At 39.5% G+C, this 69,748-nt stretch overlaps 6 protein-coding genes and 1 long non-coding RNA gene across 8 annotated transcripts in view; 5 read left to right on the top strand and 2 right to left on the bottom strand.

Annotated features, from left to right (window-relative positions):
* LOC309717670 (diacylglycerol O-acyltransferase 1-like) overlaps window positions 1-6,217 on the top strand; it is a 17,834-nt gene extending 11,617 nt beyond the window's left edge. The window contains exons 7-17 of the mRNA XM_082552389.1: window positions 669-797; window positions 1,052-1,120; window positions 1,254-1,357; window positions 1,683-1,721; window positions 1,818-1,859; window positions 2,360-2,404; window positions 2,750-2,862; window positions 3,254-3,319; window positions 3,718-3,805; window positions 4,617-4,679; window positions 5,146-6,217. Of these exons, the coding sequence (XP_082408515.1) occupies window positions 669-797; window positions 1,052-1,120; window positions 1,254-1,357; window positions 1,683-1,721; window positions 1,818-1,859; window positions 2,360-2,404; window positions 2,750-2,862; window positions 3,254-3,319; window positions 3,718-3,805; window positions 4,617-4,679; window positions 5,146-5,295 (908 nt within the window). The 3' untranslated portion in view covers window positions 5,296-6,217. The remainder of the gene's footprint in view (window positions 1-668; window positions 798-1,051; window positions 1,121-1,253; window positions 1,358-1,682; window positions 1,722-1,817; window positions 1,860-2,359; window positions 2,405-2,749; window positions 2,863-3,253; window positions 3,320-3,717; window positions 3,806-4,616; window positions 4,680-5,145) is intronic.
* Window positions 6,218-12,125: 5,908 nt separating this feature from the next.
* LOC309717825 (G-protein coupled receptor 20-like) lies at window positions 12,126-19,388 on the top strand. 2 transcript variants are annotated; one of them, XM_082552688.1, is made up of 8 exons: window positions 12,126-12,221; window positions 12,318-12,544; window positions 15,609-15,886; window positions 15,999-16,265; window positions 16,355-16,599; window positions 17,154-17,238; window positions 18,594-18,719; window positions 18,886-19,388. In XM_082552688.1, the coding sequence occupies exons 3-8, from the start codon at window positions 15,689-15,691 to the stop codon at window positions 19,069-19,071; spliced, it is 1,107 nt and encodes a 368-aa protein (XP_082408814.1). In that variant the 5' UTR covers window positions 12,126-12,221; window positions 12,318-12,544; window positions 15,609-15,688; the 3' UTR covers window positions 19,072-19,388. The 2 variants fall into 2 exon arrangements, with proteins under 2 accessions (XP_082408814.1, XP_082408815.1); XM_082552689.1 differs by lacking the exons at window positions 12,126-12,221; window positions 12,318-12,544 and having other exon boundaries at window positions 15,582-15,886.
* Window positions 19,389-19,618: 230 nt separating this feature from the next.
* Window positions 19,619-21,269, bottom strand: LOC309717354. The gene is made up of 3 exons (XR_014279667.1): window positions 20,997-21,269; window positions 20,338-20,469; window positions 19,619-19,827 (listed from the first exon to the last, which is right to left on the bottom strand). It is a non-coding gene; the product is annotated as an uncharacterized lncRNA (long non-coding RNA).
* A 234-nt stretch (window positions 21,270-21,503) lies between these two features.
* LOC309717749 (solute carrier family 45 member 4-like) lies at window positions 21,504-35,169 on the top strand. Its single transcript, XM_082552553.1, has 13 exons — window positions 21,504-22,245; window positions 24,307-24,613; window positions 29,214-29,402; window positions 29,501-29,680; window positions 30,054-30,718; window positions 30,837-30,950; window positions 31,044-31,292; window positions 31,393-31,512; window positions 31,728-31,827; window positions 31,906-31,986; window positions 32,079-32,209; window positions 32,571-32,639; window positions 32,775-35,169. Exons 2-13 carry the CDS (start codon window positions 24,358-24,360, stop codon window positions 33,084-33,086), a joined length of 2,466 nt encoding a protein of 821 aa, XP_082408679.1. The 5' UTR covers window positions 21,504-22,245; window positions 24,307-24,357; the 3' UTR covers window positions 33,087-35,169.
* Window positions 35,170-37,748: 2,579 nt separating this feature from the next.
* Window positions 37,749-55,145, top strand: LOC309717298 (DENN domain-containing protein 3-like). The gene is made up of 28 exons (XM_082551744.1): window positions 37,749-37,879; window positions 40,301-40,470; window positions 40,672-40,861; window positions 41,039-41,131; window positions 42,470-42,585; window positions 42,735-42,859; window positions 43,045-43,156; window positions 43,289-43,408; window positions 43,515-43,613; window positions 44,110-44,229; window positions 44,382-44,497; window positions 45,717-45,872; window positions 45,969-46,065; window positions 46,187-46,290; window positions 46,610-46,797; window positions 46,930-47,089; window positions 47,273-47,468; window positions 47,555-47,723; window positions 48,696-48,982; window positions 49,071-49,241; window positions 49,861-49,990; window positions 50,141-50,248; window positions 50,555-50,694; window positions 51,594-51,754; window positions 51,895-52,031; window positions 53,006-53,124; window positions 53,493-53,630; window positions 53,823-55,145. The coding sequence occupies exons 2-28, from the start codon at window positions 40,387-40,389 to the stop codon at window positions 54,030-54,032; spliced, it is 3,846 nt and encodes a 1,281-aa protein (XP_082407870.1). The 5' UTR covers window positions 37,749-37,879; window positions 40,301-40,386; the 3' UTR covers window positions 54,033-55,145.
* On the bottom strand, window positions 55,144-65,265 carry LOC309717300 (potassium-transporting ATPase alpha chain 1). The gene is made up of 25 exons (XM_082551746.1): window positions 65,195-65,265; window positions 63,755-63,906; window positions 63,207-63,311; window positions 62,919-62,978; window positions 62,619-62,822; window positions 62,313-62,426; window positions 62,038-62,172; window positions 61,609-61,726; window positions 61,180-61,448; window positions 60,910-60,988; window positions 60,328-60,447; window positions 60,129-60,238; window positions 59,742-59,876; window positions 59,429-59,621; window positions 59,054-59,229; window positions 58,812-58,948; window positions 58,503-58,653; window positions 58,064-58,232; window positions 57,701-57,855; window positions 57,344-57,467; window positions 56,964-57,109; window positions 56,712-56,845; window positions 56,192-56,293; window positions 55,868-55,959; window positions 55,144-55,777 (listed from the first exon to the last, which is right to left on the bottom strand). Exons 2-25 carry the CDS (start codon window positions 63,758-63,760, stop codon window positions 55,749-55,751), a joined length of 3,063 nt encoding a protein of 1,020 aa, XP_082407872.1. The 5' UTR covers window positions 63,761-63,906; window positions 65,195-65,265; the 3' UTR covers window positions 55,144-55,748.
* A 1,789-nt stretch (window positions 65,266-67,054) lies between these two features.
* The window catches only part of tbrg4 (transforming growth factor beta regulator 4), a 6,354-nt gene continuing 3,660 nt past the window's right edge, over window positions 67,055-69,748 (top strand). Inside the window, exons 1-5 of the mRNA XM_082551108.1 lie at window positions 67,055-67,165; window positions 67,632-68,141; window positions 68,256-68,576; window positions 69,248-69,422; window positions 69,584-69,741. Coding sequence (XP_082407234.1) covers window positions 67,719-68,141; window positions 68,256-68,576; window positions 69,248-69,422; window positions 69,584-69,741 — 1,077 coding nt within the window. The 5' untranslated portion in view covers window positions 67,055-67,165; window positions 67,632-67,718. The remainder of the gene's footprint in view (window positions 67,166-67,631; window positions 68,142-68,255; window positions 68,577-69,247; window positions 69,423-69,583; window positions 69,742-69,748) is intronic.

The following is a 69,748-nucleotide window of genomic DNA, read 5'->3' as shown; positions in this document are numbered from 1 at the left end:
ACCCTGCTGGCACAACAGGCAGTTTTTGTTTGTGCGTTTCTGAGTGTTTGTGCACATATACGTGTGCGTGTTTGTTCTCTGTCCGGCTTGATCCCTTTCTATCAAGCATATGGTGACTATTGATAAAGCCCTGGTAGGCAAGCTGGTGTAAGCGTGCGCTTGCAATTTACTAAATATGTTTATTGATCTCCTTTCAAATCAGCTTTTCCTCATTGGCCAATTAGCACAAACTTTGGCACGGGTTTCTGAGTGCACATTCTCTCAAAAAAACAACAACAACATGGTGACTATGTAATAATGTCCTTGGCATAGTTAGACTGCTTTTATACTTTGTGTTGAGATGATTTATTCAGCTGTTTGTTCCAGATCAAATGACAGCCTCTCATTGTCTGTCTCCTTTCCTTTTTCACTCTCCTACCTCTCTGCTCTGTTTTCCATCCTGTCCCTGGCTCTGCTTCTAACGTACATCCCATAATTTTTTTTTCCTGTTCTTTTAGTTTTTATGTCCTCATCCATTCTTCTTCGCTAATTTTTCCTTACTGTTAGCATCCCCTCATATCTTCCTCCTCATCTTCTTCTTAGATCACATATGAGCTAATTACATGTTTCTGCATTAGTTTATCCACAGTACTAATCCTTACCTCTTTTTCTCCCTCTCCCCATGACAGTTGGTGGTTTATTCGTACTTGGTACTTACACCATTATCTTACTTAAACTGTACTCCTATAAGGATGTCAACTTGTGGTGCAGAGAGCTGAGCACTATGAAGGCAAAGAAACTGTCCAGGTCACTGTCTTGTAAGTCACACATACGCATGCTTATTTAGATTTATATTTTACACTCACTGACATCATAAGAAAGTAAGCAATATACATTATCATTTTGTTTTTATACTCGAAATGGCTTTTAATGTGATTTAGTTTCTACCCAGAAAGAGGTTTCAGTATATCGCTCGTGCTGTTATGATGACATCTACTGGCAGATAGTTGACATCACAGCTTTCTGATGAAACTTACATGAATGGTGTAAATTTTATTTATGTCTGGTACAGGCCCGTCAGAACAGCGTTTCTATGAAGGTGAACGCAAAGTGTGCTATCCTGGCAACCTCACCCTCCGAGGTACTCAGAGCTTTTATTATCATTACTGTTTGCTGGGATGTGAGTTGATCGTGTTTCTGTGATGCACCACTGTTTCTGTTTTACTGTGTCACATGTTCTGGTTAACACACTGACTTTCTCTCCACCTCTGTAGACATGTACTACTTCATCTTTGCGCCAACTCTGTGCTATGAGCTCAACTTCCCCCGCTCTCCAAACATTCGCATGAGCTTCCTGCTAAGGAGACTCTTTGAGATGGTGAGGAAATATCTCATGTCAGCATCACCCATTAAACACCTTTAGTGTAGCTGTGTGTTCAAAGTAAGCACAGACACACACTCAGACGATTAGAAGTATCACCTAAAAGTGCTTAAGTGCTAGATCACAGTATAAAGGTGGCATATTTCTGCAGAAATATTGGGTTATGGATACGATGCAGTGTATGTACAAGTTTGATCAACAACACAGGGCACAATCCCAACATGTCACACAAACAGGTGCATCCTTTAAGAGTGAAACTGAAAAAAGGCCATTTATATCACTGAAATAATGTCACTCTATCAATTTGTGCCTTTCTCCTCAGCTTTTTTTCACCCAGCTGTTAGTTGGACTCACTCAGCAGGTACAGTCGGATAAACCTAAACATCACCGTTTAAAATGTGTACATTGCAGCTCATGTCTTAAAGTAGCTTGAGTATTTTTTTTCTCTTTCTGTCAGTGGATGATTCCCATCATTCAGAGCTCAATGAAACCACTAGAGGTAAGTCAGGCAAAATGAGACAGACGCTACAAGGGTGAAGTGGTTTTAAACCAGATGTGTAAAATCTGTTCAAGTATTTTGTGCCTTAAAAATAAATTCTGTAACGTTCACACCAGCTGCATAATTTTGCAAATTTTCAACCTTATTTGCAACCAAGCTCAATTTTCCGCTCAGATCTGACCAATCAGACCACAGCATTTGGCAACAAGTGCGCTCTAGGCTCAAAGCTCCCACAAGTGTTGAATTTACAAAAACATGTAAATAGTAAACTATAATATATTATTATTTTTACCTCAGACAACGTTCCAGATCAGTCGGCTCAGTGGAGGAAATCCTCCTTGCTGCTGCATTCTCGTGATAATTGCATGAAATTGAAGTTATGCAACAAGTTCGGATTTAAAAATGCATGAATTTCTTCTCACTTTTTAGGAATGTGCTTGGTGTGTAACGACCTTTACTGTGTGTTTGTCAATTCACGCCTCGTGTTTTCTCTCCTGTAGGACATGGATCTGTCCAGGATGACTGAGAGACTCCTGCGACTGGCTGTGCGTAAACACTATAACATTAAGCACCGTGACATCAAAACAGAGCTCCAGTTTTGATAAAAATGTGAAGCAAGAGATCAGAACTGTTAATTTCCAGTTCTTGTACTTGTCAGTGTTTTGGACTTGCAGTATAAAGCTACAGTTTATTTATGACCAGAGATCATGCTACAACTGTAGTGCAACTTCTCAGTCATCATTAAAGCAAATACATGCATGTAGTGTGCGCGCATATGCCAATTTATATTTAAGCTGTAAACAGTTACTGCGTATACTGAGCATGCAGCAGCATGTTGGGTGAGGGTCATGTGTTGTTCTTGTTCACGAGACTTGAACTTGTCTTTCCAGGTTCCTAATCACTTGCTTTGGCTGATGTTTTTCTATTGGTTCTTCCACTCATCTTTGAACTTCACAGCTGAGCTGCTGCGCTTTGGTGACAGACAGTTTTACAAAGACTGGTGGTAAGTTTTTGTCTGTGTTGTTTGTGATTTTTATGAGGTGTGGTGGACTGTGCTCAAACACTTTTTCAGAGTAGCTCCATGCGCTAATAACTGCATGTGTGCATAAGAGAGCGGATTTATGTGCATTCTCATGAATGTATTTGGTTTATATCAATGCCATTTGTATAATCAAAGCAGTAAACTTATGAATCAGTTTGTGTATTTCTAATATTTGTAAATAGGTGTCAGTCAGTGGACTGTGGAATAATTGCTTTTATTTCCTCCTTTCTCATGAAAACAGATTTCCTTATGTCTATCAATATTAATCAAGCTGCTTTAAATTCATTATTTAGAGGCTGTAATCCAGCACACTGTTTGATGGCTTTTTATTATTATTTTATTTTTTTTATAGGAATTCGGAGTCGGTGACATATTTCTGGCAGAACTGGAACATCCCAGTGCACAAGTGGTGTCTACGGTAAAGTGAATTATTCACACAGTTGGACATTAGAAGGGAGGAATTAAATTATAGGACTCGGCACAGGAGACGGCGGTGAATTTGATGCAGCGGGATGCGCTTAACAAGGCACACTGATGTATTTAGGAAGTGGATTCATCTGGCTATAATTGAATAAGCAGCGGTGGTAAATACAGCAACAGGAGCAAATACATTTCTATTAAACAAGATGAAGTGAACGCGGTGCTTTCTAAAGTGTATTTTCTCTTAGAGAGACAGAATTACAGCAGGTCTACTGTAGTACACACGGTAAACAAATTCTAGTTTACTGAAAAAATATAATTTGTTCTCAGAATAATCTCTCTGATTTGAATGTAGGTATTCACACATTTTTATATCTGTTCTTCTGTGTCTTGCAGCCACTTTTACAAGCCGCTTCTGAGGAGAGGATTCAGCAAAATGTTCAGCCAATCAGCTGTCTTCTTCTTGTCAGCCTTTTTCCATGAGGTAAGAATAGAGACCAGAACTGCTTTTTCTGCTGAGCTTTCACTGTCATTCAAAAAGGGAAAAAAGTAGCAACCAGGTGCTGCTAATCAAATGCACTGATTGGTTAACTAGTAAAGAAGTGTTAGCACCTCTATGAGAGCAGAAATTTTTCCTCTTCGCTCATCCGGAGCATTTACTGATGTTCAGGACATTACAGAAGTTTTGTGGTTCAGACCACAAAACTTTTGGAACAATGTTGTTTAGACAGATGAGACCAAAGTGACCAGAACAAGAACACAGCATATCAGCACAAACTCTTCATACTAAATATAAAGCACAGTGGTGGAGGGGTGATGATTTGGGCTTGTTTTGCAGCCACAGGACATGAGCGCTTGCATTCAGTGACCTGACCGTGACCAGTGTCTGGGTCATGCAACAGGACAATGGTCCCAAGCACAGCAGCAAATCTACAACAGAATGGCTGAAAAAGAAATGAATGAAGGTGTCAAAGTCCAGACCTCAATGAACTGAAACAATGTTGTAAATAAGTGTGGCTCAAAATGCCTCCATGACTGATAAAGTCATACAGAAATTATCTGCTTCAAGTTATGAATCATTGGGTGTGTTTTGTTTTTCACAGGATTGCATACAGTGCTGTGAAAAACATTCTTTCTTACATGGCCGCACGTTGACCTGGAAAAAATACAATGTACACAGTGTTGTACCTCTTTATCAGTGTGGTGCAAGTTGTCAAGCATATTTCTAGAAATTATAGCTGAATATTGATGATTCTGATCTGATTTCTTTCCCTGTGTGTTTCCCTATCTGCCAGTACTTAGTGAGTGTTCCCCTCAGGATGTTCAGGTTATGGGCTTTTATGGGCATGATGGCACAGGTAAGACGATAAATATACAGCTACAGTTGACACAAACTGCCGTGTACTGAAATTTTTAATGTAACATGGGTGCGAATTCCTGCTCAGTGTTTAAAAATGCTAAAAGAAAAACAAAGCTATATGGAGACCAGATGTCATCATTGTATATAACTAAGTCATACAGAGGGTCAAAATACAGACGTTTTTATGATATTTCTTTGAACTGTTGATGGACATCTTGCGGTGTTGTCAGTGTTTGACCCCGAAATAATTAACTTAATAAATAGCCTTATTAATGTAGCGGGGGATGTTTGATGTACCAATGATAATCGGCTATCATGGGCTGTCTCTCTGGGTTTAATATTTACAAACAAAAAGAAATAAGAAGTTAAATAAATTAAAGTTAGGTTAATTAGGGCTGTCATTAGTGATATGTCATGATTACTCCTTGTGGGCTTTTTTTAATGATGTTTTATTCGCTCACCAGCTTCCATTAGCCTGGTTCGTTGGCTGTTTCCTGCGTGGTAACTACGGCAACGCTGCAGTTTGGATTTCCATCATTATCGGTCAGCCGTTTGCTGTCCTCATGTACGTCCACGACTACTATGTCATTCACTACAGACAGGAGGGAGACTAATACACATGTATATTCACACAACTTGCAACACATCTTTCTTACTCAAGTGTAAATACCACTAAACTAAAGCACTGGTAACACATATTGTCCGCTACTCCTACATGTCAGGATGAGCGGGTCACATCGACTGTGTTGTGGTTGTAGTGTGTTTACATTAGACACACTGACTTTTGTGTCTTCCTGCTGGAAAAGCTGAGAATACAGTGGGGGGAAAAGCAGAAATAGTTAAATGTCCATCTTGAAACACTACTGTAACATAAGGAGAAAGGTGATGTAGCATACAGCATCATACTCAGGGGATTTTTTTATTTCAGTGCCTTGTAAAAACCTGATGGTTAGTTTGGGGATTCATGTTTATGGTGAGTTTGTCGTTATTGGTACTGTGAGAACAGCAGACACAGGGTCTTCTTTACTCTATTTCCATAAAGGGTTTACTTATCTTTAGCATGTGAATCACAGTGGAGACACTGTGCTTGAACACTATGAAATGCTAATATGACACCATGATTCAAAGGGTTGTTGTTGGTTAGGAAAGAGATCTATGATCCAATCATTTTTCACTTTGTGACCGAAGGGGCCTTAAACTGTTTGGTTTTACTGTGAGGGGAGGATCATAAGAAGAATGTATACTTCTAGGATTTTATTAATGTAACTTTCTCTTTCAAATTGTGGTTATTGGTTATAAAGTCTGTGTGTGTATGTTTGGGGTGTTTTTTAACTGAGAAGCTGCCATGTATCAATTGCGGCACCACTTTTTTTTGTACTGACTTTTTTAAAATTTTGTATGACAACAAAAACGACTAATGTGGTAAAAACAATTACAGAATGTGCTGTATTAAACACCAGACTAGTGCCAAGTAACATCTAATGATAATTCAAACTACATTTTGTGTCTGAAAATAAAGTTTTAATTTAAGTCTTATGAAGTGTGTGTTATTTAGATTTTTTTCCCATTTTGGCATGAACATGGTCTTTCTCATTTTAGTTTAAAAGTAAAAAAAAAAGATTAAAAGTAAATAGACAATATTTGGTATTGAAAGTGAAATATACAGAAAACAAGAAGACAAGTGCAGCGTTCTCATAGCCTTCATGTATTTTCTTTCCTCCGTGCAGCCATATGTAAATATATTGCTAGAAAGGGAAGTTGAGATTTTAACTTTGTAAAAAATTTCTTTTGCACATCCTGTTTACACTCGAAAAGCCTTGATAGCATTGGTTTGGACTCCTTTTTGCACTCAGAGCTGCTTTCATTCTTTGTGGCAAATACTCAACAAGGTGCTCAGAGATTTTTGACACAGATTTGTCAGCTGCACATCAATGATGTGAATCTCCTGTTCCTCCACAATCCAGAGGTGCTCTGTTGCTAACTGGAGGCCAAATGAGTGAACTGATTGTAATTTTTAAAAAACAGTCTGAGGTGACAGGAGCTTTGTGTCAAGGGTGCTTTACCTGCTAAAAGCAGCCTTCGGTATCTGTGTGCACTGTTCTCATAATTTGGTTGTATAGTCAACAATGCTTAGGTAGGCTGTGGTATTTAAATGGTGCTTGCCTTGTACTAAGGCGTCCAAAGTGTGCAGAGAAAATTTATCCCATGTCATTACACCACCAGCAGCCTGAACCTTTAATACAAAATATGAGGGATCCATGCTTTCATATTGTTAAAGCCCAAATTCTGACTGTCATCCACATGGAAATCGGAAATCCAGACTTGAATTACAGCCTCAGTTTCCTATTTTTAGGTGACTGGAGTGATACCTAGTGTGATCTGCTGCTGCTGTAGCCCATCTGCTTTCAGTTTTGTTAAGGTTGTTTTAACTATGTCAAGCCTAAATGTGCTGCTGTGTGTTGACTCATACATACTTGCATTCATCTTCAGTTGAATGGTTGTATGTAACAAAGTGAGTGTATATTTTAGAGGCCCAACTCAAAGTAGATCATTTAAGATCAATTATAACTTTCACTCAGCTTCTCGCTGTTAAACTTTCCACAATGGTGGAAATTTTTGCAAATATCTGAACTTGAAGCAGCTTTTGGAAGACGATGTTTCAGAGCTGTACTAATTTACTGTGGAACTGTATTGCCTTATCTCCTTAGATTTCTGTAGACTAGGCAGATATTTAAGTCTATGAGAAAAGACAATCTCCGAGTTGGTGACTAATTTCTCTTTCACCTGTTAGTGTATAATTTGAAGGTTTGTAATAATTAGATTAGGAGACAGTAATTTAACATTTACCAAATTAGAAGGCATACAGTGGGGCAAAAAAGTATTCAGTCAGCCACCGATTGTGCAAGTTCCCCCACCTAAAATGATGACAGAGGTCAGTAATTTGCACCAGAGGTACACTTCAACTGTGAGAGACAGAATGTGAAAAAAAAAATCCATGAATCCACATGGTAGGATTTGTAAAGAATTTATTCGTAAATCAGGGTGGAAAATAAGTATTTGGTCAATAACAAAAATACAACTCAATACTTTGTAACATAACCTTTGTTGGCAATAACAGAGGTCAAACGTTTACTATAGGTCTTTACCAGGTTTGCACACACAGTAGCTGGTATTTTGGCCCACTCCTCCATGCAGATCTTCTCGAGAGCAGTGATGCTTTGGGGCTGTCGCCGAGCAACACGGACTTTCAACTCCCGCCACAGATTTTCTATGGGGTTGAGGTCTGGAGACTGGCTAGGCCACTCCAGGACTTTCAAATGCTTCTTACGGAGACACTCCTTTGTTGCCCGGGCGGTGTGTTTTGGATCATTGTCATGTTGGAAGACCCAGCCTCGTTTCATCTTCAAAGTTCTCACTGATGGAAGGAGGTTTTGGCTCAAAATCTCACGATACATGGCCCCATTCATTCTGTCCTTAACACGGATCAGTCGTCCTGTCCCCTTGGCAGAAAAACAGCCCCATAGCATGATGTTTCCACCCCCATGCTTCACAGTAGGTATGGTGTTCTTGGGATGCAACTCAGTATTCTTCTTCCTCCAAACACGACGAGTTGAGTTTATACCAAAAAGTTCTACTTTGGTTTCATCTGACCACATGACATTCTCCCAATCCTCTGCTGTATCATCCATGTGCTCTCTGGCAAACTTCAGACGGGCCTGGACATGCACTGGCTTCAGCAGCGGAACACGTCTGGCACTGCGGGATTTGATTCCCTGCCGTTGTAGTGTGTTACTGATGGTGACCTTTGTTACTTTGGTCCCAGCTCTCTGCAGGTCATTCACCAGGTCCCCCCGTGTGGTTCTGGGATCTTTGCTCACCGTTCTCATGATCATTTTGACCCCACGGGATGAAATCTTGCGTGGAGCCCCAGATCGAGGGAGATTATCAGTGGTCTTGTATGTCTTCCATTTTCTGATGATTGCTCCCACAGTTGATTTTTTCACACCAAGCTGCTTGCCTATTGTAGATTCACTCTTCCCAGTCTGGTGCAGGTCTACAATACTTTTCCTGGTGTCCTTCGAAAGCTCTTTGGTCTTGGCCATGGCGGAGTTTGGAGTCTGACTGTTTGAGGCTGTGGACAGGTGTCTTTTATACAGATGATGAGTTCAAACAGGTGCCATTCATACAGGTAACGAGTGGGGGACAGAAAAGCTTCTTACAAAAGACGTTACAGGTCTGTGAGAGCCAGAGATTTTCCTTGTTTGAGGTGACCAAATACTTATTTTCCACCCTAATTTACGAATAAATTCTTTACAAATCCTACCATGTGAATTCATGGATTTTTTTTTCACATTCTGTCTCTCACAGTTGAAGTGTACCTCTGGTGCAAATTACTGACCTCTGTCATCATTTTAGGTGGGGGAACTTGCACAATCGGTGGCTCACTAAATACTTTTTTGCCCCACTGTATCTAATGGCTCACATGGCTCACGAGTTGGGAGTTCGTCTTGTAATCGGAAGGTTGCCGGTTCGAGCCCCGGCTTGGACAGTCTTGGTCATTGTGTCCTTGGGTAAGACACTTCACCCGTTGCCTACTGGTGGTGGTCAGAGGGCCCGGTGGCGCCAGTGTCCAGCAGCCTCGCCTCGCCCAGGCTGTGGCTACAATGTAGCTTGCCATCACCAGTGTGTGAATGGCTTTTGGGGTCCTTAGGGACTAGGGACTATACAAATACAGGCCATTTCCCATAATTGCCACTGTATAAGATCACACTGCTGATAAAAGTTACTCTATTAAAGGATTACTTTTTTCTCAAACTACCACCCTACCGAGACTTCACCATTCAGAGAATCATACCTCAAAGAACATTGAGGAAAAAGACAACTACTGCAGTTTCCTTCCAGCTTTCTCCTAAGCACTCCTTTCACCCCTTAACAGTGTTCGATGTACAGCAGTGCATAGTCATTTTACACCTGTATGTACCGCCAGTGGCTCCTGTCATTAAATTCAAGACCCTGTTGTCTGAGGCTCTGAAGTAATCAAATATTAATACCTCCAGGCAGTGGTATAAATCTGTAATCAAGATGATGATGATGATGTCTGTGACACTCACCACTTAGCTCTTCTTTCAGCTCCTTTATCAAGATTAGAACGATCGTGTGATGCATTCAGAAAAGCAAATTTACTTCCATCCTTGGATGATGGGTTAATGCTTCACTTCACCTGCATCCCAAATTACAGTGAGAGTCATATACATCATGTATTTTCCAAAATAACCTCAAATCTTACTCTCCTATTTCTTTTACCAGTTTATTTTTAATGGTTACTATTTAATGTGTGTTTGGATGATAGCAAGGTAAAAGCAGAAACTGCAAAGATATAATAATACATCCAGACACAGTCATTAATACTCATACACTTCAATCTTTAGTCACAGACATTTACCAAACCAGGGTTTAAGGACTGATAGTCATGATGATCAGGCTCACTGCCTACCTGGCTAAATATTCAGTGTAAGACAGTGAGAGTTTATTTTAGTTTTTTATTTTATCCAAGGGCACAAAACCAGATCACATTCTCACTTTCTCTCCATGTGCTAGTAGATTAGTCATCCATAGGTGTGAGGACAGGGCTGTGAACCTGCATTTTGTCAGGTTGACAGAGAGTTAAACATGAAGTCTGGGACAAATCATAAAGTTTCTCAAGTGTGACATTTGGTTAAACAATCATCACGGGTGATTAGACTGTAGATAAGACAGGGGACTTTGGATATGTGAGGCAATCCCTTCAAAACAAAAATAAACAGGTATAATTTTTTCTTTAAGGACTTGGTAGGAAATTGTACAAGGCTAGTTTGGTTCCTGTCTTTAAGGATATTATTGTTTCTGTAGAGACTCCACAAGTAAGTTCACGTTTTCCTCTTGTGCTTGTTGTCATGAGGGATACATGTAGTTGTTTACAGAATAATTTAAAAAATCTCCTCATTCCCGTTAAACAAGGAAGGCAGGAGACTTTACTTTTTTGCTGCAGATGGCTGCACCAATGTAAGAAATGCAAAAAATGTCAACATCTGTTACGAATCATCGGTGTTCAGAATGATATAAACCACACCTTCCAGATCCTCTTACCCACAGATTGATGCACCATCTCTATAACAGCCTTCATTCACAAAGACATTATATACTGTAACGGTCTGTCTTCTGTTTACCCACATGTGCAGACATATATATTTACTCCATGTTTTTCTCTGAGTATTTCTCTAAAATGTTCCCGTGCCCTTGCTCCATGCACTTCTTTCCATTCTGTTCTTACCCTGCTCGTTCTAACAGGTTGATCCATGGCGCTTCTCTTGGCATCCGTTATTCCGGATCTTTTCTAGCTAGCCTGACAAGTTATGAGTGATGATGATTCTCCTGCCAGGAAACCAGGAGACCTAAACCTGTCCCATTCTGCAAGACTGATGGATGCTTGAACCAGGACTAGTTATCAAGAGACAGCCCGAGTTTTACATTTGAATGTGATTTTTAGTCAGACCAGTGTATTTACTTCCTGTATTTAGGTTATGGATAAAAAATACAAGATATGCTAAATGCTGCACATTACAGGAGACATGATGACAATAATTAAGCATCCATCAATTTGAGTACATTACATTACATGAGTTTTTCAAAGTTTGTAATGTAATTGTTGCTTGTAAATACATTTAAAGCAATCTAATCGTGTCTTTATACATTTATCAACACATTTAAGAAATGTCTACAAAATACAGTAGATGTGTCTAACACACACATGTGCGTGTGCATATCCACACAAATTTTCACACATTTTTAAAAAATCCAGTGAAGAAAAACAGCAAACAATATTTAGCCTCTAATTTTCCTTCATACAAGTTCACCAATATTTTTTTATTTCGATTGTAGTAAAGTGCAGATGAGCCAAATTTATATGTACCTTACACTATGTCTCTTTGCATGCCCTTAGTTCATTTTTCTGAAACATCTGCCTTTCCTGATTGGCCACTCAGCTCAAACAAAGGGTTTGAACAGCAGATGTATGTAACTCTTGTGCTTGAGAGGACTATGTTAAAGATACTCCTTCTGTTTGACATCATGGAGAGCCAAGTCTGAAGCCTGAGCTTTTGGTTCACAGGAATTACTTCAAACACTGACTAAGCTTTTGAAACTTTGGCCATGTTTGATATAAGAATCCATCACTGCGCACTCTGTTTATATGAAAGAAAGTCACAAAATCAGAAAGAAAAACCCCTAGAAAATGCACAACATTTGTTACAGAATATGTTTTATGTGTGCATGCTTGTGCTTTACACTGGTGTGTGTGTGCATAGTGTATATGGGCACATGCATGTTCCCGGGAATGTAAACACATTTTAAGACTTCCTGTCCGGGGATGAAACTGAAGAGAGCTTTAGAGAGTGAGGGAGGAAGGTATTAAGCCCGAGCCGCTGAATGAAGAGAGAGACTAAAAATGATGGAAAAAGAAGGAGAAATAGGAAAAGAGAAAAATAAGAACACACTGACACAGGTGAGATTTACAAACACAGATGGAGAGGCCAATAGACAGGAGGGTGTTTGAAAAATTTGGAGATATTCAGAATGGGCAAGTACATCTCGTTCACAGATTTACGCACAAAACAGAAATGGAATTCTACCTGATGATGAACTGCTTAACGCAGAAAGACGACTTCCAGAAACGGGGATGAAGATACAAAGTTGCAAAGGTCACTGAAAGCTGAAGTATCCTTGGACAACGATGAAGGAATTTTGGATTAGGATTTAAAGACACCCCAGTTTCATCATAGTTGACTTCAGAGTTACTCATTTGACTGATCTCCTTTTTCTCAGCAGGTATGTCATATAAAATTTCTATTTTATTAAAAAATTGAAAACTTAATGAAGTGTTTCACCAAGTTAGATTTTTGTGAACTGTTTCTTAATCAGGGTGTGCTGAAACACCAACGGCAAGCTTTTAGTCCAATCGCGAGTACATATGTCTCTAAAATCAGAGTTGTCTTGAAGGGTTTAAGTAAAACTAGGAAAAAACATAATATATCACTGTCACACTCCATAATTTTGCCTTATTTGTTTTCTTGAATGCTGTCTTTTAGATGATCAGTAGCACACACACACACAAACACACACACATAAAGCCAGACTCCCACGCTGCTAGGATTTATTTGCACAGTGTTATTTTGGATCTTCCTCTGAGCCCTCTCTTTTCCTCCCAGTATCATTTTACAGTTATTGCATCATGACTGTCTTTGATTTCGGAAGAAGAGGAGCAACAATAAAATGGAAACAGCGATGCATTAGATTACATCTGGGTTGCCAAATGTTGCGGTATTACAGTACAGTTACACTAGGCAGTATTTACAGTTTATAGCAGATAGAGAGTGCGAGCCCTACTGTAAATTTTATTTTAAATTAATAGCATTTTAATTTTCCTATCATAAATCTTTACTTGATGGCCCATGATGGCAATAGAAGAACAAACATGAGCTCGTCGTGCTGTTAGGGTTGCCTAAGGATTCCAATCATGTTATAGCTGTATCACATGTATTAACTCTTACATGCTTTATTTGACATTTGACATCAGTAAAAATATCCTAAATGTCATTCGTTTAGCCTGAAAAGTGATGACTTGAGAGGGTCAGTCAATTTATACGATTGCAGGTGCTACTAGATTTTGTACATTGAGGCTGTTTCAGGTTAATTTTGAGCCGCGTCTGTTGAGATGCATTCTAGATCCACTCGTGTGAGTCAAATCACAGAAAATTGTGGATTTAGGGAATCTTGAAACTATGTGTGTATTTTCTATGGGATAGTGGTGACAGAGTTCGAGGGTGACCTTGACACTGTGTTCCCACCACAGCTGCCCAGGTTCCCACAGAGGTAGGCACTTGCTGGTCTGGAAATAGTAAAAACAAACAAACATAGAAGTGATCATTGTATGATGCACATAAAGAACAGAGGTCAGATGGTGCCTTGATACAGACACAAGATGTGCAAGAGCGAGAAGCAACAATGTAACTAAATAATCTAAAAATGAAGACAGTAGAATCCCTGTATTCTGAACTTCTGAGATTAAATTAGGTGACAGCTAAATTAGATTAAAATAGAACTCAGAAGAGGAATAGGGAGTGGGTAGATCAGTGCTAGGTGATATCTTATTGCTGTTTTGGATACACAGACTAGTTTGCAGTTATACAATAAGCAGTAGACATGATGTTTAATGGTTATAATGTATAATAAATCCCAACAGTTCCAGCGTGATCTCGCCATTTTTACTTTCAATAAAATATATTTAAACAATTATAGCTGCAATGTTTTTATTATTTAGATTAAACAGGGCATGATGTTGTGTGATAGTAGAGGTTTTTTTTACAAAACCCAAAAATATACACTTTCTCATGCTCTGTGAAATATTATTTAATTTAATATTGTCTCATAGGCTATTTATAAAGTTTAAAGCATTTCATTTGGATCCTGTGAAGACACGGTTTATGAACAGTGTGTAAGGGCAAACTAAATGCAACTGGCTGTAGTTACGGGTGTCACAGGAAAATGTCTGACTACATTTCTAAGAGTGAAATCTAAGTGGAAAAACTTTAACAAACTGAAAAGAAAAATTCTCAAAGAATGTTTGGGAACAGTTTTTAAGTAACTCTTAAATGCACAAGTTATTAGAAATAAAGAAGAAATGACAACAGGCCTAACTTTTTTGCCATTCTGCTGAAACTTACACATAGTTCATGGGTTGCTTAGGATGAATAACATTCATATTTGTGCATATATCATAAAAGAGAGAGAAAGAAGCAAGTGCCTAAATAAAAACTTTCCTCAGAGTGCTCCACTATAACGCTTGTAAGCACTGTTAATAATGATGAACTAGGTCAAATAAGCTGACTAATATCAGAGGGTGTCACTGTGAAAACACTCATTTATTTCCTTCAGTGCTCTTAATGTTGTGTGGCTAGACTGCTCCGGTTCATGTAGATGAATCACATTATTCATGCCTCACCCTCAGTTGAGCATGTTATTCCCATTAGCATGAATAGACTACATTTTTCATCAGCCGGATGATTATTTTGCTAAGAGATTTGTTGTAAGCAAGGAGCACAAAACACAAACTCCGGGCATCACATACACTGGGCTTCTTAAACCTTCCCAGTGTGGCACTCACAGGAGCAATTAAACTGCATTTGTCATGGAAGACAAAGGATGCAGGAGTGAAATCCAGCTCATTTATGCGAAACATCACGCGACTTTGGCCTTTTTTAGTGCTTTAAATGCCAGTAGATTCTCCATGAGATTGATTCTGTAACCTAAGCTTTTGTGAGCTATTTAAATGGAAAAGAAAACAAATGATCTATCTCTTTTTTATTATGATTAAATGAAAAGGTCCCTGGATGTCCAGAGTAATGACATGTTGTTTCTGTACTTTGTGAGAGGGTTATATCTTGGCCAATAAGAGCAAAAGTATTTATTTTTTATTTGTAATAATAGCTGGAATGAGAATTAATCCTAGCCCCTCAGGGAGTATTGCTGTAGTGATAAATAAATATAGTTACATTATAAATATATGGGTTCAACAAGCCAGATATTGGTTTAAAATAGCCATGCCAGTGTATCTGTGACAACAGCAACAGCCAGTATGAGGTCAGAGACAGAGAGAGTGAGCATCAGAGAAAAGGAGGACAGTGTGTGTCCCTATGTTTCTCTGTAGATGCTGAAGTCAAACATAGAAAAGAGGAAGTAACATAGTACAGCAAGGCAGGCCTTTAGAGATGATGTAACTGTAAAACTGCAGGTTTCTGTTTAAACATGAAAACTAATGCAACTAATGCGTGGATCTGTCAGTAAATGTGGTGTATATATCTCTCTATAAAACTTGTATTATTCTCTCTGACAGTTTCCACTTTATCATCCGTGTCATCCTCACAATCCTCATCAGCATCATTAAGGCGGCTTATCACCTCATCGCACATCATCATGATGATGAACATTAATGGTACAGAGTCCTGGCTTTTCATCAACACTTCCTTTAATACACCTCAAATATCGGGTCCAGCAAACACAAGTGGTATGGAAAGATATCTTCAAAGACTGGCACATTTAGATGAGGGGCTCTACAATGACTTCTATGGCCTTTGGATTGCACTGGTGGTCATAAACTCCCTTATTTTCCTGGTAAGGTGTTTTGACGAAGGCTTTTTAATGTTGCACATAATTTCTATGTTGAAATTTAGTACCTCTTACTAATTTTCCTCGCATCTATCTTTTAACTCTTTTGGTTTTTCAGGTGGGCATGGTGCTCAACATAGTTGCACTTTATGTTTTCTGTTTCCGCACCAAGCAAAAGACCACCTCAGTCATCTACACCATCAACCTGGCCGTGAGTGACCTCTTGGTGAATCTCTCTCTACCGACTCGCATCCTGCTCTACTACAGTGGAGGAGCTTGTATCACCTGCTCATATCTGCACATCTTCAGCTACTTTGTCAACATGTACTGCAGTATCCTGTTTCTAACCTGCATATGCGTCGACCGGTACCTTGCCATTGTGCAGGTGAGTGTCGTCTGTAGCTTGGTTACACAGTCGTGCTTTTGAAAATGCTAGACACTTACAAGGCTGCACATTCTGCTCTGTCTTTGTAGGCTGAAGCCTCTCGTCGCTGGAGGAACTCCAGTGTGGCCAAATGTGTTTGCATTTCTGTATGGCTGTTTGCCATTGTGGTTACCTACTCCTTTCTTTCCACCGCTTTTCAGCACACAGGCTGCTGTCTCTCAAAGCTCCTCTTTCTCACCATCACTGAGTTCTTTCTACCACTTGTCATCATTGTGGTCTTCACTTTGCGCATTATGTGGGCCTTAACAGACCGTCGTCTGATGCAACAGAGCAGGTAGGTAGAACTAATATTACACTGACAGATGGCGGGAAAGAAAACTAAAGTTGTTTTTCTTGTATTGAAGAAAATAAAGTGCATCCACAAAATATTCAGAGGAAATCACACACTGGCTCTGAATACTTATATACATGTTATGTTTTTGTTTTTTGTTTTAAATTTGCAAGAATTTCAAGCAAACCTTTTTCACATTGTCATTATGGGGCATTGTGTGCAGAATCTCGAGTGAAATGTAAATAAATCGATTTTGGAATAAGGTTGTAACATGACAAAATGTGGAACAAGTGAAGCGTTCTGAATACTTTTAGGATGCACTGCATTAACTGTTTACATGGATTCTCTCCAGTTATTCCAGCTTCACCGTACAGTCCTAAGATGTGCAGGGGGTTTGTTAAATGTTGATTCTGAACTGAAATTGGGTTTGAATGTGAGCCTCTTTGTTCCATGTGTGTATGTGAGCCGTCTGTCTGTCTTTGACTCACTGACACATAGGATAGTTTATATCCCATAAAAATATGCAGATAATGGTATCTTTAACTTTATTTTCTCAGGGATAGGAGAAGGAAAGCTGTCCAGCTGTTGACAACTGTGCTGATCATCTTCACAGTCTGTTTCACACCCTTTCATGTTAGACAGGTGAGCAACAAGTATTTGCAACAAGTAAAAGGCCAAGTAGTATTAATGATTGTATTCTCCCTTATGAAACTGTGGATGCTTTCAACTTTATCCTCTAAAAGGATTACAAATGAACAAATGTGAGGCAGAAAACCAGCCTTTGCTTGAACTGCTCATAAATTATGTCCATGCTTGGGTGAACCTTGACCCTGCATTGTGGGTCACCGGTAGGTTCAGGACAATTTTGATTAGACAATATTACCAGGTGATAAAGCAACAAAAGAAAAATCTATATATATATAACATAAATATATAGACAAAAATACATGTACAATATTTCAAACCAATATTGACATGTATTAAAAAGACAGAAAGTTTATGTATACACACACATACAGTATACACACAGTACACAGTCCTCCATTTTCAGCAGCTCAAATATAATTGGACAACTTCCTGATAAATAATTTTATGGTCAGATGAAGCCTGTTTCCTCACTAACACTCTCCAGGAGGTTCATGTATCATTGTCAGAGTCTGCAATCAATGTAAACACAAAGGGTTTACAGCAAGGTGCAAATCCACTGGTTAAACTTAAGGACAGGAAGGGCAGATTAGACTTTGTCAGAAACCATCTAAAAGAGCCTGAACAGTGCAGGAAAAGATTATTTGGACAGATGACACAAAGATTAACTTGTACCTGAATTGTGGGAAGAGAAAAGTATGGAGAAGCAAAGAAAAAGCTCATGATCCAAAGCATACCACGTTATACGTCAAACATGGTTGGAGCCAGTGATATCGCATGGGCATGTATGGCTGCCAGTATAACAGGGTCATTAGTATTTATTGATGATGCAACTGCTAACAGAAGCAGCACCAAACACTTCATGGTGACAAAAACCTTACTGCAGAAGCAACCAGAGCGTTTCCCAAGACAAAGAAATCGGACAATGTTCAATGCCCAAGTCAGTCAACCCAGTAGAGCAGGCTTTTCAGTTACCAAAGACAAAACTGAATTCAGAAAGATCCACAAACAGACAGCTACTGAAGATGACTGCAGTAAAGTCCTGGCAGAGGAGAAAACTGAGCATTTGGATATAAATGGCTTCTAGATTTCAGGCAGTCATTGACTGCAAAGTTAACATAAAATACTAAACTAAAATACAATAGAATGTTATTTTAAAAAAGCTGAATACAAAAGTAGGGAAAATAGTAAGGATCTTAAAGTTATAATTTTAATAAAATACAACAAAGATAAAAACAGTAAACAGTGAAACACAATAAACATATTAATGAAATGAACGTTTTTGTTTGACTTAATGAGAAAAATGTATTTGCTTTTATGGGAACATTTGGCATTGCCTGTTTGTGCTGCAGGTGGTGGTATACTTCTACCCTGACATGCCTCACCATGTGATAGTGTACCATCTAACTGTCACCCTCAGCAGTTTGAATAGCTGTATGGATCCTGTTGTCTACTGTTTTGTTACAAATAATTTCCAGGTAAGACTGAAGCACTTTTCCTATTCTCTTCCTCCACGTTCTTTAACTTAACTTGACATTTTTCTTCTTTTCTCCACATCCACCTGTCCCTTCAGGTGTGATATGCCCATCATCATTTTTTTACTGATTGATTCTCCAAATAATTTACTTCTCCTGCTGTCTCCAGGCCACTATGAGACATCTTTTCCGCCGCGCAGAGCCCAAGCAGACCAGTGGTGACATTGTCAGTATGCAGCACAGCTCTAAAGCCTCAGCAGGGACGGACAACGCCATGACTAATAATGTTATATTGATGACCAAGATTCTCAGATCACTGCAGAGCAGCAACACAGGAAAGGACCGCACACTGTAAAATATTTTACAAAGGGTGCATAAAACTATAAGTTATAGGGATGGCACAGTTAAAGTTCTGAGTTCTGCAACTTGCTGACCAGCAGAACTCAACACAGACACTCAGTGCTGCCATTGTTTTTTTCAATGATGAGCGCCAACACAATAACATGCAGATATTCACATGTATATGATATTCACACCAAGAAACATTGCCATCACTCTGGACTGACTTTTCATTTGTCAATGTCTATAGACACTTGGTCAATTTAGCCAACTGCCCTCTGGATATTATTAGAAACTACACAAGAAAATGTCTCAATAAAATGGTAAATATTCCAGTGTTGTCTGTTTTCCTTTTATTTCTGCCATTCAATTTGGCAGAAATAAGATGCATATTCATCAGTGGCGCGGTGTCACTCTTACAGAAAGGTGAGACTCTTTAACAAGACGAACTGGACCAGATTAAAACAGTGTGCTCGCAGCCTCTTGCTGGACTCTTCCTGGCTGAAAAATTGTAAAATGTTATTCTTTCTATAGTTTTCATTTAAATACACTGCTAAACAAAATGTGTTTGGCCTCTGACATTTTTCCCTCCTTATCTTTTCTGGCTGTTTTTTTTTTTCATCAGTTTTGCATGTGACTAGACTCAGTGTCATTGCTGGTAGCATACGACAATACCTGGACCCTACAGAGGTTGCACGGGTAGTCCAATCCTCCAGGATGCCAGAAGGTTTGCTGTGTCTTCCAGCAGAGACTCAAGAGCATGGAGTAGATTCTAGGAGACAGACAGTTACGTTAGAAGAGCTGGAAAGTGTTTTAAAAAGTATTTAACCCATCAGCAGAACTGGTATCTGCTCCTTTGTGCAAAAAGCAGATATCAGGAAGAAGACTGCCAGAGCCCTACAAAATGACCACTAGCAGGCGTCCAGTATGAATGTCTCTGACCAATCATTCACAGACAAACTTAATGAGGGTAGCTTTACTCAGTGGGCCCTGTGCTTACTGTCAGGACATTGGAGCCTAATTGATGTTTACTGTATAATATCAAAATTTGCCACTGCGGCCCTGAACTTTTCGTGCAGGGTCACCTTGAGGATTAACCCTGAGGCATGAAAGGTTCTCGAAAAGCCATGGAGAACGTTATACTGGCTTTAACATTGTTCAGCACGACTGGTTTGGGGATGGGTCAGGGATGAAAAGGCTTATGGAGGGATGCACAGACCTCTACAGGCTAGGTTACCCACCCTGACTGATATTTGGTATCAAAATGAAATCTTACGCTCACCTGACTTAAATTCAATGGAACGCCTCTGGGATATTATGTCCATCCAAGTTGTCCTGTCCTGTCGAGTAGCTCAGTGATGCCTTCGTCCAGATCTGGGAGGAGATCCTCCAAGGCACCATAAGTTTCCTCATCCTTGTTAGGCATGCATGCAAACAGGCCATACATAAAGCCATACAACATACTGAGTAACATTTGAAATTGTTGCAATGAAATTTCTGAAAAACGGACTAGGCTGCTATATCATTTTTTCAATTTGGTTTTCAGGGCGTCTTTAAATTCAGTTCTCTGTTGGTTGATCGTTTTAATTTCTGTCAAACAATGTGGGATCCTTTCTTTCCTAACACATTACCCAGTCCACATCAGTACAGGCAAACTTTTGAGCAGTGTCGTTACCATTTATAGAACTATTAGTTTAGCAAATGAAGCAATAAAACACTTAGAAAATACCTGACTGCCCATTAAACTGTATCAATGGAAAACTGTACATTAGGTGTGTCAAAAGTAAAAGTACTCATCCTGCACCAAAAAAATTCCCCATCAGTGATATATGGATCAGTATTGCTGCTCCTGATATTTAAGGTGGAGCTCATTTTAAACACTTGTTCTCTTGACTGTTCACTTTATAGGTTGACAAAGTGGATCATCTGCCTCCATCTCACCCTATATCTAACATCCTCTTCTGTCTGCATTTCCTCCTTCACTACATCCACGAAACTCTTCTGATGTCTTCCTCTTTTCCTCCTGCTGGCAGCTCCATTTTCAGCATTGTTTGTCCAGTATATCCATCATTTCTGCCCGCCATGTGTCCAAATCATCTCAGCCTTGCCTCTCTAACTTTGTCCCCAAACAGCTCAACTTGTGCTGTTCCTCTGATACATAGTAATTTCTAATCCCATGCAATCTTTAACCAGCTCAGAAACTGAGATGTGAATTTAAAAAGTATATTAAATACGTTTTCTCTTCTTGTCTTTCTTTAATAGTGAGGGCATTTTCCTCCTCAATCCCCAAACAAGTAATATAATCAGAACATATTAGAGAATAATAACTACTGATGTACACCAGGGAGCAGCATTGCCTATTCTTTGAAAAAACCAATGGAGAACGAGCCCGAAGGAAACTTCAGCGCATTGGAAACCGCTTGGACGAATGATTCTGTGAATGTAAGCACAGGGTTGTTTGTTTGTTTATGTATTTATTTATTTTTTACAACAGAGTATAATATTATGCGATTTTTAAATAGCCTGAAGAACTGATGGCTTCTAATTAATCAATCTTCAGAGCCTGTTTTTGAAGCTCTAGATCGCAATAAATGTATATTGGAGCAGGGAGGAAATTAACCGAATTAATGGTCAAGTTAGTCAAAGTCAATGATTTAGGAACAACATATAGGAACATATATAGAGCTATAGGACCAAGTTCTAGGAAGAGTCGAAAGCGTGCTAGCTAATAAACAAAAGAGTAAATGAATTAATGAATTATGAATAAATAAATAAATATCCTCCATTATGACTTTGTGAATTGTCTTTTTTTTCCAGTTCTTGAGGTCCGTTATTGTTGACATATTTTCATTTCTTTATGTTATCAATCCATGCAATTTTCCATGCAGTTGGTTCCACTTATATCATGCTAGCTAGTTGCCCTTTCACCGTCGTCCATAGGTGAGGCGTTCGCTGACGTCACGAAGGTTTTCTGATGGCCACGCCCCGCTGTGTTAATGTGGAAACCATTGAAATTGGTGAGTGTAGTAAACCCTATGGTCACCCAGTTAGCTTGCAAAGGTTTTGCAAACCTAAAGAAGTGAGAGGGTTTTTTTTCTTATTATTATTATTTTTTTTGTGCTAACACGTCATAGAAGTTTTCCACAACGCGGAACTGGCTGAGCTTTACCACAGCGCTGTAAAATCTCAGGTACGTTACACGTTCCTGTCTGTCATGAAAGTGGGTTTCTCCGCTATTAACTCGCTAACGTAAGCTGCTTAATATCAGCCAAGCCTAGCTTGCTAAGGTAACTTTTTGCGTCAGTCAAAGTCAGGTTAACGGTAATGCGCCTGAATTCTGGTGTTTTTCCTCTCAGTCCAGACGAGAATACACTTTTATCGCTGTGCGCCTTATTCGCATAAAACGGCAAATAATTTTTAATATATTAATTTATTATTTATAGACTGGCAGGTAGTTCAGGTGAGGCAAAACATGTCATAACTGGTCCAACGAGCCCCTCGGACCTTCACGTGTACACACAGTCCTGTGAGAATTCAGCTCACACACCTCGATGAAGTTTAAAAAAAAAGTTACCTTTCTACATTAATTTGTTCGGATTACTAACTAAACACAAAAACACTTTGATCTGTCTCTTTGTGAAAATGACAGAAAACTGCACAAAGCTCTCATTAAACATCAACTTATACATGATCTAAGCTTTTTTTTCATATTGCTCAACTCAGAAGAGCCAGGCAGAAAATGAATAAGTAAAGAATAGAAGAATGGTCTTTGCCATGCTCTCTTGTAAGGTATGTGTCAATAGGATCTGCTTGCTTTCTGCTCCACTTACGCAACAGCAATAGTGGTGTAATAATGGTTTATTTTTTAATGTGGCTCTTGTCTATGAGTCTGATTTTGCTATTATGACTTCAAGGTTCTAGATAGTGGCGATGTCACTGGATTTAACAGAGCAATCTTGGGTTAATTCAGTCTAATTTTTTTGATCGTTTGGCTCTTTATTTGAGTCTATGATGCTTATACTTATTGTAAATTATTTGTTATGTCTTACGGCTTAATTTATACAAACCCATTATGGGGTGAACCTCTCAAACCCTAGACTAAGGGAATCAGGTGTCTCTGTTCGAACTCTTAGGCCTTTTGTTGGCAGTGTCTGGTTCCACTTATTCCCCTTGAAAAGAGAGTTGTAAGATAAGAAAATTAAATCCTAAGGGCACTGATCTCTTCCAGGATGATGATAGATATGAGAGTGCTAGGAGTCTATGACCTTCACTGTCACCAGATCTGAACCAAACTGGATACCTGTGCATTGGTATGGGTTGATCTGATTGACCACTCTCTCCATCAACATCATCTTATCATTAAGGGAGGTATTATCTCTTTGAGTAGTGGCTCTGGGAGTTATACAATTAATATAATGTATTGTATTCTAATTTTTGCTACATAACTTTTGTTTTGTCCACTTCCTGCTGTGACAAAACAAATTTCCCACGTGTGGGACTAATAAAGGTTATCTTATCTTATAAGGAGGGAATAAAGCAATTCTGGGGGAAGATGTTGCTACAGCACCCTTCTAGGACAGTGGTGTATTTTGTTTTGTTTTTTCATTCACACTAGAATTTACTTGCAGAAATAACAGTTCATTAAAAAATCTGCTTAATAATAATAAGACTTCTGTATCAGCATTTGGAGACTGAACAGATTTTCTGGAAAATGCACTAACAGGTTTCCCTGTTTAAATCAAGGCAAAGCTACATCCTGTGTTGTCATAGCTTTAGCTTTTTGCACAGCTGGTATCTGTTTTTCTTGTTTGTTTTGTTTTTGCAGGTTAATTTGTAACATTATTAGTAGGAGTTTACTGAGAAATCTCAAGATATTTTAACCCGGACTTGCCTGACTAGCACTAACTTTCTTAGTTGGACTTGCCCAAACTTCATGCACACAGCCACTTCTATTCAGGAGTTCACTGCAGGTCACCACCACAAACATCTGCTGGAGACCATAAAACACTTATCACCCCACCTCGCCTCTCTTACACTCTTCCCTACCCATCACCATTAAATACTTTTGGAGATGTGCTAAAACTGTGATTGTTCTCGCCTCTGTGTTTCTTTTGCTTTGACCTTAGTAGTGACTTGTTAGTCTTCTGAAATAGCTTTATCTTCTCATGAGCTATAAAAAATCAAGGTGAAAACTATGCCTATTACACTTTTTGACAGTGATAAGATGGTAAGATTGTGCTTGCATTTATAGGAAAAACTGTGGCACAAAGACATATATACTGATCTATAACAGCCACAACAAATGGTTCCCCTGAAGTCAAACCAGACTGAAATGGAGATGGCAGCTGAGGGTGGAGATGCTTCTCGTCTTCCAGAGATCAGAAGACCCAAAGAAGAAGAAGCATATGACAGTGAGAGTGAGACAGACATGGACGAGGAAGGCAGAGGAGTACGAATCCCTCTGCATCGCTGGGTAATGCACGGGACAGTGATGTTTGGACGTGAGTTTTGCTATGCCATGGAAACCGCTCTGGTAACACCAGTTCTGCTGCAAATAGGTAGGAGACACAACACAGTTTTTTCCTTATCCACTAGTTAGTTATCTTAGTGACACATTTGTGGCAGCATTCTCCTAATCACTGTCAAAAAACTTGAAGATTGGTTGCAGTGTAGCAGCGATTATGCTGTGTTTGGTTCACTATCTATATAACAATAGCTGGATTTGATTTGCAGTGAAGCTAACCACTGTTATCCAAACCAGATGCACATCAGTCTGTGGTTGTGGTAGTAGTCAGGTAACAGTGGTGACTTTGTGGAATTTGATTGTTGTCACAATTCATTGGTTTCAGGGCTGCTCTTCTGTATCATGTAGCCCGTGTCTCTACTCAAGCGGGGAGCTTTGTGGTTTGATGTCAAGTTAGCAACCATAACAGACCTGGAACAAAAGCATTTTTTACTGGTTAGGTATGAGAAGAATGTTTAACACAGCACATTTCACTTTTCTGCTCCATTAACAACATGATAAGACTGACTGATTCTAATTAACGTGTCTGATTGGGTAGTTATTTTTTCATATGCCAATAAAGTTTATTGCTAAACCTGTTGAATGTAAATGATCCAGAGGTGGGACCAAGTCATTGTTTTGCAAGTCTCAAGTAAGTCTCAAGTCTTTATCCTCAAGTCTCAAGTCAAGTCTCAAGTAATGTCAGGCAAGTCAGAGTCGAGTCTCAAGTCACTGGTGTAAAAGTCCGAGTCAAGTCACAAGTCTGAAACTTTGAATTTCAAGTCCTTTCGAGTCTTTAAAAAAAAAAAAACGAAAAAATAATGTTGCAGTTATATGCTAAATGTAAATATTAGACCATGTAATTTTAAAATCTGTGTTTTTCTCAACACATGACAAAATAGTGAACTTAGAAAATATACACAAATTGTGAAATTGCACCTCTTTAAAATGCAGCTCAATTAAACCTAGCTCCAAGAATAATTTTCACCGACAGTTCTGAGATAAGCTGCATGTTATTCTTGGATGCGGTTGTAGGACCGGCTTTAAAATCGCATGACAAAAATATCATACACATTAAAAAAAACTGTATCACCAACGTAGCCTGGACAACATTTGCTAGTTAGATGAAGTCAGCTATCTCATCTTAGCATATTTATATGCATATTTATAATCATACGGTTCTTGGAGTGAGTGCATACACTCATGAAGTTTAGTAACTTCAGGTCACTGCAACAAGCCCAGGTACAGTTTACCGACGGATGGGTACAGGGACCATGAAATGCACCGTGTAGAACGAAAGACCATCGTACGTATCATAAGTTTACCAGTCTCACAAATCGTCTTCATAAATACACATTCCTTAACCGTTTATTAATAGGACCTTTGAGCTCAACGGTAATTAATTAGCAGTGGAAATAATTTCTGGTACCCATCACAGAAATGTAGCAGTGACAATAATATTGTATGCTGTAATCGTACTGGGCAATTAGTGATACAAAAAACCTGTTTTATCCTGTGAATAAAAGTATATGTTTTTGTCAATGTACCATAATAACAGAAGCGAAACGCAATATTGTGTCAGGACAATTCACTATTTATGCACAATAAATAAAGGAGCATAGCGCGACAATTTCTGTTCAGCGCCAGACTTGCTTGTAACCTATATCACTAATTATGTTATGAAAATGACGTATTAACTACTAAAAAACACTGACCTTCGTGTAAATGCTTGGAGCAGACTAACCTGTGAGCTGGAGTGTTCTGGGACGTTATATTTGATCTTTGAATGGCTGCAATTCAGGCCATCCGTCGCCTCTTTGTTACTTCGGAAACATGGCTCGAACAATTTCTCTTCAACGACGTAATCCGATAACAACCGATCTCTTTACCCGTCGGCTTCCCGTGGCTGTCATGCGACCGGCTATTGCAGTTAATAATACAACAGCTTCTTGACATTTTTGTGTTTCTTTTTATCGCTGTATAACTGATTTTAATTGAAAGCCTGCGTGAGCTAGTACCGCTTGCCACGAGTTCCCAGAATCCTTTGCGGTTCTACCCGTGAATGACGTCACATTTTCAATCTCTATATAATATGCATGTTAAATTTTATATTTGGGGTAAAATATCAAGTCTTTTCAAGTAAACCGGTTCAAGTCCAATTCAAGTCCCAGGTCATTGGTGTAAAAGTCCAAGTCAAGTCACAAGTCTTAGAACATTTTTTCAAGTCAAGTCTAAAGTCATAAAATTAATGACTCGAGTCTGACTCGAGTCCAAGTCATGTGACTCGAGTCCACACCTCTGAAATGATCTACCAAGTGATATTGGTTATAGATGACAACGGATTATTGACATAGGATTTTTTTTAAAGTTATTGAACTGAATCAGCCTCACTTATTTTTTGGAATGGATACGTTTTAAGCTAATTACATTAGAAAAGGAGAAATCTTTATGCTTTTTCTTTGCTTTTTAAAGCTTCAGGACTTGCAAACGATTGTGTTAAGACTGAAAGACACTGCTGAGCTGGTGAAACATCAGGATTTGTTTTGTCTTACCACTCATACTCTTGCTTACTTTGCCATAGCCAACACCTTTAAAACAAACATTCAGCAAGTGCAGTGCAGTTCATTTTATGCTGGGACAGGTTGTAATTTTGAACTTACCTTTGATTATTGCCAAATAAATGCATCCATAGCTTGTTGAAATCCCAGGGTTCTTGACTGAACATGTGTTTAGAAAACTGTTTGACATTGCCTTTAAGCACAGTAAATGTGTTTTATTAACTTGTTGCAGATACACAACTTTGTTCATGTTTCTTTGTTCACAGTGCACAAGGTATGTTTGTAACCTAAAACTCAAGTGAAGTATAGACACGATTTTTCTTGTCTCATGGGTTTATCATGCTTTTACTTACCGTATGTGTATTCTTTAGCTCAGACAAACATTTAGAGTTTTCTTCCCCATGTACTTGTATTGGACACACAGAGACACACTCATGTATAACTACTTCATTAGTGAAAAGTGTATAAAGCATCTCTGAGCTTTGCTGCATAAGTCTGTTGAAGAGGAAATAAGCAGTAATGGAAAAGACAGATGGAGAGAGAGATATTTTTCATGCTGTGAGAAAGTTATATTCGCTTTTGTTGACTTAAGGGAGAAGGAAGGCAGGAACAGAACATAATGTTCCCTTGAGAATTATCCAGCTCAGTCAGCCTGCTGACATAATTCATCAGATTTTAAACCTAAAAGTCCACTTCTTTTAGAGTTGATGTACACTAAAAATGGAAATGCCTCTCCGGTTTGGAAATGGGTAAAAACAACTGAAGAGTAGTGTTTTGAGATTTGCAGACATGCTGTAACATAGTTTTGTCTTCGACATGCACAACTACAGGTTTCACCACTTTCCTGTTTGTAGCATATTTTTGACTGTGTTGATGTAACTGGCCGCCATATTACCAAAAATGCTTCTGCTAAGTTAAAAACCACTGATAATGGAAAAGCACTAGTGGTTCTTCAGCTGTGGAATGCAAGTCATGTGATATTATTAAAACATGGGAAAACTTGCCCTTTGTGTATTGAAATCCTAATGAAAACGTTCTGTGCCTGTTCCTGCATCTAAATTTGGCTTAACTTTGACTTAACTTATTCAAAACAGAGCCTGGTAGATAAGTAACTTATTACAAAACAATCATCAGCTTTTTGTCAGCATTTTTATTTTATTTTAGTGAAAGCTAAAAACTGGTTTGCAAACGAGTCAAAATACAAATATCTAATGCAAAAGAGTCAAAATACAAATATCTAATGCAAAAGAGTCAAAATACAAATATCTAATGCAAAAGAGTCAAAATACAAATATCTAATGCCAAAGCCTGATAGATCTCAATATTTAAAAGAATAGACAATGGACAAATACTGCCTTGCATCAAAATAAAAATAACAGATAAAGGTATTAAATTCTGCAGAGTATGTTTTATTCCCACCACCGCCTAAATAAAATGACAAATATGAGACATTTACTTACATTTGGTTGTAATACATTAAGTATTAAGTTTTGTGGCCTGTCAGAAAACAAAAACACTTGCTCTTAGATCAGATCAGATCAGATTGCTGTTTTGCAATTTGTCTTTAAAGCTCTCTGTGGCTTTGCTCCAGGTTACATTTCAGATCTCCTTAGCCTGCACCTAACCACTCCAACTCTGCGTCCTCCAGTCAAATACTTATGTGGGTCCCATGCTCCCATTTAAAATCTAAAGGTGACAGGGCTTTCTCTGTTGCTGCTCCAAGACTCTGCAAGTCTTCCCTCTTTTATATAGTTCTCCTTCTCATTGGAAATCTTCAACTCAACTTGAAGACCTACCTATTTTCACAGGCTTTTAGATCACTTGGAAACACACAGTCTATTCCGTCTCATTTATTTTGTTTTTTTATGTTATTTGATGATGTATGCGTGTGTGTGTGTTAGTGTGTGTGTGTGTGTGTATATATATATATATATATATATATATATATATATATATATATATATATATATATATATATATATATATATATATATATATATACACACACTTCACTATGCTGTGGTTGTTTTTTAATTCTTATATTAGCTTTAGTGTAATTGAAAATACTTGAATGAATCAATTGTGTTTATTTTCCAGGTCTTCCTGAAAAGTATTACAGTTTAACCTGGTTTCTCAGTCCTATCCTGGGTCTCCTCTTCACACCTCTGATTGGCACAGCCAGTGACCGCTGTAGCCTGCGATGGGGCAGGAGAAGACCGTTCATTCTGGGTCTTTGTGTAGGTGTACTGCTGGGAGTGGCACTGTTTTTAAATGGTTCATTAATAGGTGAGTGCAAGGCTTCAAGGGAGATAATCTGCTAACAAATCATAAAAAATGCAGTTCAGCAAATCCGGTCTGTGTATATTTTGTGGTATTCTCTTCAGGCCTTTCCGTCGGCGACACTCCCAATAAGCATACTATCGGCATCGTTCTTACTGTGCTGGGCGTGGTGGTGCTGGACTTCTGCGCTGATGCCTCAGAGGGACCAATCAGAGCTTATCTGCTGGATGTTGCAGACACAGATGAGCAAGATATTGCGCTGAACATTCATGCATTCTCTGCTGGTAAGTCTATGTAGATTTTTGGAGGTTTCGTTCTCAACATTCACAAGACTGTGAACCAGGAATTCATTCAGCGGGGATCAGACTGTCAACATTCTTAGATATCTGGACACCAACACACAGTTCACCACGCATACTACAGCTACTTCGTCCTCTTTCCCAGAATGAAATTTAAGTTGAAGGCTCACCTCTTTGACACAGTGGAGGAAAGACATGGACCGTGTAATTTGAATGTTCACATGGATGCAGAAAGCGAATGTTCTGAACATTATCAAATCTGAATACATGCATAATGTTAGGATTACAGTTGCACAACCCTCCATACATATTTACAAATAATAATGCTACACTAATCCCCTTATACCTGTCTCTTTAGGGCTTGGTGGAGCAATAGGATACATGCTTGGAGGTCTAGACTGGACTGGCACAGCTCTGGGCCAAGCATTTCAATCACAGGAGCAGGTTCTCTTCATGTTTGCAGCCATCGTCTTTATTATCTCTGTCACACTGCACATGTTCAGTATCCCTGAGCAGCCCTTCAGTCCATCAAACCAGGTTAAAGACACAGAAAATGGGGATTCTACTGGCCAGGTATCTTTGAAGCCAGCTGGCCGCACACTGGATGTAATTACAGAAGAGGATGCTTCTGCTCGAGCTCGATCCAGAGACGACCCTGAATCAGATCCTAAGGAAGTGGAAATTGACTTTCTTGCTGTGGAGCGAGTAAGGAGTAAAAGTGATTCAGTCTTAGCCATGCCAGATGCTACAATTGAGTTAGATGCAGACCTTGACCCAGACACACAAAATTTCTTGCCAGAGACACACTTTCAACCTGAAATGCAAGAAGAGCTTGAAGATGTTTTCAAACTATCAGATTCCAGTGCTGAAGCCCTACCTTCTTTCGGACCACAACCCCCTCCTGATGGGATGGCCGACGTGACGCCTATAAGTTCAGTTTTATCTGAACTTAAAGATTCAGCAAATGGTCATCCGTCCTTCCAGCAGACCAACTGGGGCTCAGAGGATTCCCAGTTGAAACTGGTAAAATGGCTGCTGTGATCAAATATGGTTTTTGTTTGTTTTTTAGCTTATGGTAACTTTGAGACAAACAGTGTTCCTTCAGTAATTTGTACCACACTGCCTCTCTCTTCTGTCCTAGCAGGCCAAACCTGCCAATGGTTCTGAGTTCCCCAGTGTTATGAAAACCCATGGCACCAAGCCGGGAAACCATACATCCAGTACACGGCCAGGCAGACCCACCTACTACAGACAAGTATGGTTTAATTTATTGTTTAATCTTTAATTGACAACATAGGTTATTTTGCAGATGTATAAAAACTGATTTTGGTGGGTTTTTTCTCTTCAGCCCTCATTTACCTTTTCATATTATGGTCGAGTTGGAGCACAACGGCATCGAATGCGACACACAGGACATTTCACCCCTCGGCCAATCACCACGTCCCAAAGTTTGAATGATTTAAGCATCATCCAGCGGCATACAGACAGACGACGGTTGCAGCTTTCAGCCAGCAGTGTGTCATCTGAGGGCTCAAGCAGTGAGGGAGGAACAGACAAGGGTGGGAGTGTACGGCTGCTGTGGTTGTCCATGTTGAAGGTGAATTTCTTCTTCATTCTCCTACTACAGCACTGGATTATGTCAACAGAGATGATTGATGTTCCAGTAATAAATACTGCCTGTATTACTTTCACTCTAGATGCCCAGTCAGCTCTGGAGATTATGTGTGTGTCACCTGCTCACATGGTTCTCCATTATAGCTGAAGCTGTGTTTTATACAGATTTCATGGGGCAGGTTATTTTCCAAGGAGACCCCAAGGTATACACACAAGCACACACATACAGATACCTTCCAAATCCCATCTGTATTGTTGTTGAAGCACTACCTGACATCATTTGGTATTTTGTATTCCTTGGAAACCACACAGTAGTGCAGTGGACTTAGCACATTTTACAATTTATGAGTATGAGGCACTAAAATGTCAGTGGAAGTCAAATCGTCAGTGTTTCTACTTTTTTTCTTTTTTCTTTAAGGCACCAGCCAATTCCACAGAGCTACAAAATTATCACAAAGGAGTACAGATGGGCTGCTGGGGACTGGTGGTTTATGCTGCTACTGCTGCTGTCTGCTCTGGTAAAACTCAAACAGCTTCATTTTTTTATAGAACTATTCAGCTAACTACTCAGTGAATGACAGTTTTTCTCCACCCAGCCATCCTTCAGAAGTATCTGGATCATTTTGATCTCAGCATTAGGGTCATCTACATTCTTGGGACTCTGGGATTCTCAGTAGGTGAGCTGACTTATTAGAATAGTTGAAATATGAGTATAAATGTTGTTAGCCTCTGTAAAGTTACTTACGGATTGGATTCCCTCTCATCTTAGGTACTGCAGTCATGGCAATCATCCCTAATGTTTATGTTGCGATGGTGATGATCAGTACCATGGGCATCATCTCCATGAGTATCTCCTACTGTCCCTATGCATTACTTGGCCAGTACCATGAAATAAAAGAGGTATGATCACACTTATGTTCCTGGTGCATACTAAAACCATTATGGTCAAGTCTGAGGTTGTTTGACCAAATGTGCTGTAATTCAGTTCAATTCAGTTTTATTTATATAGTGTCAAATCACAAAAATTAAAAACAATCCTTATATTTAAAATTATGTTAATATCCCCAATTACTTTTGAAAATGATTGATGTGTCTATAAATGGCTCCAGTTTTTATAGTTTCTAAACAGTTAATGCAATAATTCAATTAAACCACTTTAATTAATTACTATTTGTTTTGAGCCTCTTCCCCATTTATTCAATTAGAAACATCGGTCGTTTCAGTATAGTTACAGTCTTTCCTGTCATGCTTCTTTTCTCAGTACATTAACCACAGCCCAGAAAACACTCGAAGAGGTTTTGGGATTGATTGCGCTATTTTAACCTGCCAGGTAAGTACTGTACCAAATTAAGCTGACCCTGATGCATAAATTCAGGTTACACTGAGCAAAATGAGAAACGTTCAAAAGTGAAACGGCATGTTTAAGTTTTTGTAAATAGTCTGGTTACAGTATTTCCTCTTTCAGGTTTACATCAGCCAGATTTTGGTTGCATCAGCACTTGGATCTGTGGTAGAGGCAGTTGGCAGTGTGCGTGTCATTCCCATTGTGGCCTCTGGGGGTTCTTTCCTTGGCTTTCTTGCAGCTTGTTTCCTTCTCATTTATCCTGATTTGGAGCCCAGCAGCTCAGAGCAGGACGAGGATTCGGTGGGTTTTCCTGGAGTAGAAGACCAGAATGCAGAAAATACCAGTGAGCAGACACAGGCTCTGCTGAAACTCACAAACACAGATACAGAAACGGAGAGTTTGAATAAGATGGAAAACCACTCTTCTACCTGAGCATGACCATACAAAGACTTGCTTAGGATTATGCTCATCAAGCAGAAATCACAGGATGTGAGGTTTTTACCAAATGCATCTACCTGATTTACAGATTTTACATTCTGGACCTTTCTGAAGGAAAGATCAGAAAAAGAAAAAAAAGACATGGCGGAAAGTTAGGTCCATATTAAGATATCAAGGTGGAGCTGAGCTGGAACAATTATTTGCTTTGTGTACTAACAGAAATAAGTATTTCAGTTTTGATATGTTTCATTTGTCGTACTACCTCAGCTCTAATGCAAATAAATTTCCAGCTGCTTAGATTTAAAGAAGCCATTAGAATACCAAAAAACAAATGACAGCTATCTGTTGTGACTGTTGAAAGTAAATTAGATGGTACTACTGAAACAAACTTTATTGAAAAATGGATTTAAGAAGCACACAGGGCACTTTCTGTCTCTCTTCTGAATGCTGATGCTGCAGAGTAAAGTAATGTCTGACACTTTACATCATAGAAGCTGTTCTATAACTGCTTAATAGACAATCACGATGCTGTAAAAATTATGTGTATTCCTGCATTACCTGCAGGCTAAATACAGATGCAGAAAACATTTTCCAATTTCTTGCTGAAGTGCCTTGAGATATTAATGTTGCTGGCTTTAATGCAATGGGATTCTGTCATTTAGACATAGGTCACTTTAGCTCACTCAGTATTTTGTCATGTGTGCATAAGGTTTGTTGCATTTGTGAAAACTGTTGTTGTCAGTATTGTCTCTGGCAGATAATTGGAATTCTCTTTGGGCATCTGAGAGGTTCCATAATGCATAATGTGTGTCTGTTGTTGACCACACAGAGACTTTCAGAGTTGTGGAGACTTTTTTGTGTTTACTTGAACGAAAGCATTTTTTTTAGTCGCACCATTGAGATTTTATCCTCAGTTTTTCAATTCTGCAAACGAAATCTAGGCTGTTTTGAACTTGAGTAAGTTCATGAAAATCAGGTTCTGTGGCAGAGTTAAAAATGTGAAGGAAAGCAGACAAGTGATCATTGCTGAAAGAGGTTGTTTATCTTTATTTGTTAAATGTCAGGACTGAGAATGTTTGTAAAAAACATCTCTTTATGTGTGGAAGGCTATCCTCTTTGAAGAATAAAAGAATAAAAATCCAGCAGTCACACTGACTTCAAGTGAAAGTGTAACAAAGTGAGTCAGCGCTCTTACCCTGATGAAGTTAGCTATTTTAGCCGAAACATCAACAGCATAGTTAATTTTTAGCAGTGACTTACACAACACCTTCTGGTGTATTTAATAGTGCAAAAAATGCCAATTTCAGTTCTAGGTTCATTTCTCTCACTTTATACTGTATCTGATTCAAAAGTCAGATGTTTTTTCCTTTCAGATTTGGACAGCCATCGCTTTTAACACCTGCCAGTTTGTCCCAATTTAGCCCCCAGCTTATCAATTCATGCAGTTACCTCCGTGAACAAGTAACTCCCTGTCACAGTCCCTTTCATAGAGTGCATTTCTGCCAGCTCCTTTGTAATCTCACACTCTTTTGTTATCCCACGTACAAAGATGAGAAACTGGGCTGTGTTGCGGACCTAACAGCGCTCATCCCGAACTGAAGTGAAAAGTTAAAATTGTCTGGCTAAAGCCTCACATTTTTCACAGTGTCCTTGATCTGTCTTGTTACTATTTGCATATTTTCAAATACTTCTTTTATCTCAAGGCTAATTAGCCAGGCAGAGTCCACCAAATACTCTTTGATAAACTCCTCATCTGAGAACATCCTACTAGTGATGGGTAGACGAGGCCTCGTGAAGCGTTTCAGCACATTCCCCAAACTGTATCGATACTATGTCGACACAGTGTTGTTGTTTTGCTCCATACTGACACCTGCTGGACCTTAAATATCATTGCAGGCAACTTACTTGAGACTCACAACAGACACTGATTCAATGACCTACTCATACTTGTATACTCTGTAAGGTATTGTACTTTCCATGGAATCATTTTATATCTTTTACATTTCAAATATTGTAGGCATCTTTAAAATATATTGTGAATGATATTAAGTGAAAATTAAAATGAAAGTATTGTGAATGTAATATTACCCATTTAAATGTAATTGACTCAGCGTTTATTATAAATTTCTATTCAGAAAAATACGTTTATCCAATGTTTTTCCATTCAGTCTATTGCGTTTTTTTGACACCATTTCCCCAGCTTTGGAAAACACACGCTCACGGGGCACAGATGAAACTGGGGTACACAAAAACTGTAAAGCCAGGTGGAAAAGGTTCGGATAAGACGTCTTCCTATTCCCCCAGTACGTTAAAGGATCCTCTGATCTTGGAATGTTTCTCTCTGCCAAGTAGCTGGACCTCAGTGATGGAGTCCGCTGTTGCATTGTTGGTTTGTCTGCCAACTTCTTCATCGAGCTGCAGGTTTTCTGAAATAATAAAAAATGCATGGCCATTTTCGTTTTTGTCATCTACCCCAAATTAGTACACATTAGCATCAAAATAAATGTAAGAATAAGCTGATAATACTGAACTTGTCTGGAACAGGTGACTGCTCTGATGAAGGTCCAGGCTGTGGCTCAGATGCTGTGCGGGACTGCAGCACACTCCATTTTCAGGCGACTGACTGCCTCACTACACTTGGAGGAACTACGAAATCCGAGTGTTTTAAATCTGGGGTCTAAAAGGGTTGATAGGGTCAACACACTTAATGACTCCAGGTTAGAAGCAGTGTCTGTGACATGACGCCTAAGTTGGTCATGGAGATGGGTGGCTGTTTGTGTGCGTAGATGTAAAGAGTTCCGGTCAAGTGCACAATAAAGCATTTTCATCATCGGGATGATCTTTGATCCTGAAACTCTCCTCAGACAACTCCACTGTGGCCTGATGGAAAGGGGCCAGCACAAGAAGTGCTTCCCTTATGATGTTACACTCATCAGCCATAAGTGGAGTTAAATCTGTTGAAGAGAAGCAACAGATACCCAGACTGGTTCTTTCTCATCATGTAGCCGTGACAGCATCTGATATGTGCTGTTCCAATGTGTTGGTACCTCGTTGATAAGTTTCAAGATGGGCCGTCCCATCTGCTGCTGCACTTTGGCAAGCTTTTCTTTGGCTGTAGTGCTGGATCTGAAGAATGATACGATTTGTCTAGATTTGTCTCTTATGGATGAAAGTTCAGGGATTTGATCACATGATTTCTTGACTAATAAATTTATTTTGTGTGCAATGCAAACTGAATGTCGACTTTGGAGAGTTCTTGTTGCTGCAATCATGTTTGGTGCTGTCGGTCAGTGGACATCTTACCTTATTTGTGATGGCCCAGTCATCCATCATGCCTGTTTTGAATTGGGCCAAATTGTCTGCAGTGTGACTTTGTGGAAAGTGTTTCACACCCAACACAGATGTACACAACTGCATATTCTCATTAATGTAGTGACAGGTAAGAGCCAAGTAAGCCTCCATGTTCAAAGAGGTCCACATGTCAGCTGTTATACTCACTGCCACAGCTTGCTTTACTTCCATTTTCACTCGTTCGAGTTTCTCCGCATGTTTTTTGGCTATCAATTCCTTGATGGTCTGAAGATGAAACAAAATTAAATCAGTATGCAGTACTTAACATCAGCTACCTGATGAGACGTTGTCTATACAAACCTTTCTGGTTGGCAAAACGTATGATGGATCACCTGAACCAGCCCCCTGAACCCCTCACTCTCCACAATACTAAGGGGTTGGCAGGCCTTTATAATAAAATTCAGGACTGCCTGGCCCAGAACAGTCTTCCTAGATGCTTGATTTCAAAATAATAAAACATATTAATTAATAAAAAAAAATATGATAAAGCTGCTCAATGTCTATATAAGCCTACCTGTGTTTGTCTCTTCCTTTTCATGTTTGGCTCTGTAATGCCTAAACATTGAGGAGGTGCTTTTGTTTGTGTAAGAAAGCTCCGCAGAACAGATGCGACATTTAACCTGCATAAAATGAAAAACATAATTTACACTGCAGGTCACACTGTTGTTTTTCCTATTCTGATAGATTACACTGAAACAAAGACAGACAAACAGTTAAAATATCGAAATGATCCCACACAGCAGAAACGTTTCTTTTTCTTTCCTTTCGGGCTCCATTTTGTTATATAGAGATATGTATTTTTTTTTTTTTTTTAATCTTTGCGAGAGTAATTTTTTTTCTTTTTTGGGGGGGGGGGACCTCATTCCGTTGACAGATGCGGACAGGATGCTGAAAAAAGGAAACTTACTATTTATCGAAAATCATAAATTTTCCGTGAAAAGTCAGACACGTAGATATCTCCTGAGCGGTTAATCCACTCAGATAGGGCTCTTTGTAATGGGTGTAACCTTTTACATTGAATTCATGTAATAAAAAATCACCACAGTAAGTCCCAAGATTGTATTTGTGTTTAATATGAGCGTTTTGTAAATATAATACATTAGAATAAACACGTGTTTCGTTAATTGTTAAAGATTGTTCCAGTCATTCATACAGAGCCCAGTTACGCTTTATGCACTCTTTAAACCTAACGTGTGTTGAAGTCCATAAAAGCTTTTTGCGCTTCCTCAAATATTCAGTGCGCATGGTTGAACCGCTACAATAGCGAAACGGGAAACAGACCGCGTTAAAGGGAACTATCTGGGATGAGTTTGTTTCATTCAGCAGCTCAGGACATGGTTGCGCAGTCCGTGCTGCGCACTGCTCAGCTCCGCATCGGCGTTATTAATGTGAGAGCGGAAAAATAAGAAGGAGCTGCGAAGCCTGTGAGTGAGGAGGTTAGTGACAAGTCAAAGAAACTTTAAAACACATTTGTGTGTGTGTGTGTGTGTGTGTGTGTGTGTGTGTGTGTGTGTGTGTGTGTGTGTGTGTGCTGTGCAAACAGAAGCGTCTCACCCGTTTAGCGTGTGACTCGGAATCACATGTCACAACATCTATACAACAGTTATTGCTAAACTTAAAGTGTGGCACTTTAATGTTCTCTAGGAATGCAAGTGTCGATATACAACTATACATTGTGACCTTTATACAGAAAAAAGCATATGCTACCTTCCATCATAACAGTGGCAATGATCTGACTTGGACATTATGTTTCAGGGGCTGCATAGTTTTAAGGCAGCTTAGGATGGCCCCAGCAGTAAAACAATAAAAAGAACAGTAAAAATTAAAACAGTAAAAAGAATCATTGTTAGATCTCAGTGAGCCGTTTTGACTGCACTTTAACCTCATCTCGATCGTTGGTAACAGTGCCACTGTTCAAGCTGAACCCTGTTTGATGCACTTTTCACAATTAGTATGGGAGCAGATCAAAGGAGACATCATATTTTAGGCATCAGGCAACTTCAGGGCATTTTCCACTAAACTGATAGTAAAAATCACAATGTTCCTTTTTATATCATGTTTACGTCTGGCTGCTATCAAGCACTTGTATCAAAGATACAAGTGTTCATGTAAACGATTGTGTTGTGGCGGTATCAGAACATGTTACACTTGCCTTGATATGTGCTGTGGTGGTTTTGTATGGAATTTACCCTTTTTTCTCCAGGGGTCATGTGACTGTACTGCATAAAATGATAATCACATCACTGAAAGAAGCCGTCTGCATGTGTATGCAGCATGCTTTTGCAATAATACTTTATTTATTCTTAACATTCTTGGTGTTGTCCAGTAGCTGTTAATTTAGACTAAACAAGGGGAGTCTCACCCTGTTCCCATGGTTACTTGGTCAAGGTTAAGATATTGTTAGAATGAGTTGATTGAAGTGCTCATGTCCCTGTGAGAGCATTTAAAGTACTTTCGTGCCGCTCAGATTCTAAGAAAGTCCTTTTAGTCTTTTAACTATATCAAAGCCAGCTGGTAGTATATCAACTCATGTAGCCCTCATGTAGAACTTGTGGCCTACTTCTAAGTAATCTCTGCTTTCTGTGCATGTTTCCATCTTCCTCTGCACACATGATCCCAATTTTCCAGGAAAAGACTAGACTGTCTGGACCATCAGGGAAATGTGATGTGGTGATTAAGCTCTAAGGAAAAAGAAGCAGATGATAAAGGGAATAGGATGCCTATTGATAGGATTTACAATACTAATACTACTACTACTAATACTACTAATAATAATAATGCTCTGTACAGCCAAAGATAATAATACAACGTAGACAGAATTGTGGAAACTGTGCTACAGGAAATATATGCGGTGCAATGACATATACTGTCCATACTTTCCACATGTAATCGTGTAAAGTATGGCCTCACTTTGGATTTGCTTTATGGTTGCCTTCAGATTAAAGCTGCAAGGCAACATTTTCTCAATATTATTGGCCATTTATTGTTGTTCATTTTACAGGCCACAACATATTAATATGCTTGTTTCATTAACAAGTCTGAGAGTTAAACAACAAACATTAAAGGTTTAGCTGATGAATAAATTGTAGTGAAAAATTTGGACTGTCCACATCAACTGTGTTTATAACGCACTTACAAAGTGATGTACGGTGCTGTGACAACCAGAGGGCTGTTAGTCATCATGGCGAGGTTCATTTTATATTCTCACAGAGCTCTTTGAGCACTCAGTCAGCAGCTTTAAACTTATGATGTCAACACCATGTCTCAGGAGTTTTGTTTTTTGTCACGAAAATGGAAAAATTATGCTTTTATTTGGCAAATCCTACCATTCTTTAGTGGTATCAATATGTAAAATCAGTCAGACAGTGATGGTTTCACATGTTAAAGTATGAAAGGGAGAAATGTTGTGATATAATTTTATATGAAGTTAAAGCCCTGTGCATTTAACAAGAGTAACAAGAGATGCTTTGCTCTGTATCGATACTTTTCTCTTTGAATTAATTTCAACCGACTATGGAGGGAAGTGCAAAAACAAGTGCACAACAGAATCATTCAGCATGTTTTATGCAAATAAAATGCGTGGTGTTGTCTCACTGGTTTCTGAGAAGTTTTCATCTGAGCCATTTTTCTTATGATGCTAACAAAAACAGCGACTCTAATAATGAGCTGGAACAGCCGCTCGGTCATGTGTTATAGCTTTATTTAGCTGAGAAGTGTTGTTTTTAAAGAGAAGGATGACGATCAGAGAGCTTAGACAACTGTCTGATTTATTACTACACAAACAAGTTTAAGTGTATTTTTTGTCTTCTATCTTTACCTCCTAATGTGTATCTAATTTCTGGCTCATTTTACTCTAGCCTGCCTCTCTATTTCTCTAGATCCAGCACATCTGAGTAGACCCTTGGTCAGGTGTATTCACCCAGGTCGTGGATTGGTTTCAGAGATGGCAGACTCTTTGCTGCCTGCTCTGCTGGAAGCCTGCGTGGTGGTTGGAGCATCCAGTGACAAACTCCAGGAAATCTGCCAGGTTTTTGCCTTAAAATACACTCCGATACACAAATGTTTGACATAAGTAATTTACTATAAACTGATAAAAGGGTGATGGTAATGATAAACAGAAACCTTTACTGGTTATATCAGCAAAGTTCCAGTTTAGGTACAGTATGAGAAAAGACTCTCCTCCCCCTTCCCACCCTCTTAAATCTTTCCCATCTTCTGCCCCACTCAGACCATTAACGATGATGAAACTCTCAAACACCTCCTGTTGGAGCCGGAGGTTCTTTCAGTCTTGGCGCCACCTTTTGTTAGCAGAACACAGGCTGAAAGTGAAATGCTGAGATCACATGGGAAGCTGCGGCGCTCTTTTATCAGGAAAAAGAGAGAACTGCCTCCTTCAGCTGCACCAACACCCAGTCAAGGTCTGGTACATTTGACCCATAAATACACCAGTTGGAACATGAGAAAAAAACACTTTATTATTAAATACAAAACAGTTATTGATCTTTAATATCGTATTTCTTCATTTTACCTATCTTACCATAGATTTTTTGTGTCTTGGAGTTTTTATGTCTCTCCAACCAGCTGCCTTTTTGCAGGTGGAGATGAGGCAGGTCGAAGAGGAGGAATAGAAGATGTCAGTGTACCTAAAAACATCGATCTCATGGCTTTACCTCAGCTCTGCTTCCCCGGTAAAAGGTTTTCCATAGCACACACAACGTCAGACACAAAGACACACTAAGACAACTCACTCACACGTATAGTACATGTACACATGCACAATGCACGATGAAAGCTCATGTTACTGACGTCCACTGGAACATGGTAATGGTTCTTTTAATGGGGATGAAACATTCAGATGGCGGACATTGGCAAACTTACAACAAACATTTGTATATGGTGTTGAGCATATGCTACTGGCAGGATCAACCAGGTAGCCCCTCGGGCGGCGGCGGTACCGCTGCGTGCGTGCGAGAGTGCTCGCTCGGGGCTACTGAGTCCTGTTGACCAGGGTGAGGCTTTCTGGATGCAAATATGGACCGTGGTGAGGGTTTGAGAAACCGTGTTTGCCAGACAGAGCCCCGTTGACTTTGGGGGAGCAAACTCTGGGTTTACCTACCCCTCTGACAAGGCCACCGTGGTATCTATCTCACCGAACCTACCCAGGGTGTACCCTGCCTCTCGCCCTATGACAGCTGGGATAGGCTCCAGTGCCCCCCGCGACCCTGAAAAGGATAAGTGGAAGTGAATGAATGAATGGCTGGATGGATGGACAAGTGGAGTACAAAAGAAGCGGTAGACCTAAAAACAATCTACAGCATATGAAAGTCACATCCTTATGAAATAAGAAAAAATCCACCAAAGACCTGACACACGGACTCAGAGATGCATCTGACCTTTCAGCTGGTCCATCTACTGTTCACTGAAGCCTCATCAGAAATGGTCTCTGTGGAAGGGTGGCTGTTATGAAGCCTTTCTTCAGGAAAGGAAACAGGGAGAAAAGCCTCAGGTATGTCAAATTACTCAAGAACTGGAGCGAAAATCAGTGGCAACCGCCCTGATAGAGTGAATCTACAGAGGAGAACAGGAGAGAAGTACAACAGTGAGTGTCTACAGGCATCGGTAAAAATGGTGGAGGTGCTTTCGTTGTTTCTAACTGCATGTTATTTTGAGCCACCATGCAACACCAGATCATTAGAATAGTGCAAACTCTGTTTTTGCCTTATATACTGTATGTCCATTCATGTTTGCATGTTTCAATATATTTCTGCACCTGTTCCCTGTTTTTCTAGCAAAATATAAGGAATGAAGAAATATGGGTGGCTCAAGACTTTTGCACTGTACTGTATATACTGCACCTAAATACCATCAAAAAACACCAACAGTCTTCTCTTAAATATATTTTAATTATAGAGTTTTTCAGAGATTTTGTACATGTGCCTTCTGGCTGTGTGTGCTGTAGCGGTACTATAATGACACATTGTGTTCATAAAACACAATGCACATGTGCATTTTCATTTTTTAACCAGGTGGCCTCCAAGTAACCAGTGAACAGAAAGAGGAACAATTCCACTTCCTGGTTTTCACAGACATCCTTGGCAACAAGACCCATGGAGTAGTAATGCAGTGCTACCGTCCAATACTGGTACGAATTACTTACACATAATACTGCATATGATAGTATAATAATAAGATAAGCAGTCAGCATGTGTGCAGTGTACTGTAATGTTTCATGAAACTAACAAAACCCTTAAAAGAAAATAAGTCCCTGTTGGATTATCTGTGTTTCCACAGGAAGGGATGTCTCTCTATCGAAATGGTAGAGGGTCTTCAAAGTGTCCTAAACTCTTCTGTGCCTACAGCATCTGTGTCATATCCAAGCATCCTTACTTCACTGCACTCAAAGACTGTCTTTCATGGTAAGAAACCCGAGAACTGAACCTAATTACTCAGCAAATTAAATTGCTAAGATCAAAAAGGGGTTTTTGTGACATTTTTGACTCTTGAGTTTAAAAATAGCTGTAAGAAATCTGACTTTCAGAAGTGTGGTTATAGCAGGTTAGAGAGCCTTCTTCTCGTCTGACTCTTTCTGTTGATTTGCTAGTCTTTTAATCCAGCTGAGAACCTGTCGATTGTCAGACATGGAAGAGAGAGTGAAGGAGTTTGCGGCCAAACTGACACTTGTGCCAATTCCACCTCCTGGACAGCTGCACTTGGTTTGTGTGTGTTTGTAATCGGCTTAAATAAAGACTTTGAAATTTGTCTTTAAGAGACTTCAAAATCTGGAGCTCAGAGTAGGCCAGTGTATCCAGCACAGTGCACTACATTCATATCCACATGTTTTACAGATGTTTACAATACGTCCTCTGACCATCATACTGCCCTCTAGAGAAGACAAGGACCACCCGGTTATAGATTTAGACCTCCACCTGCCCTTCCTTTGCTTCAGGCCACAGCAGCTGCTGCAGGTAACACACACATTGTTTTGTGTTTGTGTTAATCGAACGAGTGGAGACTCACATTCATTTCCACTTCCCTCCCTCTGTTTCTGTTCTTCTGTCTCCCGCCCTGTAGGTGCTGTCTTGTCTCTTGCAGGAGCAGCGGGTGGTGTTATTTTCTGCTGACTGGGCAAGACTCACGCTGATGGCAGAGAGCTTGTTGTTGTTTCTGCAGGTTAGATCAAAATCCACAGCATATCTTCAAGGGTCTAGAGTTAGTATAAGCATGCAATACTTATTAATTCCATCCTTTAAAAAAAAAAAAAGTATTGAGAGTTACAATCAAAGTCTTAAAGGGTCAGTGCCACAGTTAAAAGGAAGGGTGCAGCTGGAAACCTTGGGAATATGGGTATTTCATAAAATTTGCCAAAATGAAATTCCTCTTATGTAAATGAGTGTGTCTGGATGATGGATGTTAATTGGTATTAATGTTACACCAAATTACAGTAAGGGATATAAAAATGGATAACTCAATTATTAATTTCCCCTTAAGCATTAAAAAAGTCACATATATTAAACTTTAGAGCTTCTGTATAGAAAACCTAAATTATTATGTCTAAAAAGTGCCAACACTAGTGGGCGATGGACCCCCCTCAGTCCACAATAAAGCCATCCGCTCCTTAATCTTTGGTCCATTCATTTCTTCCTTGCCTGTCTAATAACTCTTCCAGCCTCTGCTGTGGCAGCACCCATATGTTCCTGTCCTGGCTAAAGGCATGCTGGACTTTCTAATGGCTCCTACAGCCTTTCTTATGGGCTGCCATCTCAGTCATTTTGCCGACGTATCAGCTGTAAGTACATAACCTTCTACTTTAAATTTCCCATTAATTCGCCCACCTCTTGTAAAGGATAAGGTTAAGAAATGGAGTTACCCCCCAAGCTCAAATATAAGTTAGTAGTTCTATAATTGTTTGAACCTGGTTCATGTTACTGTGTTCTACAGGAAACAGATGATCTGATCTTAATTAACATTGATAATGGAAGTCTCAGCACTTCTACTTTTGATACTGTTAACCTGCCGGACATTCCTCCAGTTGCTGCACACTGCTTCACACAGAGGTACTTTATTTTACTGCCAAAAAACTGTTAAAGTAAATACTATGCTGTAATACCAGGTAATGATTAAAAAGTCAGAGTCTTACAGTCATGTGAAAACCAAAGTACACCCTCTTTTTATTGTAACACTTTAAATTTAAATACATCATTAAAAAACAAATCATCTCATCCTAAGTAGGTCTTACAGTTATTTAGTTACAACCTCAGATGAACAAGAACATATTACACTGTGTCATCGTTTATTACAAACTAAGCCAAGATCCAGAAGCAGTGAGTAAAAGCTAAGTACACCTTATGATTCAAAAACTTGTAGAACCATCTTTAGCTATTGGGCAGCTAAAGGTTGGCCTCACATTTGACGCTCGAATGCTTCGGTATACAGAGGAGTTCAGCTCAGTGACTGCAAGATGCTCAGTTCCTGTGGGTGCAAAATAAGCCCAAAGCATCACCCCTCCACCACCGTGCTTGATCGTTGTTTTAGGGTGTTTGTGCTAATATGCTCAATTTGGTTTTCATCAAATATTAATCTGCATTATGGTCAAACATTTCCTCTTTGGTAATTTGTCCAAAGGACACTGTGCCAGAAACCTTGTGGAGACTGTGCTGCCTTATTTTTCTAAATAGAAAAAGAGTCTTTATATTGAAACCTCTGTTCAGTCTTTTTCTAATTTTGCTGTCATGAACTTTAACATCTAACCTGAGTTTGAGATGCAGCGCTTGAGTTATTGGCACTTTCTTTGAGCACTGCTCATGTGACAATGGGGTGAATTTGCTGGGATGTCAACTCCTGAGAAGATTGGCAACTGTCTTGAAAGTTTTTCACTTATAAATAATCTTTCTTCCTGTAGGATGATGGACTTTAAATTGTTTGGAAATTGCTTTAAACCCTTCTGTGACTGATGGGTAGTAGCAGGCGCTTCTTTAAGATCATTGCTGTAGCCTTTCCTTTAGCATTTTAATAACATACAGCTGAGTACTCCAGACCTGCAAACTGCCAAAACATCTGCTTTTATAGAGATGCTCATATTTGTTGATGATCTTGGAAGTGCATTAGATTAGCAGCAACTGGCTGCTACTTAAGAAGTAAGGGTGTACTTAGTTTTTCACACACTGCTTCTGCATTCTGGATTAGGTAAATAAGTAGCAACATGGTGTAGACCTTGATAAGAACCTGATGAGGGTTTGAGGGCGTACTTTCACTTAACTTGAATTTATTTTGCAGGTGTAAGTTATTACGAATACATTTAGACTTGGATCAGTGCCACCATGCAAGTTGCACTGACATCAGTGAACAGCGGGCACAGAGGCGAACATGGCAACGCAGCCTTAACAACGACATCCAGAGGATTGCACTGGAATTAATTGTCAACATTTTCAGGTTCTGAATTTACTAATCAGTCCACTATTGGTGGGATGCTTCTTTTAGATATGTGTTAATATTTTGCTGATGTGTGTGTGTGTGTGTGTGTAACAGGGATGTGAGCAGTCATCTGAATTATGAACATCGAGTGTTTCACAGTGAAGAGTTTCTGAAAACCAGAGAGCCAGCTGAGCAACTTTTTTATAAGAAGGTAAAGGCTGACTCGGTGCGGCTTTGCTTAGAAGGGCGACAGATCAGCCGGCATCTTTCAACAGACACTGATGCTGGAGAGGTTACGCATAATAAAAAGAACTGACAGGACTGTGTTGCAGGTGCTGGAGACGCATATCTTCCATTCATTTCTCAAGGATCGTCTCAACAGGAAAATGGATAGCTTTGCACGAATGGAGCTCAGCACTCGTTCTGAGATGCAAAAGTATGTCCATTTTTTTAACCTAATGAGCTCGAGGTAACTGATAATATTAAAAGAGGCACAAATCTGGTGGTCAAACCGCTCTTGGAAAAACTCAGAAGCACCACAACCTTCATCAAGTTAGGATCTGTTACAGGGATGTCGCGTTTGGCTGTATCAGCTTTACTTACATGTACCTGTTAAGCCGGAAAGTAAAAATATATTCAGATATAAAGTTATGATGGATATGCTTATGTTGGTATATGACAACTACGCTGCTGGTAAATGTTCAGGTGAACACTTTTTCTGCAGCACTCTTTTGTCTCTATCCTCCATCCTTTAGGATGAAGGCCATGGTTGAAGCCCCACACAGACCCACCATGCAGCAGATTCAAGCCAGGAGAAAGGGCTCCATCACAGAGACGAGGCTGAGTAAGAGACTGGGCATGAGTCTCCCTAACTTGAGAGAAGATAAGATTATCGGCTTCCAAAGAAACACACCGCTCTCCAAGATCCTCCTATCTGACCCCGGTGAGACCCCAGGGGTTAATACCCAGTTAGATATAATACTTGATTGACTGATTTAATGAAGGAAACACTGTCAAGACAAAGAAAATCTGTCTAATCTGCCTTCCTCCCCTTTGTGTTTTTTGTCTCTACCAGCACCAAGCACAACTCCAAAACCTATAAAGGTGTTCAAGCTTCCAGACTTCCCAGCATCTCTGTCCTTCCACTCTGTCCAAAGTTATTACATTGAGCTCATCCAGCAGCTCGGAAAAGCCATTTTCTCTGTCCAAAGTGAGAACCCTGCCATGCTGGCCAGGTATTCTCTTGTTATTCTTTATACGCACCTATATATTATATTATATACACCTATATCTATATTTATGTGCTTCCCGCTGCTTAGAATCAGCTTTCCCTGCGCTTTATTCTTTTATAAAGCTTTTCAGTGCTGTTGCTGACACCAGTGACCTGAGACATGAATAAAATAAGTTTTCTCCTGCAGATACTACTACTTGCGTGGTTTAATCAACACACTGTGTTCGCGGCGACTGGACGCACTGAGCGACTTCCAAAACCTCAATAAGACCGACACTGCAATTTTTCCCACTAGCTTGGTCACATGGCTCGTAGACTCGCTGCAAAGAGATGAGAGACAACAAGCTCAAAGGCGGCCTGAACTCAAGAGACTCATCCTCAAGGTTGGTTCACGCACGTTTTCATCGTGGTTGAAGTTCTGCACCTGCTGGTGATGAAGCAGTGATGTTGTCTTTTTTTTCTGCCTTAGGTTAAGACAGACAATGAGAAGCCGCTGGTGGAGCCTGATGACCATGTAAAGAAGTTTCAGCTTCCCTGTAAGCCTCTGTATCAGGAGGAGTTTATGCGATGCGTTCAAGAGTGTAGGATTGTTAGAGATGTGGCGACCATACAGCGTTTATTTGATGCTCTCACTGACAGTAAGTCAAACAGAAAAGCTGTCTTCTGCTTTTTGAAGCTTTCTCTTATGAGCTGTGTGTAACCTCAAGATCCCTCAGAATTAAAACTGTTACGTGTGTATTTGTAATCAGGAGTGCAAGCCAAGGGAACTCACTAAAATGCTGCGGTGCACAATTGGCTTGTGAATGTCCAAGACATTTTTCAAGTCATTTTATTAGATGACCTGATAAGATGGACACAGAAGTTACTTACACTAATTATTTTCTCCATTAACGCTCCAGAGTTGCCATTATGATTAACTTAAGCAGCTATCAGATGATCTAGTATAATCCTTTATCTATAGATTACAGCTTAACGAAGAAATTATAATTTCTGATTTGCATATCTGTCTCAGATTGAGTCTTTCAGGCCATAGTTTGGGTTTGTACAACCAAGACTAATAGTTTAAGATCATTCTCTTTACTCTTATCAACTGCTGAAATTAAAAACTGTACGCTAATGCATATAAAAAGAAACTCTGTGAACAAACCAAAGCTTCCCATTTATCAGTTTTTTAACTGCTTAGTGATTTCAGGGTTGTGGGCAGCTGGATGCTGGGCAAGAAGCAATGCTAGCAAAACCCAGGGGGCTAGCAAACAACAACAACAAAAACAACAAAATAGCTAAAAGGGCAGTAAATATTGGCCTTTAATTCACTCTGTGGTGGAAGAACATGACTCCAAATGCTAACTGTTTCAGTGCTGAGTGTGAAAATTTATTGCTCATGGTGTAGTATTATGCCGGTCGTCTTTAGAACAGCTGTTTTCAGCTGTGCACCAAAGCAGTGGACCTTAGCATGGGTATGTTTTTGGTCTGCCTCATTTATCCACAGCTCTTGGTAAAGCTGTGGATAAATGGACAAAGGAAAAACCACTGACATTTTGGTTTGGATCACTTTAAGATTGTAAGATTGGGTGTCTTTGTCTTCTATATCTCTGTCTGTTTGCATCTAGTTGCGTATGCACACCCCTCTGTCCGAGGTCAGCCAAAGCAGGTGGACCCTGAACTTTTCAGAGTCTTCTACACATTCTGGAAAGAGATGGAAGCTGAAGCACAAGATGTCAACCTGCCCTCTGATGTCATTGACCGACTTGACAATAATGAGTGTGTCTACAAGTTGTCCTCCTGTGTCAAGACTTCCCACGGCGTTGGTAAAATCGCCATGACGCAGAAACGGCTGTTTTTGCTCACTGAAGGACGGCCCGGTTTCTTGGAAATCACAAAGTTCAGAGATATACAGGTCAAGTAGCATCTTTAAGACTATTTTTGATAATTGTGCCTTGTGTGTTCTCATTCTCGTCTGTTAATAAATAAACAATCTCTTACAGGAGGTAAAAATTACCTCAGTTCCCTTTCTGCTCGTTCGTATTCCATCCCTTCGTATCCAGACATCCCGCAGGCCTGAAGTGTTTGAGGCCAACCTAAAAACAGAGACTGAGCTTTGGAACCTCGTGATCAAAGAGATGTGGGCTGGACGCAAGATGGCAGATCAACACAAGGTGCAGAAAACTCAAATGATCTTAAAACAGTTTAACAGATGTGATTTTATTAGACGTACCTTCCCAGTCCACATCTATGTAATGCTGAGGATCGAGGATTTACTGTCCTTCAAGTTGTCAGCCGTAGACGTTTGGCTGCTGCTTGCATGCTGCGTCTAAATTATACTTTTTACCTGTCAGCCATAAAAGGCTGATGGGGTATTGTCATCACCATGCCTGGCGAGTGGGCAGGCGATGTGGACACCCAAGTTTGTTAGTTTGATAACTCAAGAACAAAGTGGGGTAGGACTTTGAATTTGATTCCACACCTGTATCTACTAAAAATCTCTCATGAGTTTGAATCTCAGTGACGCTGACCTCAAACTTTTCTAAAAATCTTGTAACAACTCAAGAAATAGGTCGCCTAACATTTTAAAATTTATACCATAGGTGTATCTACTAGGAGGCTGATGGGTACCACTGGTCACCAGTATTTTTATAGCTTTTGCTGCAGTGTTACTGATTTAGCTACTCTGTTGGTTTGCCATAACTTTTCTGTTCTTAAGTACAACCTGCCTTACCCCTTCTTTTAATCTTTTTGTTATTATTTTAGGTTTTTAATCTCACTTTGTGTCTCTAGGACCCTCAGTACATGACTCAGGCTCTGACCAACGTTCTGCTAATAGATGCTGTCACAGGCTGCCTGCAGAATCAGAGATCCATCACTGCTGCTTCAAAGCTGGCTTACTTTGATAAAATCAGACAAGAAGGTCTGGGCTCAGAGTTTGTTGTTTTGTTTTGTTTTTGACTGTTTCTGTCAAATCGTGTAATTTTGATAAAAGAAAAAATAAATAAATATAGAAGAGTATGTTCAGTATATGCTGTTTATATTTGTTTATCGTGTTCTTGTTTCTGGCCAGTGCCTATGATAGTGCCTAAAACTACCTCAGAGACTCTCAAACACAAGATCAACCCATCATTGGACCTGGCTGAGCCACAGACCGTACATGTGCTGCTTTACACTCCAGGTATCATTGAAATGAGGGGGAGGCTACTTACCTTTACAACAGAATATCACTAAACCTATTTATATTTTGTCAATATCAACATTGGTTATCCATACACACTATTTTGAAGAGGATCTGATATTTGTACAACTATATAAAACAGCTATTACCACGTGATATAGTTATGTAAAAAAACTATGTATGGAAAATGTGAAATAAGCGTTAATTAATGAATTTAAAATCAGTGTTAACTGACTGCTGTTATCCTTTTTTTTATGTATTTAGAACACTTTTTCTTATTTTTTGCACGTTTCTTTCTCATTTCAGGTCAGCTGACTGGTACTGGCAAAGTGGGTGATATGAACCCAAAGCTGTGGGTGGCTCTCAGTGGGGGTAAGGTGGTTGTATTTGATGCGGCGAGTTGGTCAATGCTGCAGGACTGTATCCAGCTTGGACAGTCGCAGCTGGTGAGAGGAAGCGTGCTTTTACTATTTGAGCTATGAGCTATTTAATGTATCTCTCCACTGATTTTGTCCATGAAAATGAAACATGCTTATAGATCTCAAACAACATGTGTATAAAGTGTCATGGCTGTTTGACTTAGTTATTCGTATACTGAAAATGCAATAAGTTTTTGCATTGCTAGATTGTTACAGTACTCAGTGATTCAAACTTTAGACCATCTTGCAATATTATCGCACAAGCTGCCAGAAATATCATGCTGAGTTACAAATACATGGCAAGTGTAAAGCTGGGTCATGTCTGTCCCTTCTGCTGAGAGGGGGTCTGGGACATTTCCACATTAGTTTCACTTTTCAGACCCAGAGGCTACATCCAATTGTTTATCCACAGTCTATGTTTACCACACCATGCAGAGGATGTGAAGGGACACAGGAAGCGTGGTCGATGGACACATTTGTTTTGGTCGAGGGCTTTCGTGCAACATTCAGTTGTTTTCAGTATTGTTGTTCTCTGTGTTGTTCTCTGTATTTATTATTCAAAAAGAGCAGGTTTAGTAAAACAGATACCAATATTTCAACATTGTATTGCCTTTGTGTTCTAAGATATAGTGATTTTCATTAAGCTACATTAAGCTACATACATCAAGTTCCCATCACATTTTTACTTTTATCTATTATTATTTAAGATTCTAATTTAAATTCATACTTAATTTGAACATTTGTTTCTTCTCTAATTTCTTATTAGTTTTTACCTTTAGACATATGTAGTGTATTTGATTGAGCTACATACTCATCTTCTTATTTAAACTATTTGTTATTTGTTTGTTCTGCTTAACTGTTGTAAAAAATAGAAATTTGGCAGCTTTGTGATGAATAAAATACATCTTATCTTATCCTTTGTGTAGAACTGTATGATAGGACTGGTCCAGGAGCAGGTGTGGATTGGTTCTCAGGACTCTGTAATCTACATTATCGACACTCACAGCATGTCCAGCAACAAACAGCTGACCGAACACAGACATGAAGTGACTGGCCTCACAGTGGACTCCAGCAACCAAGCCAACAGGTAGAGACGTGTTAATCTGTAGTTCGTACAAAGCACAAAAACCAACACACGCGCAAAAATGAGAGCAGTCTTATTACAGTGAGTCTCAATGTGTTAATGAACATGTTGTGATGCTGTATTAAATGAGCCTTCTTTCCCAGCCTGCTGACATACTCCTGCAGCCGCGATGGGATGATCCTGCAATGGGACTCATCCAGTCTTAAAGTGAAGCGGCAGTTTTTACTCAGCTGTGATTATCTCTCCTCCATACAGATCCACAACAGTGCTCTGTGGTGCTGTGAGTACACGCTCTCTCCTCTTTCTCCCTCATTTAATCAATGTTTCTGATTATGTGTTTCGGAGTAATGAGTTCTCTCTCAAGAGCTTCATGTCACAGAGCGGGCGTGAGACAGGCAATAACAGAGCAGAGTTGATGGTAATTTACAAACGCAAAAGCAGACTGAGAAAAGCTTACACACAATGAGGGCGATGCTGACAATACATACAGGTGAAGAGGAAACAGGTGGGAGCACAGCTGCCAATCAAAGACATGGCAAGTTAAACCAAACATATTGCACAAGAGACGACGGAGTGTCAAAATAAAACAGGAAGCATAAGCACTGAGGCAGAGACTAAGACATACCTGCTTGATCAAGACGAAAGGCTTATAAAAACAGAGACTTAACAGACTTTAAGGGGACACAAAAAGGATGAACACAGGATGAAACACAGAGAGATGACTACAGGGACAGGATGGGACAAACACGGGGATCAGGGCTTAAGATGTAACAACTTGGCAAGACAGGGAAACCATACAGCCACAGAGACAGGACACAGGGAGACCAGACCGGGGAGAAAAAAGGGTAACAAAACACAGAGACAAGACACGGAGACGAGACTAGGGTGAAGTGGGCACAAAAGGGAACTAACATAAACAAGAACCAAGAATTAACTATATAAATAACAAAAGTGCAGTGGTACTAGGGAATACTGAACTCCAGACTCAGTAATACAGAGCTTGAATTTGCATATTTCTTAAATCCAAGGAAGTTTATAATAAGTGCAGAAAAAACAAAACAAAACACTGGGCTGGAGGCCCAGGAGCATGACAGTCCACTTGTTCTCATTGCTTACATACATTGCCCAGAGGTATCTGGGACAATGCCTAACATTTTTTTCTTGGTGGTCTAAGTAGATCAATTATGTCTACACATTAAGCCACCTTAAGCCAAATGTGTTTGGATGATGATTTGAGGATGTGTGTTCGTGCAGGTTGTGGTGACGGCATTGTGGAAGTGAAAAAGAGTGGGACACCACAAAGAAAGATAACACTTCATAAGGACCTACAGAGCATGCCCAGTAGTTTCAGCAGCTTCATTTATATACCAGAGGTGACTTTACAATCCTTGCTTATATGTCTGTTAATTAAGAACGCTAGTGGTGATTCATTGTGTCAATCCATGTCTCAGTCAGTAGGTGGCATGCAGTCACAGTGTACACAGCAAATTCAAAAGTGTTAAATGTTTTGGTGTTAATAGTCTTCTTGCAAAAGTAGAGTTAATTTTACTCTAAGCAGAGTCTCATTCTTTTAATGTAACTTTGAGGTGTAAAATGATAGTAGTTAAAACCGAGTGTTAAAAATGAGTGTTTCTCTGTCAAATCTGGAGGGGTTACAATGGAAACATTAACTCTTGACCTCTTAACTCTGAACTCCTACAGTTACAGGATTGTTCATGTGTTTTGTGTGTTTGTGTTTCAGCGAGGACAGCTGTGGACAGGCTGTGCAGACTCAGTAGAGTTGTGTCTCTGGCACACAAACAATCACAGGCATCCGTTTAAAATAATCTCCCTGCCTGGAAGTTCAGGGGTCACATGTATGATTCGTGTCAAAGACCAGGTGAGCTGTGATTAGCATGTCAGGTCACGAAATGATCTTATGTTTGCTGCTTTGTATTGATATTTTTACTATTGTTGTCAGCATGTCTTGTGAGGTTTACACAAACATGTCAACCATTCAGTTGTTTTAATCATTCAAAACATTTTCATTTATCCAATGAAACCTTTCATTGATGTCCTTTTGTATTCTTAGATCTGGGTTGGAAGGAGTGATGCTGGGGGTCAGTGTAATGGTCAGCTGAGTAGCCAAGTGTTGGTAGTGGACATAGAGAGCCACACGGTAGCAAAGGAGCTGCAGGCCCATTCAGACAGCATTCAGACGCTCTGCTCTGCCGAGGATCGATATGTCCTGAGTGGCTCTGCGTGTCGTGACGGCAAGATCGCCATCTGGAAGGTCGAATAGAGTCCAAAAAAGAAGAAGGATCCAAAGAGATGGAAGAAGAAGAGAAAAAAGAACTACTAGAATTACTATTTTTGAACAGTTTTGTTAGTCTGAAAGCCAATGCATGTCTTAAACCAGCATTATTATTACATTTGTTTTTGTAAAAAAAAAAAAAAAGAAAACGAAAAAGCAGGGTGCAACTCATCTGGCTGAAAAAAGAATGTGTGGAAGAAAAATGACCCTACGTCTCATTTATTCACACCATCAGTAAACACTTGTCTAAAATATTTATGGTTTAAGTCGTTACTCAAGTCGTATTTAAGCGTGACGTTCACTAAATAATGGCAAAATAGACTTTAATGCAAAGTTTACCTCTGTGAAAGGAAAAAGTGGAAACTCCTAAAAGGAGTCCTCAAAAGAGCTGCAACACTTTTCTTTTTTAATGAAACAGCAAAATATCACAGGAAATGAATTCATATCTCATGTTTGAAGACACATTATCTGTTACTGTACACAGATCAGTTGTGATAGTAATACAACAAAGTTGAAAAGGCTGAAGACTAAAAAAGGGGAAAACATTTGTACCAATATTTCAAATGTAAATGATATCTAAGAACAAAAAACCCCTAATCTCAAAAAGCCCTTAAACATGGCATTTTGAGATTTTAATTTTTGCATATTCACAACATGTAAAAAGATTCAATCTGCCACATGATTGTGTGATTTTAAACTTTAATTCATATGCTTCCCATCCTTTAAATATCAGTTCTACATGGAATTGTTGTCAGTTTATTGGTGTTTTTCAAAAACAACTGAAATCAAATTTCTCTTGGAGAAATTCTTTTGCACACAGTGCTTAACAAATGTATTAGACCACCTCCCAGTGTAAGGTTTATGTCACAGCTGCTGCAAATTAACAGTATTCGTAGTTATCAAAATCATTTTTTTATGTTTTTAATCGTCAATACACCAATGTGTGCAAGGTCTTTAATCAAAGTTATATTTGTAATGCCAAAATATCATTGTTAGTCAAAAATTTGCAAATGTACTGTTTTGCAAAAAATCATTAATTTTGTTTTTTGATTAAGATCCTAAATCAAAAAATTATTTTAATTTGAATAGAAGTCCAATGTGCCAGCTCAAATTTGGGTGTAAAAATCCAAATTGTTTATTATTTGTTTAATAAACGATATAATTTTAGTTTAGATAATTTTTTGACAAATTTCTAAAATATCTGTGTGTGTTTGTATTTATGACAGTTGCACTGCATATTAGCTATAAAGACCTCTGCCAAATTAATTTAAAAAGGTTATCCTTAACCATTAAAACTGATAACCCAAAATCTGAATCACATGTGCAGTGTTAACATTTGTGAAACACATTGTAGGTTGGAAAAGGTCAGCACACATGAAGCATATTTTATTAAAAAGACACGTAATTGATTTGACAGTCATAAAATTCATTATTAATATAAATACAATGCAATCAGTCAAAGATTTGCAAAAACACACATCTGTGAAGTTTTGAAATAGCGATTAACCCTTTTTTATTTTGTCAAAAGCATTTAGGAAGTTTTGAAAATTCATAAATTTCTGAAATTAAATTAAATACATAAATCTCAGTGAAATGTAGATAATTGTTGAATTGGGTGACATTCTCCTGGTTTGTCATGTTCTGTGAATAAAGGATGCTTTCATGCATGTCACTGGACAAAAGGCTGAAATTTCTTCTATGATCTCAGTAGTATAATTCCTGATCCCACCAACCTGTGAAATAGCAAGAGATAGATTCATCGTCATGGAATGAGAATGGTTAATTTAATGATGATTGAAGAAGAAGAAGATTTTTAAACTTACTTCCTGGGTGTCTTCTCACTCCCAACTTCCTGATCTCATCATAGACAAAGATTAAAATACCAAATGGAACTGGAACAAACCACCACTGAACCCTGAAGAGAAAATAACCCAATGTGTTAACATTTAAAGAACCTTTTGGTTTTTAACAAGCAAAAATGATTGTGTAAGTTAGTAAGTATAATATTAAACATTTTCTACCTATTGTCTCAATATTATGTTTTAATAAAAAATGTGTTCTGTAGATTACTGACAATTTGTTTTCCAATCCAGTCGGAACTATGATTTTAAGATGGTGACCATGTAAATGAGGACCTGTGTTTTTACCTGATGGGCATAAAATTGAAGATGTTGGGCATTCCAGGGCAGTAGCAAAGCAGATTACCCAGGCAGAGCTGGAAGACTATGGCGGACACCAGGACTCGGTTCCTGCACACGAAAACATAAAATCTCCCAGTTGGATCTTGTTACAGTCACTTATTAGACCAAACACATGGGAAATTTCCCAGATAAATGTATCAAACGTGTGTTTTGTGTTTAGGAATTGCAAAATTAGTGTTTAACAAAGACTCTGTAGTCAGCTGTAGCTCTTAAGAAAAGTGGCTATACAAGCATCTAATGTTGCCACTTTTCTGACTCTAGTTTCATGTGTTGCACTTTAAGCTCTTTTTGCTTAATTTCAAGACAATCAGCAGGGTTAGCCATCTTGGATAACAGTTAAACACTCAGACAGGAATTATGCTGGTTTTCTACTTTATCCTGGTTTCACAGTTATTGACAAACTAGAAATGTTTCCGCTTCACATTTAGCTAGTAGCAAGTCATGGTATAGACGGGTCTTTGCTGACCTGAAGAAGCCTTGCTGGAATGCAGAGAGACGTCGTGTTTTCCTGATGAGCACATCTGAGATCTGGCAAATCTCTATACTGACGAAAAACACGGTGTAGCACGTATATTCTTGATACAGCCTCTGACTGTAGGTCTGCACACAGAGAAGAGGAAATGAGAGAGTAAGTCCTTCCATAAAGAAATTACAAATATCCCTATTACCAAAAACACTTATAGTAACACTGAAAGTAAAACAGAAGGTCTAAGCTAACCCATTCTTGTCCATAGCTGTCTTGTAAGTCTTGAAGTTTGACGTCTTCCCACTGACCCCGCAGGCCAACGCATAAGAGTGGAAACCAACCCTCCTGAGCCATGGCGGTGAAATAATCAGTAAAACCTGCGTAAGACTGAATGGCTCCTAAAACATACATAGAATAAAAAGGGTCAGAAGTTTCTAAACAGTATGTAGATGCAGAGAGACAAAAATAGATATTCTAAGTATTAGCAGTACCATCTCATCTGCTGCACTTTACAGGATGGACTGAGATAGTTTTGTGTTTGTCATTCAGTTAAGGGTAACTGGGATAAGCAATTCCAATAGTAAAACTGTACTGCATGTATATTTTAATGACACAAACACTTATAGCCACACCTATCTGGAAGTACGAATACACAGCCAGGGCTTCGTTCACTAGGCGATCACGCCGGGGGTTCCTAGGTTTAAGGTGCATGATGTCACTCTCTGCTTTCTCGTATGCCAGAGAAACCGAGGGGAACTACACCAGAGAGAAATAAACATACGAGATATCAGTCCAAAGCACATATGAGAGTGAAGAATATATTAATATCACTAAATCACCCACTGTTAAGGGCTAAACTGTGTGTGAGTGGTGCAAGCAAATATAGGATAACAGCAATCATCACTAGTTAAACCAAATTATCAGCGTAATGACTGTAATTAAGCAATTTTCTTCCTTAAGGAACTGGTACTAATGACATAGTTACTCACAATGTCAGTGGCCAGTTCAATGAACAGGATGGTGATGCAGCCGAGAGGAAGAGGCACGCTGACGGTGATGTAGACCAGATATGGAGTCAGCTCAGGAATGTTCTTTGTTAGCGTGTAGGCAATAGACTTCTTCAGGTTGTCAAAGATAAGACGGCCTACAGACACACATACACAGGTGTGACAACAAAAGGACTCAATGTGCTTTAGCTTTAACTGTTCATTGCTTAGTACAAGCAACTGCAGGATGTTTATAATTACCACAGGTTTTACCTCAAAATCAATAGTACTTTAAGTAGGAAAATATAAATTCACTCTACATACGACCACTTTTAATACACAGCAGAGTTTCTTCTCAAGTCTCACCCTGCTCCACTCCGGTGACAATAGAAGCAAAGTTGTCGTCCAGTAAGATCATGTCTGCTGCGTTCTTCGCAGCATCTGAGCCAGCGATCCCCATGGCGACGCCAATATCGGCCTTCTTAAGAGCGGGAGAGTCGTTCACGCCATCACCTGTCACAGCCACAATGGAGCCCTGGGGTGGTGAAAGATGAAAACAGTCATTAACCTGAACACACTGGGTAAAATGATATGAGCAAACCAATCTCTTCCCCTGCTGCTTCTTCATTCACTGTCCTCACAGGGGGGCCATAGTAAGGTCTAATATCTAATATCTTACTGTAAGGGGACCGTAAGATATTAGCATATGCTTTTATGAAACATGTGCACAACAAGTTTAAAAGTCAGGCCGCGAGTTATGAGGTGGAGGCAGGGTAGTGAGAGATCACAGTGTATTTGTATTTACCAAACGCTGACAGCTCTCCACAATAATCAGTTTCTGCTGAGGGGATGTTCTTGCAAACACCATCTCAGGATGGTTGCGCAGCGCCTCGTCCAATTCGTCGCTGCTCATGTCTTTCAGCTGGCCACCGCTGATCACACAAGCACGAGCTTCACTGTGCAGACACATACATATACATCGTTTATTTATTTGTCACAACATATGCTGAATGATTGTGAGAAATAAACATTAGACTCAAATGTACAGACAGTCAAATGTATAAGCCACTGAAATGGGAATTGTTTAAACTGTGGTCTGAAGCGATGCAGTCACCTCTTGTTGACTTGTTCCACAGGTATGCGCTTCCTCTGGGCAATATCCTCAACTGTTTCACTGCCTTCTGAGATGATGCCAACATTAGCTGCTATTGCCTTTGCAGTAATTGGATGGTCTCCAGTTACCATGATAACCTAAAGTTATGAGAAAAAAAATTGCATTACGTGAGTAAAAACTATTTTTTAGAACTCAAACCATCTAAAAAAACAAGCCGTTTAAGTGTGGCCATAGTAACGCACCCTGATACCAGCAGTACGGCATTTCATCACTGCATCGGGTACAGTGGCTCTTGGTGGGTCAATCATTGAGATGAGGCCAGCAAAGCACAATCCAGATGTGGGGAAATTCATGTCATCCGTTTCAAATTGATAGCCACGAGGAAACTCTTTCTCATTTAGATAAAGGTGACAGAAACCTGGGAGCGCAGGGAAGGATGGTTAAAAACACAAAACCCAAAGCGCCACCAAAATTAATTATGTACTATCAATTATTACGGGCCATAAAACAAAGCTGATTACAGTGAAAATGTTTTGAAAGATTTGCTCAAACCTCCAACAGTGTGTGGCGGGAAAAACAAACAACTCTAGCAACATTTTAATGAGAAGCACTCTAACCCAGTACTCTTTCTCCCAGCCCTCCCAGGTCCATGTAAGCCGTCTGAAAGGATTCGCTCCACTGCTCGTCCAGCGGCAGCTCCTGGCCTTTTACCAAAATGGTGGAGCAGCGTTCCAAAATACGTTCTGGTGCTCCCTTCATCACCAGCAGATAACGCAGGTCCAGCGGATCCTCTAGTTCATGGATAGACAGCTAAGGATCAGACAAGACAATTAAGTAATGTAAAGCTCCAGGTGACCACAAAATGATCTTTTTTTTTATCATTAAGAATGCAGGGATTCATCAAGCATGACAAAATATCTCTGTTGCTACCTGAAACTTGTTGGTAGAGTTGAAAGGCACTTCCACAATTTTCTTAAAGCGGTTTCGGTAGTCCATGGTGTTTCCTACAGTGAGCTCAGTGAACTTGAGCAGAGCGGTCTCAGATGCATCTCCAACCACAATCCGCTATGAGAGGCGGTAAAAGCAATGTGATGAGAACAAATCTTTTCATGAAAGAGTTAGATAATGGGCCACCGAGCTACTATAACTTTATATAATGTTTATAATAAAGCAAGACTAAATGCAACATTTTGCAGGGCCAGAGTTGCACTATATGCAAGCTGACTCCAAATCAAGTCAAACCAAGTTTAATTAAATAGCACAGAGTTCACGTAATTACGTACATATGAGACAGTAACACCAGAGATCATCCTGTACCTTAGGAATGGGTATTCCTTCCTGGTCCGGTTTGAATATAGCTCTGTTGCAGAGGGCTGCAACTCTCGCCAGGGAACGCCATGTCTCTGATGACTGATCGAAACTTTGACCTATGCATATTTGATTATTGTTATAGAACTGTTTACAGCAATACAACTGGGTGATTTCAAAAGGCACTGCTTTAAATGTGCTTATTTACCAGACTGATCTTCTGTGGTATCAGCAGCGTGAACGTGGTTGTCAAACCAAAGGTGAGCTACAGTCATCCTGTTCTGGGTCAGTGTGCCTGTCTTATCCGAACAGATCACTGAAGTGGAGCCTAAGCACACAAGGGTCAAAGGTTACACACGCGTCTTCTAAACGTACGAGAGACTGGATTTTATGAGGACATTTTTACGATGTTATGAATTGCATACGTGATAAACTTTTTGATGAATGGCAATGACAGTTTTTATTCATAAGACATTTCATTACATAAGCTTCATATGAAAGATAAAACATAAAAAATGTAGGTTTATTATAACTTGAGACAATAAAACAGCCAAAAAAAACCAAAACAATTTAACACACAGACAGATATAAACTGTCAAGCCTGTGGAAAACCACTCAGCACATTATTATTAACTAATATCTAAATATTGCCAAACTTGCAATGATTTTATCACCACAATTGAACTCAGTGAGACTTTAAATAATCTAATTATAAATAAAATGATCCCTTTCATCATGAAGTGATTTTATAATAAGCTGTCTCCGCTGAGTAACAGTCTGATATGCTGACCTAATGTCTCCACGGCCTCCAGGTTCTTCACAACACAGTTCTTCCTGGCAAGTCGCTTAGCAGTGAGAGACAGACAAACCTGTCCAAAAGAAACAGTTTGTTATGGGCTGGTGTGTTACTACAAAGAAGAACCACAGAGAAAACGAGTAACTGTGTACTAATACACAACACGTGATTCTTCAAAATGAGCACTTGTAAAGCTGGGTTCTCTTATTATAAGACAGACAGGTATTTGACACACACAGATGTTATAGTAGATGTGAAACTTACGGTTACTGTAGCAAGTAGCCCTTCTGGCACATAAGCCACCACAATAGCCATGAAGAAGATCATGGCTTCCAGGAAGGCATATCCAATAAACATGGCAACCACAAAGAAGGTAAACCCAAAAAAGATCGCAAGACCAGCAATGATGTCCACAAAATGCTCAATCTCGATAGCGATAGGCGTCTTCTCGTTTCCTACACCACTTGCTAAGCTGGCAATCCGACCGATGATAGTACGATCGCCTGTGTTAATGATCACGCCAGTGGCCACACCTGGAGGGGAGAGGAGATACTGTATGTTTGTTTACCGTGTTTAGTTACTGCTTCTGCTTCACAACAAACTGAAAAATATTAGCAGAAGCCATCATAGACCTATTTTAGGCAAAGATAATGTGTTAAAGAGTACAAAAGCCAACCCTGTTATCTAATGTACCTTCCAGACAGGTTGTGGAGAAGAAAGCAATGTTCCTGGTCTCCAGGGGATTCTCGTGAGTACATTCGGGGCTCCTGGTTTGTGGTTCAGACTCCCCAGTCAAGGACGAGTTGTCAACCTGGCACACAAAGTATATTTACAAAAGATTTCCTACATATCTGTATGTTGAAATCGAGATAAGAAACAGAGGTGTGCGATAATGGACCGAGCTCTTTCATGTTTTTAATTCCATTAGCCAAGTAAATGTGAACCTTTTAGTGTCCCTCCATTATTCAAATCATCAACTCGTGTTATTTAAAGAAATTTTACTTTTTAAACTTTGACCATAGGCCTGCATTATAACATAGCATTATAACATTTCTAATAAAGTATCCAATGCTATAGGACAGTATCCTGTCCACAGTGCACTGCAGTATGTGTGTATTTTACCTTGCAGCCCTGACTAGTGATGATGCGAATATCAGCAGGGACTCTGTCTCCTCCTTTGATCTCCACCAGATCCCCCACCACTAGTTCGTTAGCATTGATCTGGTTCTTCTGACCATCACGGATTACTAGGGCTTGCTAATGTTGGAGAGTGGGTTGCCAGATTAGACAAGATGAAAGAGGATTAAAACATGAAGGCCAGAGAGATATAACAGACGTCATTAATAATATAGGCCAACATTTGGTAACATTTTGACACCTGCATTTGTGCAACTTACTTGTGGAACTAGGTTTTTGAAGCTGGCAATGATGTTAGTACTCTTGAATTCTTGGTAGTAACCAAAACAACCGGTTACCACGACAACAGCAATAAGGACAATGGCCAAGTACAGCTGGAGTGAGAGAGAGAGAGACAGAGGATGTTAAAATAGGACGTCGTTGCCCTCCTTCCCACAGTCTCTCTTCATTTGCCTCCCAGTTCTCTCCGATACTTCCTGCTCAAATCAATTTACATGAGCCATAATGCATTCGGTTCAGTTGTACACTAAAGGAGAAGCAAGAGAAAGGGAAGAGTGCTGACTCACATCATCAAAGCTTGTGAGGTTCCCTCTTCCAAGTTCAATTCCAAAGGCGATGAAGCAGATAACAGCGGCAACCCACATGAGACACTGAAGGCCTCCAGCCAGCTGCCTGGCAAACTTCACATACTCAGGAGTTCCTTTAGGAGGCTTCAGCTCATTAAGACCATCTCTCTCCAAGACCTCTCGGGCGAATGAGGAGGTCAAGCCCTGTGGATGGAGTACAGAGCAAGACACATGAAAAAAAGTGAACTTTAAAAAAGAATAAATAAACAAGACTGAAATAAAAGATGAGAAATGTCTTACTTTATCGACACTGGTGGTGTACCTCATTTCAAGCTCTTCAATTGTTATTTCATGGTCATCCTGCAGAAGGAGACAGACAAAATTACAGATTCAGAAATCTTCCAAAGGGGAGTGAGCTAAGGTTATGTACTCATATCTAAATTGATGCATTTGGTCAGATCTCAACAGCAGCTGGAATAAGTCATAAAAGTAACGTGGAAAGTGATAGAGCCTTTATTCAACTAATGCCCAATCCTTTCTACATGATTAAAGGTGATAAAAGAACAGAGCTTTCTTAAAATCACTCACTATATCCATTTCTTTTTTCATGCCCTCCAGCTTTTCCTTCTTCTTCATCTTTTTCTTCTTCTTCTTGTCCATGTCGCCATTCATTTCGAACATGTCGTATGAGTCCTGAATGCAGGTAGATATGGAAACAATACTTAAGTCCATATATTTTTGATGGTGAAGAGACCAAAACAAAAATAATTTCATACATTTAGTATACACAGCACCCTTCAATGTGACCTTTGTATTGCTAACATTAAATGCTTCTTAAATGAGTTTTTTGTTAAATTATTTTTTTACCACTTCATTACAAAACCCACAGATGAACTGTACAGTTAGATAAATAATACTTATGTATTTATGTATATATCTGAAATTATGTATTGCTATTTCAACTGAGGCATTTCTGTATACTGCACAGTTATTTATAGACATCTATAAACATATACGCTTTTTTGAACCCATTCCCAAATATACCAGAAACTACAAAACAGGTCCATTTTATTTTTATATTAGATCGACCTGCTGCTCTTTTTCACGCTTAATTCATAATATTCTGTGTCACCTACTTTCATGGTTGCAGGTGTGACACGGGAAGGTTCTCCCAAATCAATGGAGGTCCACACCACTCTGTCCTTCTTTGCCCCCGAAATTTTGTCACTTAAGGTACAGTCCCGAACACGCGCCCTGTTTCTCACTCTCTCTCTCACACACACGCGATCTTACACACACACACACAATGGTCTGAGACACAACAAATTTTCTGGGAAAGGTTTTTATACCTCAAAAAGTCCTTTTAATTTGCACATGCGCACTCCCACTGCTGGAAACAGACTCGTGTTTATCAAGCAGCCTGCGTAAAATGTCACCTCTAGTCAGGTTACACGGAACACACACACACACACACACACACACACACACACACACACACACACACACACACACACACACAAGCTTATGATACGAGTGAAACTGTATTGTGTATCTCTTATCTAACCTTAGCATGTTTTTCCTGATAAACTGAATGAAATTAAAAGCAAGGAACAGTGAAGGTTAATAGAGACCAATGTCATTCCAACCACATAATCTTAACATTGCAGTGCACCCACTACCTCTCAATATTGAACAACAATCTACTTTACATTGATAGATTCTGATAAATTCAGACATCTAATTGACTGAATTATTGAAAATAATTCACTGATTATTACTAATTATATAAGTATATAATAAAATGTAGTTCTGATGGAAAAGATGTGAAAAAACAGACATAACTAAAATTCACACCCTAACAGCTGTGCCACAGGACCAGACAGCCAATGACGGCCTGCAGCTCCACAAAGCAAAATACAAACAAAAACATCAGAGGGGAAATTGCCTGCAGCTTGTGTTAATCAGCTGTCACACCTGCTGCCAATCTCAGCTTATCCGCGGTGCTGGAGCAGGTTACCTCGACCACAGAGGAAGGTTAATGGTGTCAGCGTGTTCACTGATGTCACTTGCCTCCCGCTGCAAGCTGAGTGTCGCAGAGACTGGCACTGTGACAGCTCATACTCGTTCGGTCTAAGCCCATATCCTCCTCCGTTTACAGCATTAACCCCAAACTACAAATTAATTTTACCAGTTCCTTCTACCTTATTCTGAATCTCCACCTTTACTGGCTATTTGATTTTTAAACATTAGCAATTGCAAATCAATCGATTTAATCCAAATCAAAAAACTGTAATGATGAATAGGCTATTTGGTTAATAAGTACAAAAAAAGATTTAGCTTGTATAGAGACCGTCGTGTTGAGGGACAAAACGTTTAGTAGTTTTGACTCAGTTTGGACTTTGCTTATCAGATATTAGATTGGAAAGACGCAAAGAAGAAAAAATATGTAATTTTTAGAAATACATTTAAAAATAATAAATGGACAGTTCAGAGTTGATTTATGTATCAACATATACTTTAACTATAATAGCCTGTGGTTATGTACCAAACGGAGTTAAGGTCATACTGTCCCTTACCTGTTCCTACGTAGAACTCTTTGCATGCTGTGTAAATAAAAAGATAAATAGCAGGTACGATAAGCTGTGAGAGTCAATATTATACCACACTGTATAATAGTCTGTACAGTGGTTAGATAATCAAAGTACTTTTATCAGCTCTAAGAACGCAGTGCTGGAGGGTGGATAGGTGAGGGGAAACTCTCTGCTCAGATTGTCGTCTGCAGGGCCCAAACATGACAGAGCCTCTGCCGTGTTTTTACAGATGTCTGCAGACACTCATTGTTGTAACCACTCTCCCTTCCTCATTTATACATACTGACAATGGCTTGAACGCAAAATTTCAAATTTTTAAATATTGCTCCATCAGACCTCTCGCCACTGATTTTTGTTCAGTTTATGTAATTTGACATATATCAGCCTTTTCTCCCCGTTTCTCTTCCTTAAGCATGTCTTCATTACAGCCAACCTTGCACAGAGACCATTTCTGATGAGGCTCAAGCAAACAGTAGATGGGTAGAATAAAGGTCCAGATGCATATCTCATGTTCTGTATCAGGACTTTGCTTAATTGTTTCCAATTTCATGAAAACATGACTTTCAGATACTATTCATCTGTTGTAAATAGTGTTTTGGGCTGCTACTTATTCTTTTGTCCTCCATCCAGGGCTGAACTCTTAGTCGAGGTGGCTCACCATGATTACTCAGTATATATTTGTTATTGAAACTGACACAAGTTTTAGTCAGTTGGTACTATAAGCAGTGGCCATTCACTGGTCAAGTAGCCATTCATTTTGCCTGAACCCTTGAACTTCTCCCTTCCTTATTATGTCCCTCCATCTATTTTCTTACCGAGTTAATTTAACCCCTCCTTTGTCTCTTCCTCACTCTGTTGTTGGGGCTGCTGTCCCGCCTCCTGCACTTCTCCATGACTAATGCTAACAACAGCAGCCTCCTGTGACTGTGAGAAAGTCACCATAAAAGGTTTGTATTTTGTTTGATTTTGCTGGTACTGTGTGTGTGTGTGTGTGTGTGTGTGTGTGTGTGTGTGTGTGTGTGTGTGTGTGTGTGTGTGTTTGTTTGTTTGTTTTTCTCTCTCTCTCAGCTTTTCAGCTCTACCTTTTCACCACTTTCATTAGACTTTCCATTGGCCCATTAAATCCAGGTATGCCACATTCAGACAGTCCAGCCCTGCCTCCACCGCTCTGGTTTCCCCAAGTTTTTGTTTTTGCTGTAGCTCTTTGGAAATCACTTTGCCTGTCAAAATGGTAACCTACAATAATATGGAAAATAAAATGGGAACTAGTGATGGGTTTTTGTGCCTAAAGATAGAATTTAAAATTTGTTCTTTGCTAAGTTGTCTGTTATGTGTAGACACAGCACTGGTTCGCCCCTTTTTTAATGATTCTTTGGTCAATGTTAAGTGGCTGATCAAAAACAAAAAAAGAAGAAGAAGAAGAAAAAGAGAAAGCCCAATTCCTGTGAAAATGGCCAGGTACAAGGACAGTGCTGACGAATGAAAAAGCAGCCAATGTCGAAAGATTGACTGACCCTCAGAAAATCTGTAGAACTATTGCTCAAGAAGAAAAAAAAATGTAAGCAAAATATAACAAAGTAATGCAATGGGTGGTTCAAGAGTTTTGCACAGTGCTTTCTCCTGTCAAGTGTGATGAGAGCGTTCACACCAACTGTGACGGTAAACTAAGTAGCTTGCAAATAAGACAGATTTGCCCTGAATGTGAGCTTCATTTCATTCATGAACTGGCGAACGTTTGGATTTGGTTTATATAGAAATGCATTACATTATAAAATAGATTCAAACACACACTATTGAACGCGACCTGGACTCTCGATTCTTGTCGGGCGACTCCAGCCAATGACAGCGACATCCGCTGATCACGTGACAGCGTCCGACGACGTCAATTTTCTGCGACCACCTCTCCTAGACACTTTCCATGTGAACAACTTTCGCCAAAATGATCGTAAATTAAAGGTAAGCCTTTGGTTATTTGGGTAGCCGGTGAAACCGTGCAGTGAGTCTGCTCTCCGACGCACAGACACGAGTATTATGAGGGGAGGTAGATGGCAGACCGGCGTTTCACTGCGCCTCTTCCTCTCTACAAGGTCAGGATTCAACGTTACATGACAAGACCAGCGTGTTCTCTCTTGCTGCCGGGTTCCGTGTAAAGAAGATGGGTTTTAATCAGCGTTACAGTGGCATGTACTGCAGAGCTAGGCTTAGATGCATTATTGACGAAGAAAAACTGCGTACCACTGGTTACACAACCACTTTTATCACCATTAGCGACGCTGTTCAGGAAATCTGTATCACAAGTAGAAGATGAAACATGGCTAAAGCATTTGGCGGACTTGAAAATGTGTTAACTTGTAGTGAGATTTAAAAGGCGACCCTTTTCTTATAGCCACACTTAATGTTGAATTCTTTACTGCCCCCTCAGGTTTAAAGTGGGATGGTGACACCAGCTGCTGAGCCGTGAGAAAGCCCTTCTTTCCTGTCTTTAGCCACTCTCTGTCTCTCAGACTCCATGGCTGGCCGCCTCCTGGGCAGATGTGCCCGTCTGCTCTGCAGGTCCTCCTCTCAGGCCTCAGCTGCTGCTGCTGCTCGCCTACCTCTATCTGCTGCTGGGCCTGCAGAGTATCAAAGAGCCAAGGGCTGGCCATGGCTCACAGAGAGGTCAATGTGTGAAAGAACAGCAGTTACCAAAGAAGACCACTATTCAGTGAGCCCTACTCGCACACAGCTGGACGAATCGGTGGACAAGGCAACAGTGCCAGAGGACATCCTGTCTGCTTGGGAAAAGTATGGAGGTAATGGTAATCAAGCTGCCACCGCCCTCATGAAGTGGGCCCAGCTGGTACTAAAAACCAAGGGAAAGTTTAAGGAACAACAACCAGAACTGATGATGGATTCAAGGCTCCTGGATATGATGAATACTTTATCTCGGCAGGTACATGAGTGAAGTGCACTAGCTCTGCCCTCATCTATTAAAGTTATCAACATTCAAAAGAACTTTAAGCTTGTCTGTTGAGATAAATATCTCATTTATCTTTGTGTATTCAAGGTGGCCTCTGTGTGGAACAGCAGTCTAGTGTCTGTCTTGCGAACTCTCTGGATTATGGGTGTTTCCCCCGGTGATCCGGTGCTCAGTTCTGTCCAGACAGAAGTCCTGTGGAGAATTCGAAGGCTGACGTACAGACAGCTGGGCTACTTGGTAGACTGGGGAGCAGGCAGGAAAGCTCAGCAGGATGTGGAACTAGTGAATGCTACGCTTAAACAACTTGAACTGCGCTGGACTGAGATTGATGATACGAAAACTGTCAGTGCGCTGATATCCAAAGGAGAACGCATGTCGCCAAGCTTGATGGACAGACTGGAGGACAAGGTAACAGACTTCAAACAACGGTCACCTTTAAAACACGGTTAAAGTTCCAGTTTTGAAGTTTAAAGTTTTAATGTCAGTGTTTTAGGCAGATTTCTGTGTTTAAAAGTTTGGCCCTTCTCACTGGGTTAAAGTCATTTACATGCAATCCCTTGAGATTGCTAAATGGAGAAAGCACGTGTGAAATTTTATATATATATTATAGAAAAAGTTGAAATATTAATGTGTTGATTAGAAATGATAAAAATGATTGTGTCTGTAGTGGCAGCACAGTGAAAGTAACTTAGAGTTAGACACTGTGTCCATATACATAAAACTCTGTACAGAGATTTTACCTAGTATTTAAGGCAGCGATACAGTCATCTTCTTCTTTTGGAGTATAAATATAACCTAAGCTTACTGTCATTTTCCTCTTTGCATTTATTCTAATATCATTTTACTGTTTTCATCTACCGTAACTCACTATTATCATTTTTATATTATTACTCCATTCCCTAATTATTATTATTATTATTGTTTTTATTCTTCTTTAATTACTTGTGTTGTTTCTTTGTTAATTTTAATTGCTTATGCAGCTGGGCAAGATCAGTTGTGTTTAATGTGCTATATGAATACACTGATTTGACTTGACATATATTGAAATCATATGAAGGATCCTCTTTCTCCACTTTTAGGCTTTGGAGCTTGCAGAGGGCTTTTCAGGAGAAGATATTCGCAAAGTCTGTGTATCTTTGGCAGCTCAGAGTCGCAGAAGCGTCCCACTTCTCAGGGCTCTGTCCTACCACCTTCTCCAGAAACCCTCGGCAGAGTTCACCACACCTTTGATAATGGACATGGCCTTTGCATACGGTAATAACACCATAAATAATAGGCTATGTATGTGTTATCATCACAAGTCTTTATATTAGGTTTGATAAACCTGATGAATGAGGTTTTGTTGTGTTTTGTATATGACTGTCTGCTCACACGCTCTGCGCTGCTAACAACAGAACCTTTATCATTGCTTTTAGGGAAGCTGAGTTTCCACCATTCTCAGGTATTTCAGCGAATGGCCTCGGAGTTATTACCCAGAGTCCCTGAGCTCAGTTCTGCTGACATCACACGCTGTGCTAAGTCACTTGGTTTTCTCAAATGGCTCCATATGCCTCTATTTGAAGCCTTTGCTGAGGTGAGTA

This window comes from Aulonocara stuartgranti (assembly GCF_965226115.1).
Source record: "Aulonocara stuartgranti genome assembly, chromosome: 11".
Lineage (NCBI taxonomy): Eukaryota > Metazoa > Chordata > Actinopteri > Cichliformes > Cichlidae > Aulonocara > Aulonocara stuartgranti.
This window is presented reverse-complemented; position numbering and strand designations above follow the sequence as displayed.

What these genes read in the sequence shown, in the direction of transcription:
- LOC309717825 (XM_082552688.1), top strand. Translation starts at nt 15,689, where the DNA reads ATGATGATGAACATTAATGGTACAGAGTCCTGGCTTTTCATCAACACT. An exon ending in GGTACCTTGCCATTGTGCAG is followed by an intron (nt 16,266 to 16,354) that starts GTGAGTGTCGTC and finishes CTGTCTTTGTAG; the next exon opens with GCTGAAGCCTCTCGTCGCTG. An exon ending in TTGTTACAAATAATTTCCAG is followed by an intron (nt 18,720 to 18,885) that starts GTAAGACTGAAG and finishes TGCTGTCTCCAG; the next exon opens with GCCACTATGAGACATCTTTT.
- LOC309717749 (XM_082552553.1), top strand. Translation starts at nt 24,358, where the DNA reads ATGGTTCCCCTGAAGTCAAACCAGACTGAAATGGAGATGGCAGCTGAG. An exon ending in TGTGGTTGTCCATGTTGAAG is followed by an intron (nt 31,293 to 31,392) that starts GTGAATTTCTTC and finishes CTTTCACTCTAG; the next exon opens with ATGCCCAGTCAGCTCTGGAG. An exon ending in TTTTCCAAGGAGACCCCAAG is followed by an intron (nt 31,513 to 31,727) that starts GTATACACACAA and finishes TTTTTCTTTAAG; the next exon opens with GCACCAGCCAATTCCACAGA.
- LOC309717298 (XM_082551744.1), top strand. Translation starts at nt 40,387, where the DNA reads ATGGCAGACTCTTTGCTGCCTGCTCTGCTGGAAGCCTGCGTGGTGGTT. An exon ending in AGTGCTACCGTCCAATACTG is followed by an intron (nt 42,586 to 42,734) that starts GTACGAATTACT and finishes GTGTTTCCACAG; the next exon opens with GAAGGGATGTCTCTCTATCG. An exon ending in GCACACTGCTTCACACAGAG is followed by an intron (nt 44,498 to 45,716) that starts GTACTTTATTTT and finishes TTTATTTTGCAG; the next exon opens with GTGTAAGTTATTACGAATAC.
- LOC309717300 (XM_082551746.1), bottom strand. An exon ending in TTGAACTGGCCACTGACATT is followed by an intron (nt 57,468 to 57,700) that starts GTGAGTAACTAT and finishes TCTCTGGTGTAG; the next exon opens with TTCCCCTCGGTTTCTCTGGC. An exon ending in TTCCAGCAAGGCTTCTTCAG is followed by an intron (nt 56,294 to 56,711) that starts GTCAGCAAAGAC and finishes TTTCGTGTGCAG; the next exon opens with GAACCGAGTCCTGGTGTCCG.